The sequence below is a fragment of the Lycium ferocissimum genome, unplaced genomic scaffold (assembly GCF_029784015.1).
Source record: "Lycium ferocissimum isolate CSIRO_LF1 unplaced genomic scaffold, AGI_CSIRO_Lferr_CH_V1 ctg5848, whole genome shotgun sequence".
Lineage (NCBI taxonomy): Eukaryota > Viridiplantae > Streptophyta > Magnoliopsida > Solanales > Solanaceae > Lycium > Lycium ferocissimum.
This window is the reverse complement of record NW_026726136.1, coordinates 1-59,510: the sequence shown is the minus strand read 5'-3', so window position 1 is coordinate 59,510 and position 59,510 is coordinate 1. Positions and strand designations below refer to the sequence as shown.

At 34.4% G+C, this 59,510-nt stretch overlaps 6 protein-coding genes and 1 pseudogene across 6 annotated transcripts; 6 read left to right on the top strand and 1 right to left on the bottom strand.

Moving 5' to 3' along the window:
• Window positions 1-361: 361 nt before the first annotated feature.
• LOC132045024 (protein RKD3-like) lies at window positions 362-899 on the bottom strand (the record flags this gene model as incomplete). Its single annotated transcript, XM_059435551.1, has 2 exons — window positions 767-899; window positions 362-675 (listed from the first exon to the last, which is right to left on the bottom strand). Coding segments are annotated over exons 1-2 (447 nt in total), but the record flags the coding sequence as incomplete, so codon positions are not given.
• Window positions 900-20,513: 19,614 nt separating this feature from the next.
• LOC132045021 (triacylglycerol lipase OBL1) lies at window positions 20,514-24,431 on the top strand. The gene is made up of 5 exons (XM_059435548.1): window positions 20,514-21,071; window positions 22,282-22,526; window positions 22,651-22,684; window positions 22,989-23,773; window positions 24,026-24,431. Exons 1-5 carry the CDS (start codon window positions 20,687-20,689, stop codon window positions 24,281-24,283), a joined length of 1,707 nt encoding a protein of 568 aa, XP_059291531.1. The 5' UTR covers window positions 20,514-20,686; the 3' UTR covers window positions 24,284-24,431.
• Window positions 24,432-31,603: 7,172 nt separating this feature from the next.
• On the top strand, window positions 31,604-38,343 carry LOC132045018 (15-cis-phytoene desaturase, chloroplastic/chromoplastic). Its single transcript, XM_059435545.1, has 15 exons — window positions 31,604-31,792; window positions 32,137-32,382; window positions 32,471-32,603; window positions 33,357-33,445; window positions 34,108-34,165; window positions 34,342-34,497; window positions 34,758-34,906; window positions 35,053-35,172; window positions 35,697-35,910; window positions 36,002-36,104; window positions 36,462-36,509; window positions 36,657-36,702; window positions 36,933-37,120; window positions 37,309-37,471; window positions 37,916-38,343. The coding sequence occupies exons 2-15, from the start codon at window positions 32,161-32,163 to the stop codon at window positions 37,973-37,975; spliced, it is 1,749 nt and encodes a 582-aa protein (XP_059291528.1). The 5' UTR covers window positions 31,604-31,792; window positions 32,137-32,160; the 3' UTR covers window positions 37,976-38,343.
• Window positions 38,344-41,398: 3,055 nt separating this feature from the next.
• LOC132045020 (small polypeptide DEVIL 22-like) lies at window positions 41,399-42,368 on the top strand. The gene has a single exon (XM_059435546.1). It carries the CDS (start codon window positions 41,506-41,508, stop codon window positions 41,665-41,667), a length of 162 nt encoding a protein of 53 aa, XP_059291529.1. The 5' UTR covers window positions 41,399-41,505; the 3' UTR covers window positions 41,668-42,368.
• Window positions 42,369-43,040: 672 nt separating this feature from the next.
• Window positions 43,041-47,275, top strand: LOC132045019 (15-cis-phytoene desaturase, chloroplastic/chromoplastic-like; annotated as a pseudogene).
• Window positions 47,276-49,571: 2,296 nt separating this feature from the next.
• LOC132045023 (zinc finger CCCH domain-containing protein 56-like) lies at window positions 49,572-50,393 on the top strand. The gene has a single exon (XM_059435550.1). It carries the CDS (start codon window positions 49,572-49,574, stop codon window positions 50,391-50,393), a length of 822 nt encoding a protein of 273 aa, XP_059291533.1.
• A 7,548-nt stretch (window positions 50,394-57,941) lies between these two features.
• LOC132045022 (F-box/kelch-repeat protein At3g23880-like) lies at window positions 57,942-59,174 on the top strand. The gene has a single exon (XM_059435549.1). It carries the CDS (start codon window positions 57,942-57,944, stop codon window positions 59,172-59,174), a length of 1,233 nt encoding a protein of 410 aa, XP_059291532.1.
• Window positions 59,175-59,510: the final 336 nt, after the last annotated feature.

Below are 59,510 nucleotides of genomic sequence, written 5' to 3'. Positions count from 1 at the left end.
CCCATAAGCCTTCTCTTCTTGTGGTTAGCCTTGAAACAAGATTGCCTTAATCTCTTTGTTTTCTCCTCAAGTTCCATGTCTGGAATTTCTTCCATCCTTTTCTTCTCTTCCTCTAATGAATCTATCACATCCTTCCACTTTTGTTCCATACCATTTCCTTCCCCCCTTCAATTCCCCGTAAATATTCATAACCGAAACAAGGGTTACATGTTTATATAGAGAATAAATCTTAACGTTCTTTTTCTAAACGAAATATTAAGAAAATATAATATTATTACATAAACTAAAAGGTGAATTTTTTTTTTTTTTTTTTTTTTTTTGAAACAAGAGTGTACAGAAGATGTATATATAGAGAGTGAACCTTAACATTCTTGATTAGTGTTTGAAGACTCATTAACTTCCTATGTGGCCACCTTCGAATCCCCAAATCCCTACATCTTATCTTCAAAAATGTCACCCCAATATTGAGTTCCTTGGCTGCTTGAATTATTGGCATGTAAAAGTACTTTGAAATTGCTTCTCGAGACAACATTTTTTGCTTCCCTTTTTCCTCAACACGATCATTAGTCATTATCCTTTCTTGATTGTTGTCACATAACAACAATTCCTGGTTCTCAGTTCTCCCAAATAATTGGGTACTTAATCCAAATCCACCGCTCATTTCGCTCCACATCCCTGCACCCATAACATTATAATACATTAGCTAATTTATTTAGAACAATTACTATTAGTGTATACAAATAGATATTCAGAATATGACCATCACCTGGGGTAGGGTTATAAAAAGATGAATAAATTGGATCTTCAAGAGTACAATCCATCATCAAAGGATTGTTAGCAGCATCAAAAGCGAAATCATACTGATGATCGATAGCGTAGTGTCCTGAATTACCTTGCATTTTTTCTTGGATTGGATTCATAAGGAAGGATACCAGAGACGTATATGCAGCATTGGTTCTATATGCACGGATGTTTACAAGTGGACGGCTGATCTTGAAGATGCCGTCTGTTTGCTTTTGGAAAGTAGGCAGACTCCTTTCATAAAGTTGTCGGCCATCTAGGTTTCACTGAGGGGTAAAAGACTTTTTGAAAAGTGGAACGACAGTGCTTTTATTTTTATTTACACTAAATTGCCCTTTATAAAAATTTTATTTTAAAAAAAAAAAAAAATAAAATCTATATAGTGAAAAAGAGATTAGGTGGTTGTTTAGATAGGTAGTTTATTTTTAAAAAAGCTACGTAATTAAGAATAGACGTATATAACCGATAGAGAGAGAGATAAAGATAGTATACGTCAAAGCCATGATATACAAATCAAGAATCAATTAATTACGTTATATAAGTACGATAAGAATATCTATATTGACAAGAAATAATTTGTATTTTTTTTTTTTTTTTTTTACACATAGAGAAATATATAAAGACAATAATTATTTTTTCTTTTAGTAGGATAAATTATTTTTCAAAACTGAAATTTGATTATTATTATTATTATAGTTGCTTTTTAAATTATCCAAACCGATATTTGAACAGACTAATCATTTTAATTTAGGCTTGTCCGCCTTATCCCAGGACTTAGATCATTTTCATTTGGGCGTGAAATTGTGAAGGTATAATAAGACTTTGATAATTTATTTGGGTCATAGATTACCCAATACATATGTTGTTCGGTCATAGCCGATATTCCATAAAAAATTAAAATATGCCCGTATACCAACAACAACAACAACGTATTCGAACTCACAAGTTGGACATCGACAAAAATACGATGTAACAAACCTTACCTTTACCTTTTGTAGGGTATTGACCTATATACAGCTTACAAAAAAGGAAAATTGTGATCAAATTTAACTCATAATTTTCTTAAACAAGTCCTTATTCTCAAAATAAATAGATATTAAATAGAAAAATTATTTTGAAAGATTAGACAAGATCTAGTTCGAGACTTATGTTGTGGTTTCTATAGTTGTCATTTATTAAACAGCACTCGAGATTTCCTTTTAAGAAGTAACAAACACAAATGAGTATACAGTGGGCATCTTTAACTTTCCATTAATATTGAGTAACAGTGTACAACTAGTATGACTAGAAATATGGATTACAACTTATATACAAATACTTAAAAAAAAAGCATATATATCTTTCACGGCAATCCGTTATATACGGGTTTGTAATCTACATATATATTTCACAACACCTTATATACATATAATTACATTTCCTTATACATATACTTAAAATGAAATACTTTCTTTCAATTTTTCACTCTTTATTAAAACTTTTTAATTTCGAATTTCCGTTAACAGAAATTTAAAAAAATATCCAAACAAATGCAAGACGAATGGAGCTACCTTTAACAAACTTTGCTTAAAGGAGCTTTGCCGAGTCATGCCAAAACACGAATCAAAACTCGCTTTCCTTTGCTACAAAACTAAGAATTTTTTTTTTTTTTTTTTTAACCAGCCGGGGTTCGAACCTCAAAATCGCGAGATAGCCTATTAGGCGAAAGTCAATCAATAAAGACAATTTGGGGGCAAAAATTAAAGACCAATGCATTTGAAGGGCATTTCCAACTTTATCTCTACTTTTTGGATTATTTACCAAATCAAACTAATTGCATCGACTTTTTAAATTTATACAATAAATCAAACCAATAAAATTTTTTCCAATCTCCGTTACGATTTTCTCGATTTTTCCGAAGAAAAGCCTTCATACAAAACATATAACTTTTACTTCAAATATTTCTTTAGTCCTATCAAGATACAACTATATAATCAAGGTGTTTCTTAAGAAAATACAAAACGTGAGATGAGTGATAATAAAATCGATTAAAATAAATATTGCTAATTAATAAGCCATAAAGAAAATGATCATAATCTAAAAATCTCCGAAGACAACTCGGCATCATCGTAGGAGAACCTATGGTTTCCTACATGCCTAAGAGACCAAACGAGTTTTGGAGATCACTTCTTACTCTGTACAAATTACTTTATCATTTAATTTACCTACTTTAACCACTTTACCCCGAACTTTTCGGGGAAATCAACATCAAGTCTCCGAAGACAACATTGAGGGATCATCATTAAGTTTCCGCACAACCGGGCGATCGTCGACACGTCGACGGATCGTCGACATGCATCGAACCGCACCGCTGGAACTTTTTAGTATATAAATATATGATTCTACTTTATCTCATTTTTTTATTCCAAGTTTAACAACTTATATTTACTGAATTTCCTATCATAATAGTGGAACTATCAGATCAAGAACCCCGTAAATACGAGAGAAGTCATCCACTTTACAACTTTACCCCTTTACAGACTTTACGGAATCTTCATCAAGTCCCCGAAGACAACCGGAGACATCGCATGGCTACACCTTTCTTTCTTTGGCGTGATCTCATGATACGAGCCAACTAGCAAGTAACTTCCACACTTTTTCTTGTAGCTACACTCTCTACTTTACTACTTTACTTTACCATTCACTTTACCTACTTTAATTCAATTTTACTTTAAATTCACTGCGAGATATCATTTATCATCGAGTAAATATGCCCTATGAAAGCGTTATATACGCGTGTACCGTATTATCATTAAAGTCTTCAAATACAACCTCGAGATATCCACATCATAAACATCGTCGAGCCGTACGTTCATTCAAGTCTATGAAGACAACCGAGATAACATTTATGGATCGGTACGTTCATCCTCACTATCATGTCACACTCTTTATAATTATATATACTTTCATAATTTATTACTAATTTTGACATGAATTTCAAATTTTGACAAAGTACAATACAAATAGACACAAGTCAATGTGGAACTTTATCTTATTCATGATTCTTATATATAACATGCTTATGAAGAGGAATATCAAACTCATAAGCAAAGGTTCATGTCCGATCTAGACTCTCGGCTCTCAACTCCCGCCTACACTTGCTCCATTTGAAACACGTGCCACGTAGGTCAATTTTTTCTTTCATATTCCCTAGCTAATACTCGTCCTTTCAATCAACTCTTTTCACAATCTTACATTAGTCGGATGATGTAGTCCCCGGCATTCTTTTATGTACCATAACTCAACACCTTGGGGCATTTTTGGAGATATTATACATCGTGTCACCCTCATTTATGAGATGTGTTGCGTCACTTATGGGCCACATTTCAATAAAGTTAGAGGCTATAAACATGTTTGGTCCATTCTCGAACATTCTTGTCATCCGTCACAAAATAAGTATGGCCAATAAGTATTAATCCACAAAGAAAAAAATCAAGTTATGTATTTTCACTCTCACAATGATGCAAAACTAAATAATAGATACAACATTACCGAGATTCCTAGTGGTAAAATTGAATTTCTTTTGTTAGCATTAGTGTTGAGTTGGTATTTTCCCTTTATTCCTTAATAACATCTATAATATTTTCCATTCAAAATTCTCCTAAATATTACTTTGATAAAAAACAAAAAACATGAAAAAATTTTAAGAAACAAAATTACATTACAAATAAATTTTTTTATGTATAAAATATTTTTAAAATTGAATACATGTAATGTCGGGTTGGTTTTGTTGACACCCAATTTTGTCCCTGCTTTATTTAATTTACTCGGGTTTCTAAATTTACTGACGAGCTAAATACTTTATTTTCCACTATTTTATTACTACTACTATTAATATCGTTACTTTTATTTTCAACATTATGAGCATTACTTTACCGCAAATTTTAAACGGTTAGTCATCGTTTCATTTTCGGGTTCGGACTCGTCAAATTAATTACAAGACAACACTTTGCTAAATCCTTATTTTTTACATATTAATTGTCTTCACATATCATATATTATACTATTTATCAAATTAGAAGCCCAAGAATAATTAAACAGCGGAGGAAGGACCAATATTTTTCAGCCGAATAAATGGTCCAAATAATCAGCCCATACAATACTACTTCCCTATCCAAATAAACAACCCACGTTATATCAGCCCATTACCTATTTCCCACAAGACCAGCCCACTACCATTTAATTCAGTCTAGCCCAATTATATTTCCCGACCCGGCCCAACGAACTAATACATTTCCCTAAACCTAATCCCAATCTCTTTCTCCCTCTCTTTCTTTCCTCTTCAAACCAGCCGCCCACCCCACTCTCTTTCTCTTCCTTATCTCTCTCTACTCTTCTCTTCCTCTCTCTCCCACGCTCTCTCCACTACCTGCTGTCCCCCCACGCTTCTGCCTTCTCCACTCATCCCTGTCCCCCGCGCCTCTCTCTCATACGCTCCTCTTTCTCTTCTCTTAAACCCTAATCACAATCCTATAAATAATCCGAATTGAGAGGAGATCGAGGAGGAGTTTTTTCGGGTTTTGAGGAGAGAAGAACGACCTTCTACACTGGATTCTTACTTTTCCGGTGAACTCTAGCCGGAGATCATTCAAAGTTTGAAGGATCTGGAACCACGAAAACCCCCTACAAAACACAAGTTTTAATCACCAAAAACAGCGAACAATTACTCTATTTTCATTTCGTTTTCTATTTAAAACTTTAGTTTACTTTAATCGGGTTCGAACTTGTTTGAGTTCGAGCATAGATCCGAGACCTCGACATCCCATTTCACTGCACCCAACAAAGGTAACATTCGCCTCCCTTTTTATTTTCTATTCACTGTCATAGGCTTACGAGTTGTTCGTCAATCGCTTGGTCGTTGGCTGGTCTAGTTGGAAATAATTAATTAAATTTATGTGATTAGTTGGTTTGTCATCACTGGTTTGCTGCTATTATCAATTGGATTGTTACGGTCAATAATGTCTTTATTACATTATTAGCTTGTTAGTACTGATCAGTTTGAGATAGATTTTGACTCTTCGCTTAGCCTCGACAAATCTGTTATAGAGTAAGCTTTACTTGTATCACATCTTAAACCTCTTCCCTCACGTTTAGTCCTGTTTGTTGTTGTTAGATACCCACAGCTCCTGTTGTGTTGTGGGATTAAGCTCAAGATATGTATTTCTTAAAGGATTAATGTGTTTTAGCTATTGGTCGCTGCCTTATCGCGAGATCAATTTGTATTATGTTTGAATTTTAAGTTCGTGCTATGAGTTAATGAGGTACTGGATTTAAAGGCAAGTTTATATTAACGTAAATAACAAAACTAGCAATTCATGCTTGAACTTAGGAATCTTTTAATCTGTTTCTCTTTTAACATGTATGAGATTAGGATGTTTTCTTTAAAAACTCTGTTAAAACCAAAGTTTAGGTAATCTAAACTTACCATTAAATCATGTATCATATCCTTACAGTTTGAGTTTCAGTTGTTATCCTAGTCTTAAAGCATCAAATATGTTTTAGAAGTTGGTCTCCTTTACATGTCTAGTTGATCTGTTTTTTTAGTTTAAGTTAGTCTCCAGTAGATCCTTCAGTTACTGTGTTATGAACTAAATATATATTCTTGTTTATTATTTGCCAGAAAGTAGTGAGTTCTGCTCATTTAAGTTAAGTTAGGTGTTTAAGATTTTCACTTGAGATAACTAAGTCTAGTATAATTTGTTGATCCTGTTGGTTGTTGGATCCTGTAATTCCCCTTTCCCTTTTACTTCGCATTTTATGTGTTCAATTTATGGAAATTGGTTGTTTTTGTTGTTGTTTTGATTAGCTCATCGCGTTTAGGTTATGTTGGTTGGTTCCCTGTTTTGTTAAAATTTATTAGGCGCAATTTGTGGAGATTAGTCCCCTGTTTGTTCAGTCTTGTTTATGATAGTTACTTTCTTATTTTGGTTCAGTTAAATATGCTTTAGTTTGACTGCATCTTTTTGTTGTTCAGTAGATATAAGGCATTTAGTTTGTTTAGCATGACCGGTTGTTGGCCTGGTCTGTTTTAAGCATATCTTTGGGCATCATGTGAGTATTATTTGTCCAGTTTAAATGCGTGTCCTGTGTTAATATACTACCATGGTAACAGTAGTTAATTGATTATTACGTAGTAAGGTCTAGGCATGATTAGATTCAGTTTAGTTAGGCATGACAGTATAATCAGCCTGCTTTTATCTTGCTGCTTATTTGATTAAAATGGATTAAAAGACATGAGAAATAAACCTGTTTCAAACTTAGGCATGAATTTTGGTTAACCTGAGAGTTCGGAATATATGTATGAATTATAGAGTATGGTATAGTGAATTAGTCTTCTATATTTGAACCTGGCATCTCATCTTGTGTCTGTTAAATATGTCTATTTGCCAATATGAATATCCTTGTCGAATACCACTGCTGCGTGTGAATCTTGTTGAGATAAATGATCCAATCAAGCTTATCCTGCATTAATTCAGTTTGTTGACTTGAAACTACCTTGCATAAAGTTTGGACAGTTGAGTTGAAATAATGACATGGTCAAAATATTGCTTGCTGTTTTAAGCCCAGTTTCTCTGTTTCCTGTTTTCATCTGGACATGGCATTTAATTATCATATTAGATGTATTTCCTAGTTTGGTTTGAGCAGGACAGTGACTTTAATTGGTTTGAATGTGGTTAAAATCAATCATTGAAACCCTCTTTAACTCGAGTTGGAATTGGAAGACATAAACGATCACCCTATCCTTTGAAAGCAGCTGTCCCCTCTATATGATTCCCTACATGAGAGCATTCCTCTAAAAACATGATCAACTTTTTTTTAAATGGCATAATTTTAGTCGGATTTGTGGGATTAGATGCTGTCTAGGCTTCAATGTTTGCCGAATGTTCTTCGAGAACAACTGAGCCTAATATATGTGTTTAGATTGATTTGAGTTAAGTCTTGACTTATCTATTGTAGTAAAAGCCCACATGAAGTAAAGTCAACCTGGATTATTGGTCATGGTTCAGAACCTTCTTTTTAACTTGATTTTTTCCTGATCTGGTCATTTAATCCATTAGGAAATACAAAGCTCACTGTTTGGTACTCCCTAAGTTACTACGATGATCATTGTTGTTTCTATTTTAACAAGGAGCAAGTGCAACATCTTGAGGTTCATTTGCTTATTGATATCTCAGTAAAACTGCTGGGTGTTGGGATTTATATTGTTGCCAATGCTTTGATGAAACTTCTATTATTCCGCCGTATCGCTTTTATCGTGCCGATTGTTCGCTTGTAGTTGCGATATCTAGTTGGTTGTCACACTTTGGTTTTAAGGCTTCTACGTGGTCGTTACACTTTGGGTTTGTTAAACTAATTGTTGGCTTAAACCAATGGATTTTGCACTTGCTCACTGCTGCATTCTAAGAATTAAAGATGTCATGGGCTCATTATATGTTTAGTGATTTATTTGTCCAACTTGTGTGCTTTGTTCAGAGCAAATATAAATTGTGCATGCCTTAGTATAAATATTTAGACGCATACTAATCCTTTTCCTTTTCATTCTTTTTTTGCATGAACCTCGCATACGAGTCCGAGGGATTCGTCTTCCACATTCGATGTTGGGCTAAAAGCCCAACGAAACACTTCTTCTCGAGTCACCTGTCAAAAGACAAAAGAAAACAAAATCGGGCCAAAGTCCCAATAGGCAGAACAGCCCCGTAGCATCAACATATAAGGGAATTTATCGGGCCGAAGCCCAATAACGTGAACAAAGTCAGCAATTGGGCCTTAATAAATGGGCCAGATCCATTTAACCTTTTCCTCTCTTCCTTATTTTTATGGTTGTGTATTTTATTTGCCTTGTATGACTAACATTTTATTTTTTGCCTTACTAGATTAAATAAACCTTAGTGACATTAAGGGTTTTAGTTTAATAATGGGTAGTTAATTTCACAAATTACATTCACTTCTATTTTTAAAACTATTTATAGTATCTATAACATTTATTTGAGTAATGGATTTTCAAAATAGCATGACTACATCTTTTAGCTAAGAGAATCATAATTTATGTTTACTACCTTAGAAGTTTAAAACGTCACAAATCTTACACTAATGTTAGCTTATTCTAAGAAATAAAATCAGCATCTTTCAACGGATAACTTTTTCACTTTAATTCCTTTCCAACACTTGAAACACATATTTGTTTTAAAACAACTTTAGCACAATATATATATTAAACTACTAGTCTTTATATGAAACCTTTAAAATTTCTTTAACATTAATCTTACAATAACTCTTTTAATTTGTGAGTCATAACTCACTTTTCTCCAAATACATATAAACATCACATGTCCTATTTCTTTTAGTTTATTTTATAACTAAACTCTTTATGCAACTATTATTTTCTACAAGTTTTACTTTAAATAACTTTAAGAATACTTATAAGATATTTTCTTAAAAATACTCTATTCACACTTAGCCTAACTAATCATAAGTCCGGTCGGTTAACCATTGTTAATGGGTCTTAAAGGGTGCCTAATACCTTCCCTTTAGACTAATTGAACCCTTACCTAGAATCTTAAGTTTCGTAGACCTTAAACAGAGTTAACTTTAGATAATTACTTTAATAAACCTTAGGTGCCCTAATTCACCGTAAATAATTAGGTGGCGACTCCTTAACTTTAAATAACCCCGGAATTACCCGGATGTTGTAAACTATTTTGACCCTGGTTAAAATAGGGTATAACAGCTTGGCGACTCCGCTGGGGAGTACTTAGGTTCTAACCATAACGGACTTAGCTTTTTAGGCTATATGTGCTAACCTAGTCACTTTATTGGCTTAAATTGTTTTCATATGCTATAAACTGCTTATATGCTATTAATTGTTTGTTTGATATAAACTGTTTAAGTGTTACTGCTTTGATAAATTGTCATTCCGTTCATACTTCTTCCATTCCTGGAAAATTCACACAAATTCACACACTTAAAACGGCTTCGCGGTTCGCGCCCGTGCACTACTAAATTACCCCTTTAGTTGGATTGATCTAGTGGATTTAGTCGATCGGCGGTGCAGATGACGGCCACGGACTTTCCACTCCCAAGTTGTCCACTGGGGGAACCTTGTGTCATAGGAAGCCAACTCTTAGTCAGCCTAAGATAGAGCTAAACCAACACCGTTACTAGGGGCATACATTTCATGACCTAGGAGGTTTAATACCCTTGGTGTATTAAATCCATTAAATGACTTTACCCAAACGTCCAAGTGGGTCCACGACCCCAAGTGACACTAAATCATACTTTATGTGCATGTTTGAAGGGTAACTGTGCCTAAATATTGACTATTTGTTTTAATTAATCAAACTTTAGGAGGGAGGGAACAATTAACATTTCTATGACAGGTATGGATCCGCACGGAGTACAACAAATGCCGAAGACCAGTGACATGACGTAAATGGAGCTGTACATTTAGACGTAGAAATTGTATTAGGAAATACTTTATGTTGTATTCATTTAATATGTAATAAATATTACACTTTGTACTTTATTTTGGGGAAATAGAATTTGTTTAATTAATCAAAAGCAATGGAATGACGTATTATGACACACTTTACCCTTCAAACAAACGTTAGGCCTACCTCTGGCACAAAGAGGTCACATGCATATTAGGACGCGTTATTGGTTGATATATTCATGTACATTTGTTTGACAACTTGTTTGACTTTATTTGATGAATTATTTGCCACATGACCTACTTGACTTTACGTGACCATGACTGACATCACTTGCATTATTGTGTTCCTTTTTATTTTTATTATTCCCACAAAGGGTTGATTCGTGTTGACACTCGAGCTGGCCGACCATCCTTATCGTACAAGATCAAAAACGTCATCACTACCTCGACGTACCTGGGTTGTGCAAGGAAAAGAAATCGTCATGTCTGATCCAGTCGCACCTATTTCAAATGGTTTGGAAAACATTGTGGTCTCTAACGATTCTCCTGAGACTTCCGAACACAGAACTACTATCCAACATGATGAACACATCGCCCGCTTGACTCAAGAGATTGAGAATCTACGTGGAGAACTAAATCGGATTTTCAAGTTGCGGAAGTTGAAATATATAATGGTTGCAAGGCAGTGCAAAGATTGCGCGTCGAACGGGCATATTCTTGAAGGATATCGCATAGTATCAAGTCGAATTGCAAGATTCGATAAAGCAAAGGGCAAAGCCAATTTAATACCGATTAATTTTGAAAGGGTACCATTGTCCCAACTACTTTCTTCGAGTAGCTAATAGGAACACATAAAAAAAAAAAAAAAAAAAAAAACAACATAAAAGCAAAGTTCAATCATGCAAGGTTGGGCTACTGGAAGTGAAACAGTCAGCGAGAAATAACTTAATGACTTCATCTTCATCATCTTCCTCTCCATGGCCATAACCAATAGCAGCATCATTGTCTGCAACTGGACCACTATCGCAGTAAGTACCAAAAGAAGCCTCGCAATTCGCCATACCCATAAGCCTTCTCTTCTTGTGGTTAGCCCCGAAACAATATTGCCTTAATCTCTTTGTTTTCTCCTCAAGTTCCATGTCCGGAATTTCTTCCATCCTTTTCTTCTCTTCCTCTAATGAATCTATCACATCCTTCCACTTTTGTTCCATACCATTTCCTTCCCCCCCTTCAATTCCTCGTAAATATTCATAACCGAAACAAGGGTTACATGTTTATATAGAGAATAAATCTTAACGTTCTTTTTCTAAACGAAATATTAAGAAAATATAATATTATTACATAAACTAAAAGGTGAATTTTTTTTTTTTTTTTTTTTTTTTTTTTGAAGAGTGTACGGAAGATGTATATATAGAGAGTGAACCTTAACATTCTTGATTAGTGTTTGAAGACTCATTAACTTCCTATGTGGCCACCTTCGAATCCCCAAATCCCTACATCTTATCTTCAAAAATGTCACCCCAATATTGAGTTCCTTGGTCGCTTGAATTATTGGCATGTAAAAGTACTTTGAAATTGCTTCTCGAGACAACATTTTTTGCTTCCCTTTTTCCTCAACACGATCATTAGTCATTATCCTTTCTTGATTGTTGTCACATAACAACAATTCCTGGTTCTCGCTCTCCCAAATAATTGGGTACTTAATCCAAATCCACCGCTCATTTCGCTCCACATCCCCGCACCCATAACATTATAATACATTAGCTAATTTATTTAGAACAATTACTATTAGTGTATACAAATAGATATTCGAATATGACCATCACCCGGGTAGGGTTATAAAAAGATGAATAAATTGGATCTTCAAGAGTACAATCCATCATCAAAGGATTGTTAGCAAGATCAAAAGCGAAATCATACTGATGATCGATAGCGTAGTGTCCTGAATTACCTTGCATTTTTTCTTGGATTGGATTCATAAGGAAGGATACCAAGACGTATATGCGCAAAGATTGGTTCTATATGCACGGATGTTTACAAGTGGACGGTGATCTTGAAGATGCCGTCTCGCTTTTTGCTTTTGGAAAGTAGACACTCCTTTCATAAAGTTGTCGGCCATCGGGGTTTCACCGAGGGTAAAAGACTTTTGAAAAGTGGAACTACCGTTTTTATAAAGCATGTCGGCCACGAAAAATCAATTGAAAAAAAAAAATAAAAAATTCGGAATTGTGTACAGATACGTATTGTTTATTTTTAAAATACGTAATTAAGAATAGACGTATATAACCGATAACAAATCTGTAATACGTCAAAGCCATGATATACAAATCAAGAATCAATTAATTACGTTATATAAGTACGGTTAAGAAATCTATATTGACAAGAAATAATTTGTATTAGTACTTATACACATGAGAAATATATAAAGACAAGACTAGTACTTTAAAGTAAATTATCTACCCTAAGTCAACAATACAGTGGCTTATACCTTATATTTGACTAATCATTTTAATTTAGGCTTGTCCGCCTTACAATAGGACTTAATCATTTTCATTTGGGCTTTGTACGCCTTATAATAAGACTTTGATAATTTATTTGGTGGGATACGTAGGCAATCCATATCGGGTTCGGTCCCCTTATTAGAAAATTTCAGACCATTTACACGTGTCGTACGAACTACGTTCTGACCTGATTCCTTTGGCAGGATACGTAGGCAACCTATATAAGGTTCGGTCACACCACAACGTAAGTTTAATACATCCTTTTGAATCAAACTGGGGCATATTTTGAAAGATTAGACAAGAACAGAGTTAGACATCGACAAGACTAAGACTACCGCAAGAAAGAATAGTATAGACAAATGACTTTCCAATAGTGTCACAGTCTAAGGTCGGCAGAAATATTTACAACTTATATACAAATACTTACATATATATCTTTCCTTATATGTATGATAACTCAAATCTTATCAACGATTATAACATTAAAGCCGTAAAAAGTATTCTGGGGCTAAGTAAAATTATCGTGGTGATATTATCTGGTTTGAATTAATCTCCTATAGTTTTTGTCAAAAAGTTATATGTCACTAAAAGTATGAATTAATCTCCTACAGTTTTTGTCAAAAAGTTACATGGAACTAAAGTATTCATATATATTATATACGTAGCTTCTCAATATGTCTAAATTTTAATTATCAATATCGTACTTTGTTCACATATATATCCAGCAATCTGTCATTCTACTTTTCCAAGCTACATTTAGCATATTAAAGGTATAAGTAAGTAAATGGAGCCCCACTTTGTTCACGGATATTCTACTATTTTTATACTCATCTCGTCGAATCATTTGTCTGTTACGCTAAGTCAACCCAAGGTACTCTTAATATAGTAATATGTCTGCTTAGGGTCAAGTCAGTACGATTTTTTCCAATAGATTTCACATCATTAAGAATATTTGTACATATAAATCTTATATGATAGTAATGTCACTAAAAAAAATTTCACTGTAATAAGAAAATAACAAAAACTATTTCTTGTATCATTGAGAGAACTTAAATAAATTTAATATAAAAATAAAATAGTCAAGTTTTACCCGCTATAACGGCAAAACACACCCATCTGTGACTTTGCATATTGTACCTAAAATTAGTAAATCTTGAACTTATATGTAGTAGTTTTCTTAAAGTAGAAGAATTAATCTATTCGCTATCTTTGTCAAATGAAAGCATGCTAGGATTAGCTTTTTTCAAAGATATTTCATTTTCATAAAATTATGCGATATGCCTACTTTGTAGACGTCGCAGTAATCTTTCGGACTCAACTCCTTACGTATGCCCAAATAGTAATTGAATTATATATCTATCTAATAATCTAAAGATTTATAAAGATGAAAGCAGAATAAAAATAGTATAAAAAGTGAGTAGTATCTTTTCTATTAGGAGAAACCTTCTTTCCTATTTCGTTCACGAAACGCGTTCATTTGGATTAGTGATTCATTCAACGTTGAAAAACCACTCTAATTTGGTGAAATGTCAATTATATTGATTTATAAGTACTATATAGATAACAGCTGATGGATATGCTTGTTTTCCAGCAAACAAAATACTGTCAGCATTACCAATTTCCCAAGCACCAAAGTTTCCTTCACTATTTTATCCTGTTGAATTCGACATATATCAATATCTATATAGTCATTTTCTTTTTGGGAGGCCGTAGGCTAAATTGCAAGTTATTCTCAAGTAAGTTTCAAGTTTAGAGAACATGAGGTGGGGCTTTATTTGCTTCTTTTTTTTCAGACACCCATGAAAGATGGCCTCTTGGCAGTAAAAGGAATATATTTTCACATCAAAATTAGGTATAGGTGATTCTTTAAGAAATGGTCTCTTTCTTTGCAACCATAGCCTTGCCATTACTCATATATCCTACCAACCCCTCGCTTCCATTTTCTCTTTCAAGTTCAATGATCTAATCTCTGCCACACAAATTAATGTATACTCCTTTCTATCTCAAATATCAGTCGTCTCGATAAACTACTAAAGTACTTGACCTATTTTTTTTTAAAAAAACATGAATGTATTTATTTATTCAAATTTACTTTTACTGTTTTAATTACGTGAGACACTTGAAAGAGAAATTAAAGGGTATCTTACACAAATACTCTAGACCACCTATTCTTAGTAGAACATGCAAAAAAGAAAGGAAAAAACGGTGGGAGTAACAAGAAAAGTATTTGACTAATCTATCGCAACCCTAGTTAATGTATTAGTCATTGCCTATATACGTGCCTCTTAATTCTAGAACAATTAATGTTATTCTCTTGATTTACTAAAATGATAAGTATTTGAAATTAATTATTTTTAGTATACATGAGTCATGACCACTAAATGATAATGGAGGGAGTCTCTTGAAACAACTGATTTTAGCAAACATGACAAGTAAAATGGAACGAAGAGAGTATTAAATAAATTTCTTAAATGATGTGCAAAACTTAAACAAAAACAAACCGAAGGGACAAAAATCATAATTAAAACTTTGAAGAATAGCATGCCGACGTGATAAATGTTCTAATCTCTGAGCAACTTTGAGGAACGAAGCTAGATAATCTAGAAGTCAAGTACTTAAATGAGTGATTATGAAGAGTAAAAGGGTTTAAATATAAAATACCTACGCCACACGGTGGCCTCTTGTTGGAAGTTTTAACATGAACTTTTAGAATTAACAATTTCAGCCCTACCATTAGCTTAAAACCACGTTTCCACAATCATTTGTTGTGTGATATTGATCCTTCCTCTGCCATCAGTTAACTAACAAGGGACCGTTTAGCTATCTTACTATAAGCACATCAATTGATAAGTTCCATTTGTCTTCACTTAATCATAGGACCAATCAAATCAAATTTCGTAAGATTTGAGATCGTGAGAAAACAGTGTTTCTTTATCTTATTTTACGTTGTCGTTATTTGATTGAAGCACAAGTCAATATTCTTAATTTGGTGTTTAAACTAATATTGTCATAAAACAAATTTTTAAAAGTGTTGTGAAAATTACCAATTAGTTGTGTTTTAAGTTTATTCATGTCAGTATGTTTACTTAGGCTCACTCTTTGCTAGGAGCCTCTTAGCTTTGTCAAAGATTTACCTAATAAAAATTATAGCAAAGTTTTACTAATTAAAGAATTTTTCTTTTCCCGTATCAAATTTTCTTTCATATACTATGGAGTACGATAAGTATAAATTAAATAATATAAGTAATGATTTGTATAGCCGAGAAAAATGTTAAATCATAAGATACTGACAATATGGTCAATTGCGTTAATTTGGACAAATATGGTCCCATGGAACAAGCATCACTGAAACGCGCATTGACAAATACAGCAGCATAGGAGCTGGTGCCATGTATTCAAACAAATCCAAATACTACTCCATTATTTTATGCTCTAAAATCAAAGGTTGGTGGATGATTTATATGTGCCAGTATATATAACATAGTAGACTGGACAAAAAAAAATTAAAAAAAAGGAGAGAAAGCAAGACAGACGACGGGCAATGCATGTACTTAATGGAAGGCCATAAAGAAGATGACTTTGACCATCGAAAAAAAAAAAAAAAAAAGAAACCATCTACCATAGACACACGCCCTAATTTGCAGTAACAATCCTCAGACGAGGATAAAAGAAAAGCAGTTTTGTCACTGTTACAAGCACATGCTACTCTTTGTGAGACTATTTCTTTTTACACGATTTGTAACTATTTATTTGAAAATAATTTAATTTAAAATTTCTATTTATCTGTTGTAACATACTTTATACTTACAAAAATGTAATTATCATGTTTAAGATTACAACCTCCAAAAATCTTCCTTATTTCTTTATTAAACCTCGTGTTTGGACAAACATCGCCACATAACATGAAATCGGAGAGTATTAGGTACTAGACCGCCACATAATCCATTGTTAAGTGTTTTCCTTGATCTAGCTAGTCCGTAATAAATGTTGGAGCCACAATTCTCATCAAGGAATTCAAGATATAAAGAAGTACATATAAAAAAATTAATCCAACATTATTATATTATACATAACAAATAATTCTAAGCGTACATACAATTTAACTTTTGACGAAGATTTGGATGATCCTTTGTGCCCCTAGCAGCTCTAACCATTACCCAATGTGCGTAACCATTTACCGCAACAAAAAATCACGTGGAGCGTTGAAGCATGGACTGATGAGTTTTCTTATGGAAATAATAACTATGCATACTAAAGTTAGTGCACTAGCCGTAGTAGTGCGGGCGGCAGGTGATTGAGGAGGACCAATTGGTTTGATTGTCGGTGGAGATTGTCCTTTCCATTGACTCAGCAATTTTATGCTGCCCACGTATTTCTCTCCAAGTTCTTTTTTGAAGTCTTTAAAGTCTAATATAGATCATCCATTTCATATAGCAGTGCCCACCTGAGCAATGCAATAGGCCTCTTAATCTATTTCTTCCGTCTCAAGCGATCGACACTCACCTTCATTAATTTTGTACATGTCGATATGTTAGGATCTCGCATCGCATTTTATCTCGTATTTATGACAGATCAAGAACAGATGGCATCTATAATAAATTATCTCCATGGATATTAGAAATATTATAAGATACGGTCAAACCTCTATATAACAACATCGTTGGGTTCGAAATTTTTTGGCTGTAATAGAGAATTGTTGTTATACATCTATAATAACATTGATATTTAAATAATATTTCGCTGATATAGGCAAAAATGATGCATAAATTTTATTTTTTTTAATTGTCAAATTCTAAGCTTAATCACATTTGTATAATGAAGGAAATCTTTTAATGATGAAAATATATATATTCATATGATATTTTTTGTCATAGATAGTGTATTAAAGAATCAAATGTTGGTCAAAATCTCCACACTTATTATTGGTAATTATAGATATTTTATTTTTATAAAGACTGTTAATTATTATATTATCAAAAAAATAAGTTAGTTGTTATATCGGGGATAATTTTACACAGAGTGTATTGTTATAAAGTTGGTTGTTCTTGTTATAGGTGAAATGCTGTTATAGAGAAGTAAAATATAACATAAAAAAATCGGTTTTGAAAAAACTTGGCTGTTATAGAGAGGTGCTGTTATATGCGGATGCTGTTATAGAGAGGTCTGACTGTACTCCCTCCGTTCACTTTTACTTGTTCACTTTTGACTTTTGAGACGCTCTTAAGAATTAATAAATGAAGTATTTATTTTATTATAATGCCCATATTAATTGGTATATTGTCTCATTGAACTTGAAGAATTATTTGATAATGAGTAATTAATGTTAAGGGTAAAACAAGAAAAAAGAGTTTGTCTGTTCTTGATATGCTAAAGTGGATAAGTAAAAATGAAAATTTATATTTAATATAGTGGACAAGTAAAAGTGAATGGAGGGAGCAAGTTCTATGATCATTTACCTACGTCTTAGGGTTGGTCACTTGTCCCAATCTGGTAGTGGAATAACCAAATAGAATTGCAATATGGACAACCTATCACGTCTACTAGTTTTTTTTTTTCCTTTTCTCCCCTTCTTTTTTTAGTGTTTTTGTTTTCACATTCTTTTTTGACTGTCTTACATAATCCGTTTTCTCCATTGCATGGAGGGTAATGTATTTTAATGAAACATATCACTATTTAATACCATTTGTTAGGAATAACCACAGAATTATAATTATTCTATTCTTCTTACAAACTTACAATCATGTGCAGTGCACAGACGTGCAAACTCGAAAAGAAGACATTATTAAAGACAGCCCAGAACTCTCAAGTCCAAATATAGAGCTCGTTTTTGGGCAATTTGCAGGATTGGCCTTCGCTGGGGTGGTCTTTAATTTTTACCCCCTCAAAATGGTTATCTTTAAATTTTGCCCTTCAGGCAGATTTGCATGATGAGGCAGAATTTCGGCCCATACAAGGCAGAACTTGCATGGACAGATTTGACAGAATTTGCATTGACAGATTTACAAAATTCTACCTTATGATTTTTTTTTTGAGCTGGGGTTTGAACCCATAATATCGGGGTATTAGGCGAAGGGCAAAACTTAAAGTTCACCAATTTGAAGGACAAAAATTAAATACCACCCCAAATGAAGGACAATCCGCGCAAAACAAAGCTCGTTTTTGCCCCAACTGAATATGGGCTGGGCCTAATCTCCAGGTGATTGGAACTCCTATATAATATGTGGCCCATCTAGCATCTTTTAATATTTTGAAACAATTAAGTATTTGTGAATGGATTAATGGAATCTTTATGAAAAGGAAAAAGTGCTTAGCCTTTGGGAACTCGCAATCATGAAGCAGCAACAAACTTTGCGGCTCTGTTTTATGCTTGACATCTTTTTTCAGTTTTCATAGCCTTAATCCTTGCCATGCCAGCTGATGGTCATGAAACCACTAAAACCCAGACGCTTCCTTGTATTCCTGGTGAACATAATTATCATCATTGCATGATAATTTACTTAAAAAGGTTGTGTATGTGATGATCCTCCAAACTTTTGTTTTACAAGATTCGTTTAGTGAATGTAAAAAGGAAGAAAAGTTCGTTCAACCATAAAGTTGTTAATTCTAGAATTTAGAACGGGACATGGCGTCACAATGCCCCGTAGTGGTTCAATACTGACTATTTGCACTGTATTTCAATATTTAAACTTGTTTTTGTCTATTTGGATCTTCACTGTATTTTGATCCGTTAGATTACATTATTTTGACACATTTTGACTCAATAGTTTCATAGATCATTTCAAATCCAATTCTTGAGCCAAGTCAACAAACGAATCATAATTAACATATTATGTTAGAAGTCCCACAATCGCTCTCTAGGAAACGAATGAGGTCTCTTTATATGGTCTTGGATAATTTTCACCTTTTGAACTTGCTCTTGAGATTGAATTAGGCCCAAGGTCCCTTTTTTTAGACAAGATTTTACAAAATTCTTTTTATTTTTATTTTTATTGGAGAGGATAAGTCTTTTCAACGGGAACCTTAATCTAGACACAATAGGATCAATTGAGTTAGCAAATGTTAATAAAAAAAAAAATAAAAAAAAAAGAAGTTAGCAAATGTAATGTGCGTAAACACATATATTTTCTTTTATTTTTAAATTTGACTTTTTTATTTTAATAAAGGATAACCTACAATAAAGATTTCTCCTTAGACACTAACCCGGCCAAGACTCACCGATAAGGAAACTTAGGTGCCGTTTGGCCATAAAAATTATTCACTTTTTTTCGGAAATTTTTTTCACTTTTTTTCAGAATTAGCGTTTGGCCATGATAATTCTGAATACAACTTGAAGTTGTATTCCGGAATACCAAAAACTCAAAAAACTTATTTTTCAAAAAATTTCACTTTTTTACAATCGCATTTCACCAAAAACTATAATTTCAAAAACTATAGCCAAACACAAGTCCAACTCCAAAATTTCAAAAAAAAGTGAAATATTTTTTTGTATTTATAGCCAAACGGCACCTTAGAATTTGCTACTTCTAATCCAAGTTTGCTATAAATTGCGTCACGAAATGTTAGCCCAAAAAGTTAAAGCCCATCTGAGAGATTCTATTTGGATAAAGTGATGGCCCACAGCAGGCCGGGCTGGTGCACAATTTTGGACGGACAAACACGCTAGCCAGGAGTTTTAACAAGTACGTGTGACGGTTGACGATGACGCAAGACAGAAATCTGGTACTCCATCCTGGACATTTCCATGCGTTGGTGCACGTGACACCCTGACTTTTCCTCCTCAGAATTATTCTCATAAATAAATTCACACTTATCCTAAGCACACATAGCATTAGTTGAAATACTGGCTCTACAAATCTCCATAGCCATTCATTAATCTTATAAGTTGCTTTAAAACAGTAAACGGGAGGTGAGTGGAATGGCCGGTACTAAAATTGATAACAAAGTCAACAGTTCTGGTCCTGTGACTGTGACTGGGAATTCTCGATTCTTGATTGTGAATCACGAAAATGGAGGAATTTTGGACCTCGTACGCTTTGGCATATGGGGTAACCAAGAAAGCGGTGACAAATTTCTCGAATATTCGGCTGGCGGTGTGGTGGAACAGTCACTACGTGCCGATGATCATAGCGGTGGTGAGGTGCCTGATCATAGATGGGTGATATTTGTGTCCATTCTAGTGAGGAAATTAATCTCCATTTTCGGTAAACCCATGGAATGGATTGGGTATCTCATCGAATTCATCCTCAATCTCTTCTCCCTCAATGGCAATTTTTTTGGACTTTTCTACAATCTCTTGCATGGTAATACTAATAGTTTCTTTCCTTCCTCTTTTTTTAAAAGCGTACTAGTATAAACTCACGCGATGCATAGTCAGTTCAGGATAAACGTAATCTTGAAGATATAGGTTTAATAAAGAATTTCAAGATTCAGCTTCTTGTAAAATGTTATTGTAAAACTTACATGAGAGATTGTTAGCAAATTTAATTAGCACCTCGACAGGTTATAAAAACAAACCAATAGTATAATCTTAGTTCATTGTCTAAGAATTATTGAATTAGTTACTTTATTTATTTTACAAATTAATCAAAATCATAAATATCCTCACACAATCCCTATCAGCCTCAATCTCTTCTCTCTCAATGAATTCTTTTGGCCTTTTCTACAATATCTTGCATGGTAATACTAACAGTTTCTTTCCTTCCTCCTTTTTAAAGTGTATAATGTACACATTCATGTACGCATGTATATATAATGTTACTATCTTAAACTCATACTATTACGTGTTCTAATTGAAATTGTTTTGCTTGTATGATTTATTTAGGAATTAAGGATGTTGATTCATGAGTTTATATGAGTCACGTGTTCCAAAGGGTGTTGATTTTGCCTGGTGATTTGAAAAAGTAGCTTTTTTGTTCGGCAGTCTTTGGAATTGCGTTCTTATTCAGTGTGTTATTCTTGCCATTTGGAAGAAGCTTTATGTTGACTTGAATGTCACTTTCGAAATTGAGGAACAAAAGTATATTTCCCATAATGCTTCCATTTCCCTTGCTACGCACACTTCCTTGACACTTCGGCTACCAAATATCATGATTGAAAGTCTGGTGAAACTGAGGGACAAACTTATCTTTTACTAGTAGTATATTTTTGTCAATGGAATACATGAAAACAGTTCGGGAAAGTGACGTGGATAACCTGACTTTTCTGAGTTTGTTAATCTCAATCAGAGTTTTCCTTTCAAGAAAGTGAACATCTTTTTAAACTAACATAAATTATGAATTAATTGGCAACAATTCTGACATCTGCATGGAAAACGATGTTAAACTTTGTCTCTGTATCAGCATGGTGATTACCATAGAATTATTATATTTTACATCAAATATGTAGATGTTGCTTCGTTTTGCCGTTTTGCATTATATGCCGAGTGCTGGCTCAAAATATTGTGTGGTGCTTCCACTATCAAGCTTTGTCTCTGTATTATTTATTCATGAACAAAATGTTTCGTGAAAACAGGAAAGGTGGTGATGCCAAAGAGAGGGTCTGAAACGTTTATAAGTGCTATTGGGCATTTAGATGGGCGTATAAACTTATACAAGAGTGAGAAGTTAACCAAGGAAATTGGAGAACCTGATTTCTGGCAGAAAAATATTCAACTTGGAATAGGACACAGGGCCCTAATGGACCTCTGTATGATGGCCTCAAAGTTGGCTTACGAGAATGCAAAGGTTGTTCAGAATGTCGTAAATCTTCACTGGAAGGTTATGCTATGATTCTCTTTTTTCCCCTTTTCGTTTTGATTGTTCTTTTACTCTAACTAATGGAAGATAATAAGCTCCCCATCTTGTTTACTAAAAAATATACTTTCACTGTTTTCCATAACAGATGCATTTTGTGGATTTCTTCAATTGCTGGAATGGTGAGAATTCAGCCTTTACCTTGCATTTGAGTCATATATAATTACCATTTATGCACACCCTCTTTCGGGGGAGTAATCTATTTTGACTTGCAAGTTGCCACTTCCTAGGCTTCAAGGGGAAAATAAAATTGCATTGCGAGCTCAACTTCCATCCTTTGTATTTGCTTATCACTGTTATTGGTTTATTTTCTATATTGAAGCAAACTTTGACTCATTTACTTCACTTTCTTTGTCATCAATTGTTATGAAATTTTCTGAATGTATGGGCTATTTGCTTTTTCTTCCTCTGCATTTAATGAAACAGATTTCGAGAAAGAGATGTCCACCCAGGTTTTTATATTGTGCGATAAGCCGAATGATGCAAACTTGATAGTCATCAGCTTCAGGGGCACAGAGCCATTTGATGCTGATGACTGGATCACTGATTTTGACTACTCTTGGTATGAGATTCCAAAACTTGGGAAAGTACACATGGGATTCTTGGAAGCCTTAGGTTTAGGGAGCAGAGCAAAGGCCTCCACATTTCACGAACAACTGTTCGTGAATAATCTGAAGTTCACCAATTTAGGAAATGTTGATGCAACTATTGCCCCTTCGGAAAGTTCTGGATCTTCTACCTCATTCAGTGACACTGATGCATGCAGTGGGTCAGACCAGTCCTCTGACTCAGAACGGCCTACTGATACCGGCGCAAAGAAGTTCAGACTAGATATGCCAGAGAGGACTGCATACTACGTTGTTAGAAGTAAACTCAAAAGGTTACTCAATGAGCACAAGAATGCAAAGTTTGTGGTTACAGGCCATAGCTTGGGCGGGGCGCTAGCTGTATTATTCCCAACCATCTTAGTGCTGCACGAGGAGATGAATGTCATGGACCAATTATTGGGAATATATACATATGGGCAGCCAAGGGTTGGGAATAGGCAGTTAGGGAAGTTCATGGAAGAACATTTGGAACATCCAGTCCCGAAGTACTTCAGGGTTGTTTATTGCAATGATCTTGTTCCGAGATTACCTTATGATAATAGAACATTCCTGTTTAAGCACTTTGGGATTTGCCGGTACAACAATAGCTTATACGTTGAGCAGGTAAAGCTTTGGTGCCCTATTCTTCCTACGTTTATCTTTTCTGTTCTTAGATGATACAACAAACATTTTGCAACTTCACTAATACTATAATAGCGTTCATTGTGAATTCCTTTGCTGTAGCAGAATTGTCCTTGTTCCACAACTTTCTTGTCTTTCTTTATTGCTTATCCATTTCAATTAGCTTGACTTTTACTTGCTAATGTGAACACATGTATATGTGCTGTGAGTAATTTCTTTGCTCGTATTCCATAGAATGTCGATGAAGAACCAAACAGAAACTTTTTTGGGCTGCGATTTCTGATACCGCTGTATCTGAACGCTTGCTGGGAGCTAATCAGAAGCTTTGCAATGGGTTACATGTATGGACCCGAGTATGAAGAATGTTGGGAATCAGTCATGCTTCGCGCGCTAGGACTTTTTCTTCCTGGTATTTCTGCCCACAGCCCAGTTGATTATGTGAACTCCGTCAGACTTGGAAGGGAGAGAAGTACCCAAATGTCATCCTTTTAGAAATGTTTGTCACAAAGTAGTGGTTTTACAGCTACATCAGAACAAGATGATTCGTTTCCTGTGAGGCTTATGCAATATGTGCCCTGTTTAGTTTTTGAAGTTTGGTATTGACGTTTAATTATGGAAAATAAAACTTATTTCAGTTTTTTACGAGTTCTGTGAACTTTTATGTTCAATTAGGACTTTCCTTTGTAGAATATGTGTTGTTGAATGCATTAAAGGATGTATTTGAATAAGATATTAGATACTGGGTTCCTCTTGTTATTGGACATAAACAGGTTTTTTGTTGAAGTTAGATTGTACGTAAAATAACCGGACACTTATGGAATGAGTCTTTTGGTGCATTGGTTATTCAAGCCTCCTCTTACATGTACATATTTAAATGGCTAAACGATAAATCTTTATAGGAAAGGGTTAAGCACGTAATTTGGTGGCATTGCATACTTTAAAAGAATTTTTGCTATACCGTTTTGACTATGTTGACTATGGATTCACCATATTCCTTGAACTATGAAACAAGCAACATTTTACACTCAAGTCAAGCATTCGAAGGTTGTCCAATTTGACTAACGTAGACATTTTTGTTGTTTCCTTTCTAAAACAATCATGTACCTTTTTCTTTTTCACCTTTGCTTTTGGTACCAAACTTATTTCATATTAAACAAAGTGGACAACTCTATAAATTAGGAGGAAATAAGATCTTTTGGCCTCTTACAATTTGAATAGAAAAAAATAACTTTTTCAGATTTCTTATGTATTTTTTTTCAGATCTCTTATGTGTAAAAAAATGTGTAAAAAATGAAGATCTCTCGTAAAAGGATCATTATACTAAAAAAAAAGGTTTGTAAATGACCAAATAAGCATTTCTACACATGAAAGTAAAGTTAGGACAAAGACTTATAATCCTTGATACTAGTAGCTATTTATATCAAAATTTGATTTACCCTTAAAAAGAATATTAATTAGAAAAAATGCGTCAAATGGAGCCTTTGAGACCCACAAACCAGGAGGAAATGCTCTCGATTACAGTTACAAATAGGAAAAAAAATTGATCATTTCATATCCCTCATGTATAAAATGAAAATCTCTTCTAAATAAAAAGAACATAAAATTAAAAATAAATTTGTAGAGGACTACAAAATCAATTGACCTAGGTGTGAGCAAAATAACCAAAATATAAAAGGAATGAGCAAAGCAAGAAAATGAGAAATGAGAAATTATTAAAAAGGAAGCAGAGGTGTTTTATCTCCCTAGTGTGGCTATGGCTACAGCCAATAGTGGGGACGTGTCCAATTTTGGAGTCATATAGCCGCTCCAGTGCGTGAAAGTTACAGCAGATTGAGTTAAGAAAACATATTCCAGCTAATACCAAACAAAATTATAGTATGAGCTTGTTTGGATCAGGGGCGGATCCACCCTTTCGGGTGGGGTGGTGCCACCCCCTCGATTAATAAATTTTTTATATACTTATGTTGCAATTTGCTTAAATTAGGTTAAATATTTGATCCTGCCACCCCAGTCGTAAATTAGACAAAGGTCTTAACTTACGGTAGACACAAGTTTGAATCTATCTTGAACATTTTCCGACTCCCTTCTTCTTTGCGCTTTTTACTTACTTTGTACCAGTAATTCCCTTTTCGGCCCTCTCAATTTTCTATTTATCTTTTTATTATTTATATTTTCTTTCCTCTTTTCTATTATTTTATCTGTGATTTCTGGCGAGAACACAAAAATAGAAACTTCAAAATCCCTTAAATTAAGCATTTCTCTGAATCTCAAATTTGTGAGTATTTAAATCGAAAAACTTGGGTCTCAATGGAATTTTGGAATGAGATCAAAATTTCATTTTTTTTAATTTTTTTTTTATAATTTCTTTTGTTTATTACTCCCTCTGTCCATGTTTAATTGTCTATATTTGACTTGGGACACTCTTAATAAGTAATAAATAAAATGAGAAATGAATTGGAGTACTTAATAATAAGGGTAAAATAGGTATAAAGTGGTAAATTATGTCTTGGTTTTTCAAACTATATAACTTACAAGTAAAAGTGGACATATATTTTTAGTATAATGGACAAATAAAAATGGACGGAAGGAGTGTATTATAAAAATTTATGCTATTCTATAATTGTTAAATTCAATTTAAATCACTTTACAACTTAAATTGTGATGGAAATTTCGTAAGCACTGCTTAGAAAAAACATGAAATTTATGATTTATTATTGAGAACTTGTAGTTTATCTAATTCTACATTTACTTATGGGGTGTATTTACCTATTAAAGAGTTTTTCTATTGTTTTTTTTATTTATTTTGATTGGTGCAATTCCCTTATTGAATTTGTTATTTTACTTGTGCAAATTCATTTTTTAATATACATAAGAGATGCAAGTCCCTTGGTGAAAATGTTGATTTTACTGCTGTTGTTAATGAGTGTTGATGAGTGCTATTCCTTGTTTAAGATGCAAATTATGTTCGTTTCTTGATTTTTGAGATGTAATTTTCATATTTGCAAATAACTTTGACATATATATACATCTTAAGGAGAAATATTTACGAAACGTGACGATAGTTTTATATTTACAAAACATAACATTACAAATCCTATACAAAACATGCTTTATATTTAAAAAAAATAAATTAAATTAAATTATTTTTTATTTTTTAAAAATCATTTTTTTAAAAAATATTTTTTTATTTTTTTAAAAAAAATATTTTTTTTAATTTTTTTTAATTTTTTTTTTAATTTTTTTTTTTTTTTTTTTTGCTCAAAAACTTATGTATGAAAGTTGTATGAAATGTGTATATCTCGCTCAAGACTTAAAAAGTTTGCTCAAAATTTAGTGTATGAAAAATGTATGAAATGTGTATATCTCGTTCAAGGCTTAAAAATCCGCTCAAAATTGTGTGTATGAAAACAATATGAAATTTGTATCTTGCTCATGTCTTAAAATTTCGCTCACATTTTCATGTATAAAGTTCATGTTAGATTTCGTAAAATTAATACAACTACAACAACATTGTATATAACTTTGATACAACATTCAAGACTTAAAATAATCGCTCAAATTTTTGTGTATGAAATGTGTATATCTTGCTCAAGGCTTAAAAAGTTCGCTCAAATTTTATGTATGAAGAACGTATGAAATGTGTATATCTTGATCAAGGCTTAAACATTATGCTTAAAATTTTATGCATGAGAATGGTATGAAATGTGTATATCTTCCTCAAGACTTAGAATTTCATTCACATTGTTTGTATATAAATTTCATATTAGGTTTCGGAAAATTAATACAACTACAACAACATTGTAACAATTTTCATACAATATTCAAGGCTTAAAGTTTTCGCTCAAAATTTTGTATATGAAAATTATATTAAAATTTTTGCTCACACATACACATTTCATACAACTTTCATACATAGAAATATGAGGTAATTTTTTAAGCCATTGAGCAAAAAAAAATAATAATAATATTTAAAAAATATATATAAAAATTATTTTTTTAAAAAAAATATATTTTTTATAAAAAATATATATATTTTCTGGAAAAAAAATAAAAAAACGAAAAATATATGAAAATCCGTCATGTTTTGTAATATATCGTTATGTTTTGTAAATAAGGAAAACTATCGTTACGTTTCGTAAATATTTCTCCTTAACATGTATATATACGTAGTTTTCCCAAAAAAAAACCCTATCAAGTTTACCCGAATAAATTAAAAAGAGATGGACCCGACCCAAACACACGTTCCTAACAAGATGTACATTGAAGAATCATGGCACCCGCCAGCTTCAAATCCTAGATCCGCCTCTGGTTTGGATGGGCTTGTTGCTTAAAATAAGCTAAATCAAATGGGTTCAATTATATTTTTGGATTTATGTTAAACACAAAATAACTTTTAGCTGGCCAGTCAAACACTCAAAAAAAGCTGAAAACAGCCCATGCAAACGGGCTCTATTAACTATTAACGGAAGGAATCCGGAACCAAAATGCCCCAAAAAAAATTATTTTGAACCAAAATACCCCAACAAAAAAAATGTTACAAAAGTACCTTTAGCGCAGTAAAATACTGCGCTAAAGCACTTAACTGTAACGGCTCCGTTAAGTGCTTTAGCGCATTATTTTACTGCGCTATAGCAGTTAACTGGAAGGACCTTTAGCGCAGTAAAATAATGCGCTATAGATAGTTGGCTTTTATCTATAGCGCATTATTTTACTGCGCTATAGTAGTCCACCATTTTCCTAACTCTTATTCCATTTTCACTCCTTTTTACGTAATTTAGCCGTATATTAATCATGCTTTGAGACTCCGGAACTTCAATATTTTATATAGAACCCTACTTATATTTGTACAATTAATAAGATAGGCTCAATACATAAAGAATACGCAATACTTTGGATTGTCGTTTTAGTGGTTGAAAAGTGCTCAAAGTCCTTTTTTGTTTGAAGACTTGTAGTCATTAGCTTTACGTTATTTATCTTTTAGGGTTTCATCTTATTTTTAAATTAATGCTTAACTTTATTTCGAACGTGTCACTTTTTTTTTTTAATCAATTTAGGATGTGAAACTATAAACAATAATAAAAACTAAGATAATATGTATAAATATGCAAAAAATATATAATATTTACGATAAATTGTATAACACTAATGTATATACACTATCGAGGATGGGTCCCACATGTAGTATGCCGGAGACTATCCCTAGGCCTAAGGCTCATGCCATCCCCACCGCCCTCGCCATCGTCCTTCTTCCTCTTAATAACCGGGCGCTCCAAGTCATGATCATCTCCTCTTCCCCCGCCCGTGCGCCCCGACTAGAACGTGCTTCTTCTTGGGATCTGTTCCGCCGGCATGCTCGAACCTCGGCCGAGCTAGGTGCCGGAAACTCGACCTCTTCCTCGTTGGGAGTCGCCACCTCAGGCGCCGAAGGATGAACCTGAAAAGTATATAATAATTAGTACCATTTCTAAGCTTAATCACATTTGTATAACGAAGGAAAATCTTTTAATGATGAAAATATATATATTCATATGATATTTTTTGTCATAGATAGTGTATTAAAGAATCAAATATTGGTCAAAATCTCTACACTTATTATTGGTAATTATAGATATTTTATTTTTATAAAGACTGTTAATTATTATATTATCAAAAAAATAAGATAGCTGCTATATCGGGGGTAATTTTACAAAGAGCGTATTGTTATAAAGTTGGTTGTTCCTGTTATAGGTGAAATGCTATTATAAAAAAGTAAAATATAACATAAAAAATCGGATTTGAAAAAACTTGACTGTCATAGAGATTATATTTGCCTTTTTTTTCCCTTCCATTTATTTCTTTTCTTTCTTTAGTGCAATCTATTTTTTCAACTTAACTTAAGAAATTATCTCATTTGTAAAGCATTTAAACAATAAAATAAAAAATTAATACTACAAAATAGATTTTTATGTTTCATGAATATAATACTAATTACTTAGTAATTAACATAAAAATATATTCTGTCTTTTAAACAAAGAAAAATAAATTAGCTTAGAAATATTATATGGCAAGAGAATGGTAAGTTATTTAAGATTTTGTTGTCATATTTTTTCCATATACATACGTTATTATTGAAAGAAAAGAAAAGGAAACCAAAATTAAAGGGAAGAAAATTTTGACTTCTAGATAGCAGAACCCGTCAATGACGAAATTAATTTTGTATCTTCTGTTACTCCTATTTCGTATACTTTCTTTGGTCTTCTTCTTTCTCTCTTTTTTTTAAATTTCCGTAAATTAGTGCTCCCATCTATATTCTTTTTCCTTTTCCGTTTGCTCCTTTCCTTATTGCCTCCCATCAATTCTATTTTAGTTACCCAGCCAAATCCTTTTATTTGTCATCCTAATTTTCTGTAAAATTCCATAAATACTTTTTGTACCATTTTAGACACATTATACATTTTCTGTATAAAAGAGGAGAATGAAAAGAACACAATTTGCAAGGAAACGTATAGAGTTTGTATTGTTCATCTTTCGTTGTTGGTAACTTGGTGCAAACTCCTTGCTTATTAGCCACTTTGATGCCGTGATAATGTTCCTTTCTACTCCACCCAACCTACAAGAATGAGCACATGAAAATTAGGTTGTGAATAACTTTTAGCTACCATACTTTTTTGGAAATGTTTTGTGATTCTCTTTCACTTTAAATATTTTTGCCTTTCAGATTGATCTTTTATGTAGAAGACATAACGGTTGCCCTCTTCACGTTATGAAGCAACTGTTTATTTCTCTTTTAATTCTGTGTCATTTTAATGTTGTAACTGTAGCTACTAAAAATGTTATAACTATAGCTAAAATAAAGATTTCTTTTCTTCCTTTTATTTCTATGTAGAAAAAATTCAAAAAAGGAGAAAAAAGATAAATATGAATGCTGGCCATAGAGAGGTGCCACATCACCTTATCTATGCCTAGCTTTATATTATATATAGATTAAACAAAGTGGACAGCTCTATAAATTAGGCACAAACTTACACATGAAAGAAAAGTTAGGACAAACACATAACAATCCTTGATACTAGTAGGTGTTTATATCAAAATTTGATTTACCCTTAAAAAGAATATTAATTAGAAAAATGGGTCAAATGGAGCCTTTGAGACCCACAAACCCGGAGGAAATGCTTTCGACCACTTACAAGTTACACTTACAAATAGGAAAAAATGATCTTTTCATATCTCTCACCTATAAAATGAAAATCTCTTCTAAAAAGAACATAAAATTAAAAATAAATTTATAAAGGACTACAAAATTAATTGATCTAGGTGTGAGCAAAATAACCAAAATATAAAAGGGATGAGCAAAGCAAGAAAATGAGAAATTATTAAAAAGGAAGCAGAGGTGTTTTATCTCCCAAGTGTGGCTATGGCTACAGCCAATAGTGGAGACGTGTCCAGTTTTGGAGTCATATAGCCGCTCCAGTGTGTGAGAGTTACATCAGATTGAGTTAAGAAGATAACATATTCCAGCTAATACCAAACAAAATCATAGTATGAGCCTATTTGAATGGGCTTAAAAAGAACAGCAGCTTATAAGCTGTTTTAAATAAGATAAGCTAAACAGACTTAATTATATTTTTACATTTATTTTAAATATAAAATAATTTTAAACTGACCAGCTAAACAGTAAAAAAATAATAATTGAAAACTACTTATAAGCTAATTCAAACGGGCTCTATATTAACTATTAACGGAAGTGGCCAAACCACCAAAACCAGGCACCTCCACCAAAAATTAGTTTTTAATATACAAAATGATTCAACATAACACTTCCTTAAGCTTCCTGAGTATCTTTTTGTAGGTAACTGCCAAACCACCGCAAATTTCCAGTTCCCACTTTTAACTCTTCTTTCAACTTCAACCCCACCCAAATTTTGTTTGTATATTTATCTTGTACATAACGAATTCCTATAACTTCAAACATAATCTTGGTTTCAGAACCCACAACGTGAAATACGGCTGTTTCATTCAGAGGTAAGAAAAGATTTTGGTTTCTTTGATTACATCAACTGAATGCTTTACATGAGAAACGCTTATCTCTTTTTCACTTTCTTTAACGTGTACCACCCGTTTGAATTCTTCTTTACGCCCTTTTGAGGCCTTGGATCTTGTTATTTTCTGTGATGGGTGCTTTCTTTTTACTTGATTTTGTGCATATGTAAGAACCAGTCTCATATGGACTGTAAAGCTAGAATCTTTTTTTACTTTTGTATATATTTTTGTCTGATAAATGGTTCTGAACTAGAAAGGGATTTTACTTAGTACTATTTAGGTTCACCAATAGACGATCTTCTTACACTGAAATATCGTCATGGCAGGTTTTACTGCTATTGTTCAGTAAAATGCCCCAAATTGGACTTGTTTCTGCTGTTAACTTGAGAGTCCAAGGAAATTCAGCTTTTCTATGGAGCTCAAGGTCTTCTTTGGGAACTGAAAATCAAGATGGCTGCTTGCAAAGGAATTCATTATGTTTTGGTGGTAGCGAATCCATGGGCTACAAGTTAAAGATTCGTAGTCCCCATGCCACGAGCAGAAGGCTGGCAAAGGACTTTAATCCTTTAAAGGTTTGGTTTGAATAAAATAGACTGATGACTCGAATTATGATCACAAGGCGTATGTTCTCTAAAATAAAGGAAGTATCTTGTCATTCAGGTAGTTTGCGTTGATTATCCAAGACCAGAGCTAGACAATACAGTTAATTATTTGGAGGCTGCATTCTTATCATCATCATTCCGTACTTCTCCACGCCCAACTAAACCGTTGGAGATTGTTATTGCTGGTGCAGGTAATATTCCAATCATCTATCTTTGTAGTCTTCATTTTGCTTTATTTGGAAGGAAGCATAATATTGTTGTATTATCACTAGAACATTTATCTGTACATGCCTTTTCTGATTAACCGTTTTGGACTGCAAAATTTGAGGTTATTAAGCTCTTGTCATTTTGAAAGTCCCTGCTGATTGGATTAGGAGCAGTTACATAAGTGTTGATTTTGACTATTCAGCCATGTATAAGTCGGTGAACATGCTGTCGATTGAGTGGCATGTCTAAATGATGACTCTGAAAGTATCGGAGGCATATGAACTAATTTCCAGTGCAAGGTTGATCCCACTATACCTATTATCGCAGTATTTGGGTTCCAAATTTTCAATACCAATTCAAAGGTCAAATTACAAATTAAGTTACACATACGGGGTTGCTCTTTTCTAATACATGCAATATGTGAGAAAGGGAAGGAGATATCGTCTAGATCTTCATATTTCATCTTTACTACGTTGGGACAAGTGACCTGTCAGCAGCCTTGAGCTTGTTCATTGACTTGGCTTGCAAACTACCGTACCAAATCATATTCAACTTGTACTATAATCAACTAGTTGAGAATTATCTGACTACCTAAAGAAGAAGTGTTGTTTGCATGATTCGTTCTATTGTACTAGAGAGGAGTATAATAAATAATGCTGGGCTAGGTACTAGATAGCTTTTCAGATAAATGGTGTTGTAACTTGATTTTATTATAATTCAACTTTTTCGCAAATCAGGTTTGGGTGGTCTGTCTACAGCAAAATATTTGGCAGATGCTGGTCACAAACCGATACTGCTGGAGGCAAGGGATGTTCTAGGTGGAAAGGTTGAGAAGATTAAAATCCCCTTATTTTGTGTCTTTCCCTATTACTAGTCCTTCCGCGAGAGGGGGGGGGGGTTACTGTTTCTGTTTGTTTCACAGAAAACAATTTTCACACTCTGTCAACTTTCAGTTAAGCAATTGCTGGTTGTTCACTATTCCTATTTGTAACTGTCTATTTTTCTTTTTCAGCTAATCTTTGAAGGTCAAGCATCCAACTTTTCGTGCATTTAGTTTTTAGTTCCTCCCCCCCCTCTTTCCTCTCTTTCTCTCGGTTTTGGGAGGAAATTGACCTGTCCTAAAATTTTCCAGTTTTACAGTTTTAACTCTCTTTTCTTTGCCTACTTGTTTAGTTACATGTGTATTTAGGTGCAAGTTGGTATTTGGCATACTTACTATTTGTTCTCCTGCTACTAGATAGTTCATGCATTCTGGCAGGACACATTTTAATCTCTACCTTTTTTGCCCTTTCAATATTCTTTAATCAAGAATCGATTTGCATACTACTTCTTCCTCGTATTTTATGCATCTATGTGCTTTCATTTGAAAATGGCTGGAATGGATTGTCCTACTGAATCGGTTACCAAGAATCTAGTTGTATAGGCAAAAGATTGATTCAGCATTAGTCTTTATGTGTTCTGCTGTTGATACTTTATATCTGCCTTTAGGTAGCTGCATGGAAAGATGACGATGGAGATTGGTACGAGACTGGTTTGCACATATTCTGTAAGTTTAACTCCGCATACTGTTTACCATATGTTTACATTAATCTTCTAATACTGTCATTGCAATTTCTTTTGAGATTTTTTTGTCCATTAAACTGATAACTATCCTTGCTTCTCCTTTCTCATCTTGTTATTCACATAGTGACTCATACAAGTTGGTACTTGATCTCTTTTAAGTTGGGGCTTACCCAAATATGCAGAACCTGTTTGGAGAATTAGGGATTAACGATCGATTGCAGTGGAAGGAACATTCGATGATATTTGCAATGCCAAACAAACCAGGAGAATTCAGCCGCTTTGATTTCCCCGAAGCTTTACCTGCTCCTTTAAATGGTGAGCTAAATCGCTAATCATGAGTAAATTTCTCCCTTCTATATTCCCTAATAAGTAATGAAAGTGATTACTCCATTAACACCTCTGGCACTTCGCTAACCTTAAAAGAGCATAAAGGTTCGTTATTTCTTCAACGGTCCATCTCTGTGCAGCTAATGTTTGACACTGGGTATATGTTCTAAGTAATGCAAGCATAAGCCAGTTTTACTTATACCTTCATTTCTCTATCCATGCCTAAATTAATTTAATGTGATTTGCAGGAATTTTGGCTATCCTAAAGAACAATGAAATGCTTACATGGCCAGAGAAAGTCAAATTTGCGATTGGACTCTTACCAGCAATGCTTGGTGGGCAATCTTATGTTGAAGCTCAAGATGGGATAAGTGTTAAGGACTGGATGAGGAAACAAGTGCGTAATCATTTTATCTTACTTTTTAAGTACATGACCCTGACTATGTAGTTCACACACAAATTGTTAATTAGAATATCCACCTGTCTTTCTCATGCTAACAACAGAGATCGAGCAAATATCAGCAGCAGTAATTTTCTTTGCAGGGTGTGCCGGATAGGGTGACGGATGAGGTGTTCATCGCCATGTCAAAGGCACTTAACTTCATAAACCCTGATGAGCTTTCAATGCAGTGCATCTTGATCGCGTTGAACAGATTTCTTCAGGTTAGCATCCTGATCCCAGGTTAAAAACAAAAAAGAGAGCGAAATAATTTATTCCTACGAGGTCTCTCATATGGCATGAATTTGTAGGGAGAGGTTTTTCTGGGTTGAGGACATTGTTTTTGACTGATATAGAAGTTTGTAATTGATTGACCTACTCTTAGGAGCTTCTACTAGAAGGAGCTGAACTGATTAATGGCAAGTTGGACACTTATATTAACCGTCCTCCTCCTTTTTTCTTTTCCAATACTTTCTGGAGTATCTTCTGGAACGACCATTTTCCTTTACGATGTTATGAAATGGGGCCTACTGTTATTGATACCCTAAATCTCGTGGATGAAGGACTACTTTACTGATTCACTTTCAAACAGCTCAGTTTTCATCTAGTATGCATTTTTTATGTCTTAAAGAAATGAAGGTAAACTACTTATCACCCCGAAGTAAGAAAAAACAGAAAGAAGAAGAAATGATGGTGAACAAGCACTGAGTTTATCTTTCCTAATATTTTTTGAATTATTAATGAACAGGAGAAACATGGTTCAAAAATGGCCTTTTTAGATGGTAGTCCTCCTGAGAGACTTTGCATGCCGATTGTTGAACATATTGAGTCAAAAGGTGGCCAAGTCAGACTGAACTCACGAATAAAAAAGATTGAGCTGAATGAGGATGGAAGTGTCAAGTGTTTTATACTGAATGATGGTAGTACAATTGTGGGAGATGCTTTCGTGTTTGCCACTCCAGGTATAATATCCATTATATAGGTGTGTCTTCCAGTTTTCGCGTTCTTAATATGAATTTAGAATTTTTTGCTGACTTTGGATGATCCAACCAGTGGATATTTTCAAGCTTCTTTTGCCTGAAGACTGGAAAGAGATTCCATATTTCAAGAAGTTGGAGAAGTTAGTCGGAGTACCTGTGATAAATGTCCATATATGGTTGGTGAAAAATTTACTTGTTAGTGTTTTTTCTTCATCTAGCATATCTATGCATGTGCATGTAAATGTCTATACATACTTGTTCAGTTGTGTTGTAAATGTTGACATGCATATTCCTCGGTTTTGTGTTAATTTCCGTTTAATGAGGAACTTACGGATGTTGGCTTTTCCAAAACTTTGATAGGAAAAAGTGCAAATTTCTGTGCTACCTTTGTATATTAGCTATTAGTGGCTGAATTTTCCGCTGAAAAGACAATCAATTTAATTTAATTGTGGATACATATGTATCCTTAAGATACTGAAACGACTATCATTATTGATATCAAACCAATAACAATTGTATAATTTAAACTGCAGGTTTGACAGAAAACTGAAGAACACAGAAGATAATCTGCTCTTCAGCAGGTTAATTTCGTTTAATTTTATTCTTCCCTTCCCCCCTCCCAGTCTTGGTGAGACAAGATGATAGAGGTCCTTTTCCAATTCTTAGGACATTATGTTGTTGCTGATACTTCTATTGGTTCCCTTAATATCTCTTTCGTGTTCATGCAGAAGCCCACTGCTCAGTGTGTATGCTGACATGTCCGTCACATGTAAGGTAAATTGCATAGTGCTTGTTGTGTAAGTGTATGAGTTGCTGCCAGATTTTTATTGGTCAATGTTGTACAAAATATAAAGCGGTGGTTACCAATAAGTTGGATAAGTTAACTAGGTTCATTATAGAACATTCAATTAACTGTCTATCATGAAGTTATTTCCTTTGCTGGGTATAGTCAAGTCCTTTCATGTGTGGTTTAGGGCCCTCTGACATAAGTGGCCTCGCTGCAGGAATATTACAACCCGAATCAGTCTATGTTGGAATTGGTTTTTGCACCAGCAGAAGAGTGGATATCCCGTAGTGACTCAGAAATTATTGATGCTACAATGAAGGAACTAGCAAAGCTTTTCCCTGATGAAATTTCGGCAGATCAGAGTAAAGCAAAAATATTGAAGTATCATGTTGTAAAAACTCCAAGGTCAGATATCTTTTTGCTTTCGTCATTGCTCATCATGATATGATTTCTCGCTCTTCATACGAGTATATTTAGACAATATTTGGGAGTCCTTCATTTGCTAACAGTTGTGTAATTTGCTAGAATCACAGTCCAAAATGGAATCTATATACTAACCCTGATTGATCTGTTTTTTTCTTTTTCTATCTCAGGTCTGTTTATAAAACTGTGCCAGGTTGTGAACCCTGTCGGCCGTTGCAAAGATCCCCAATAGAGGGGTTTTATTTAGCTGGTGACTACACGAAACAGAAATACTTGGCTTCAATGGAAGGCGCTGTCTTATCAGGAAAACTCTGTGCGCAAGCTATTTTACAGGTTAGTTCTTACTGGTTGTCAGCAGTTGTTTCTTTCTATCAACTTATACCTGCGACAGAAATGGACGTTAAAGCACGCTCTTTCACCTATAATTTTTAATTATGCATCAAGTTATATTCTCCAACCGATGTAATATTTTGTGCACACACCACTAAAGTCCAAGGAATGTGGTCGGATGGATAGGATTCTTCCATCCTTAACCATGGTCTAAGGTTTGAGCTTTGGAAACAGACAACTCTTGGAGCCCGGGAGCGCTTTTCGCTTTTCCCTTTAAATGGGCCCTCTGAGGTGCTAAACTGGAATTGTCGGGCCAGTGAGTTTCAAATACCGATTGCAGTGTCACTTGGGAACTCTGCGCCTTTAGAGCCTCAGTAGTAGTTTGATATATGCAGAGGGGTTGTCTTTTATCATCCTTTATTACACATTTATCTTTATATTTTGCAGGATTATGAGTTACTTGTTGGCCGGAGCCAGAGAAAGTTGGCAGAAGCAAGCGTAGTTTAGCCTAGTGGAGCTAGTATGTTGCTTCTATACACTAGATTTAAGATGGAGGCCATTCTGAATTAGCGTTGTACACAGTATACAAGAACAGTACAGAGTGAACCAAGTAGGAGAAATGTTACCTAATTCAAGGGGCAAGCTCCTATACAAACATCAAAAAATGATGACGACTTGAAGATTAGCATTCTTTAATCAGAAGTTAAAATATAAGCATATAGCTGTGTATCACTTCCTTCCCTTTTCTTCTTTTTTCTGGTGTTTGTAAGCCCTCTATTTCTTTAAGAGTACTCACAACTATGTATTTCATCCCGATTTAGTTGCCATGTTATTAATTTTGAGATAAATAGTATGCGATCCCAAGAAATGCACATGCATTAGTTGAAATTTCTCGATATTCAACTTTCTTGAAACTAAACGTCCCTACTGAACCAAGATAACAAAATTTTACTACAACGTCTGCATTCAGCGGTGCAATTAGAAATTCTATCAAAAAAGCTACACAATAAATTTTCTACATGTGTAGAAGGGATTCAACAAGTTATACGTATACATAATTTTCTTTTACCTATATGTGCAGTGCAATTTTATAGTGAAAAGGAATTAATTGAACTCCTTCACCATACATGGCTGCGCTATCTGTATCCAAAGTGAGATCGAACGCACGATAAGTGAATTGAGATTGAATATATGAATATATTCTGACATACAAGACATTTCATTTAAGCTTAGTTTAGGTCAAATCTTATAACAATAAACAACAACATAACCAGTGAAATCTCACAACGTAGGGTCTAGGTAGGGTAGAGTGTACGCAGACCTTCCCTCTACCTTGTGAGGCAGAGAGCCTATTTCCGGTAGACCCGTGGCTTAAGGACAAATAGTACAAAGCAGTATGGTCAAGAAATAACGGGCGCGAATAAGCTATGGCAGTATACTATAAAAACATGATAAAGCCGTCTGCAAAAATATTCGGTCAAATATCATCATATAAAATAAAAATATAAAAGTAGTAGATTCTCCCTATTCAACTTAATATCTAATCAAACTTTGATTATATATTATGATTTGCGTCGTTAGTCAACTAGCTGTTCACTTACAACAATGGGGGATCAGGGTAGCTTTTGCTACACTCTCGGACATACACTGTATTCAGATAAGAAATGCAAAAAGATGTACGAAACAACCTACAAAAAAGGAATGTTCTTAGAAAAAGCCTCTCACCCCCATATCTATCGTATCTTCACTCTTTTGGTTCACTGAATGGGTACTGTGTTCTACTACACTCCTCTTTTTCCTAATTGCAGCATCACTTTTGTTCTTAGAAAATCCCTCCTACTTCTTGGGAATACAATTGTGATTAAAGAGAGGGATTTTCATTCTCTTATTAAGGTTTATAACTCAGAGATTATTGGACCGACCTATTTTGTCAAATGTGTTGAGGGTTTCCCAGAAATGTATAAGCTCCAAAATCAAAGTGAAGGCACATGCCTTTTGATTGATGAAACTTGTGTATCGTCCTTTAAAATTATAATCTCCTAGTGTAAAAAATTGAATACGATGGTGTATAAATCTCATTTTTTTGTTTGGTTTACAGATATTTACATAAAAGTCTCGTTAAAATATGAGATTTGAAATCTTGAAAATTAGAAATTTTACCTGCTACATGATGACACGATGATATAAATATTATTCATGGCGACAATATATACTACTTAAAACTCAGTAAGATTTACTCAATTGTAAAGATGGTATCTTTAGCAGGGAAGATAAAGATATGATGTATAAGTTAGGCTACTAATGGTCGGGTTTGAATGCAGCAGTCAGTTGGCACTCCACATTAAGCTAATCTTATAAATAACTAGATAAAAATCTCATGTTGCTGATGATTGAACAGGTGTATCGTATTTACTTCTTATTTAGAACACTGATAAGCTTCGAGCTAATGATTTCTGACAGTATAAACAAGTAGATCTATGGAGATTTTTGGTTGTCCCAAAACGTGAAAAATTGGGATCCTATAAACTGTATTTGCATTATACATAGTGGTTTGCAAAATTAGATTATAAATATCCAAGCTTGGTTACGTTAAATATTAAATGAAGGTGGCACTTCAATTTCATGAAGTACATAAAGCCAGTCAGCTATAATCTTGGGATTTAATATAAAAACAATAATAGAAGCCAGCTAAGAGCAAAGTGAGTACTGAACGTTACCTCCAATTGGCGTGGTAAGATAATTGAGATTCCTTTTTCGAGTTTCAGTTCTAGGAATGAAAAATCTCTTGGTAGCAATTGCATCTTATTTTACACAAGTGAATGTCGATCTATTATCATAATTTAGCTTGTACATGAGTTTAAGCATGAAGACTCGAAGATTTTATTTTCTGTTCAGATTATAAACATGAATATGTCGAAAAAAACCACTTAGTTGAAAGAGTTTTTACCGTCGTTTGATAGGAAGCACCTTATTTTCTTAACGAGTCTACTCAATGCCAACTCAAATTAATCAGGAGAGTAAGTTTTGAATGTGAAATACCTAAAGGAAAATAAATTATTGGCCGTTTGATCCACGCTGGAACCAGAACAAGAAAATCTGGACCCAAATTTCAAAAGCTACAGTGAAGTAGCCGACATCGTGTTCCCAAATCCCATAGGGATGCCTTGTCCAGATTAAGCCACTTTCCTTTTCTCACGCTCACTTTACCACTTTTCTAATCAAAACACACGCACCAAAACACACATAACTACAACAAATTTAACAATCATCCCTTATATTCCAATTTACTATGCCTCAGAAGAATACATACCCCCACGTTCACTCCTCTCTTTTCGCAGCCAAATTACGAGAAAAGATAAAAATGGTCCCTTATTTTTTTTATAGCAGGTTTAAAATAGTCAATTGAAAAGTTTTGATCTTTTTACGTTTTTTTTTCTCCATCAATATTTAGATTTAATCGCAACTATGAAAAACACAAATATGAACAAAAAATAACAGAAATTACACCAGATTCTTGAAATAGAACAAAAATAATATAAACTACAAAATTTGTATTTCAAATGTGAATTACCGTTAAATATTTTCTATTTTCACAGATTCAATTAAATTTAATAATGTGATTTGGTAAACGACGGAGATCAAAAGTGCTTACTTTTAACAAACTTAAAGGACCAAAACTGCTCAGTTGATACTAAAATACTATTTTAAACTTACTACGTATCAAAGATAATGGACCATATTTGTTATTTTCTCACCAAATAGCTCTCTAAGATTCAAAACTGCTGTTTCTTTCCATGCAAATCCCCCATTTTTCGAAGTGACCATGTTCATTGTTTAACCACACACCCCCCCCCCCAACCCCCCGGTCCCCTTGCATTTCTTGGCATAAATACCTGTTTCCTTCACCATTTTTTTCCAATCAGGGTCCAGCTCTCAAGTTGAGCTTTTTTCCCCTTTACTCTTTTCTCAATCTTTTTCTTTCTTCTCCACCACCAAAACTAAAGTTATCATCTTTAACTAGTAATCAAGAACTAATCATGGCTGATCAACAAGTAAAGCAAGTGTCATACTCATCAAAAAAGAAGAACAACATTTCAAGAAAGTGTGCTTCCTTGATTAAAGAACAACGAGCCCGGATTTACATTCTCCGTCGATGTGCCACTATGCTTTGCTGTTGGTATATTCAAGGGGATGATTAAATTCATATATAGTTACAATCCAAAATCAACTCCACAACAACTACTACTACTACTCCACTCCTACTTAAATTAAACATACAACCAAAATAATTGTACTCTACTACGTCCTTGTTTCTACTTACATACATATGTCTCGCCGTGTGCTTTCCCCTTTTTGGCTCCATCCATCATTTTCACGTGCTTGGCAAAAATCTGCAGACCCGCACGTGAGGGTCGTGTTGAAGATATAATTAAGTAAATAAAAAAGTGTATCCTCTCTAATAGCTTAAGCTTTTTGAGATGGTCACACGTTTCAAAACATACACATGTTATGGCTACTCGGCCAAGCTAACTGGTCTTGCTGGTCCTGTTCGTCTTCCGTAGTTTCTTAGCGGTCTGCTCAGTTATTCTGTCTTTTTGATCCTGTGCCACTTTTCACTTTTTTATCCAATGGATTCAAAAGTCCATTGGGTTTTTTTTTTTGGGACAAGAATAAATTACAGGAGAAACTTGTCGATGGCCTCTCTGAAACAAAGGTTTTTGGACAAACAGGGTTATGGATGGATGGGGAAGCGGACACAGTGGGAACTTCCAAGCATATGGTGGACACAAAGTTTAGCGACACTGAATTATAGCAAGAACTCGTTCTATATGAAAGGCTCTTTTTATGTTACAATGTAACAAGTGTATATGTAATTGTAATGCATTTTACAATGTTTTAACCTGTCTTTCGTGGTCTGAAGCAAATATAGAAGCACAATAAAGATCGACGTGATTCAGTCCACAATCGAAGGGTAGTATATATGTTTACTGGTAATTAATTCAATAAGCGTAATACATCCATGGTGCTGTAGTAGTAGCATCTTTACTACTATGATTGTATGAATAAGGAGGGCCGTGGTAGCTACCTTTAATGGAATGAAATTAAAGAACGAACTTTATGTTTAATCGCCTTTTCTCTAATGGATTAGTTTGTGATTTTATAAGTGATAACAAAGTATTTCCTTTTTGTGTGTAGTATTTTGGATTTTTAAGTAAACTTTCCTTAAAACTTTGCTTTAGGGACTTTCTTTGACATATGCACACCAAATGAAATGACAATTTTATTTTGAGTTGTCATTGGAAGATCGATTGAACATAAAAAAAGGAGACATATATTGGAAGAGTAAATATTTGAAGGGATGATAAGGCAGGCTTTGGGAGTGAAATTATTAGATATGGATACCAGCTTCGTCATCAATGTGGAAGTTTGCTGCTGCTATTGCTGTCTTATTGCACAAATGACAGTTGAGACGCTAGCTTGAGCCAACCTGGTTAATATAGTAATCATACTTGTTATCTCTATTAAATCAAAGTTATGTAAGTGAAGTCAAAGGACAAGAATCTACAGGAGCATTATTTCCCTTTCTCATGGTGGATAATTAGATATCCACCTTTCTCATGCTAACAACATAGATCGAGCAAATATCAGCAGCAGTAATTTTCTTTGCAGGGTGTGCCGGATAGGGTGACGGATGAGGTGTTCATCGCCATGTCAAAGGCACTTAACTTCATAAACCCTGATGAGCTTTCAATGCAGTGCATCTTGATCGCGTTGAACAGATTTCTTCAGGTTAGCATCCTGGCCCCACGTTAAAAACAAAAGAGCGAAATAATTTATTCCTACGAGGTCTCTCATATGGCATGAATTTGTAGGGAGAGGTTTCTCTGGGTTGAGGACATTGTTTTTGACTGATATAGAAGTTTGTAATTGATCGACCTATTCTTAGGAGCTTCTACTAGAAGGAGCTGAACTGATTAATGGCAAGTTGGACACTTATATTGACCGTCCTTCTTCTTTTTTATTTCGGAAAAGGCTCAAATATGCCATCCAACTATCAGAAATGGCTGATTTATGTAACTCGTCAATAGTTTGGCTCATTTATGCCATCGAACTATAGGAAATGGCTCATTTATGTCATTGAACTATAGAAAATGGCTCATTTATGCTACTCATCAATAGTTTGACTCATTTATGCCATCGCCTGTTATCAAAATGACTCATCCATGTCATATTTCATTAAAACTGAATTTGCAATACCATATATGACACGTGGCCTCCAACTAGATTATGGTTGTGGGTGGATAAGGTGTATGGGTCCCATTTTTTATTAATTTGGTATTTAAAATTTAGCTGGTTTAATTAAACAACGTAGACCTCTAATTGGAGGCCACATGTCATATCTGTATTATAAAACCGGCGTTAATGAAAAATGACATGGATGAGTCATTTTGGTAATGAGTGATGGCATAAATGAGTCAAACTATTAATGAGTGGCATAAATGAGCCATTTTCTATAGTTCGATGGCATAAATGAGCCATTTCCTATAGTTCGATGGCATAAATGAGCCATTTTCTATAGTTCAATGGCATGAATGAGCCAAACTATTGACGAGTGGCATAAATGAGCCATTTCCGATAGTTTGATGGCATATTTGAGTCTTTTCCGTTTTTCTTTTTTTAATACTTTTTCTGGAGCGTCTTAAATCTCATGGATGAAGGACTACTTTACTGATTCACTTTCAAACAGCTCAGTTGTCACCTAGTATGCATTTTTTATGTCTTAAAGAAATGAAGGTGAACTATTTATCACACCGAAGTAAGAAAAACACAGAAAGAAGAAGAAACGATGGTGAACAAGCACTCAGTTTATCTTTCCTGATATCTTTTGAATTATTAATGAACAGGAGAAACATGGTTCAAAAATGGCCTTTTTAGATGGTAGTCCTCCTGAGAGACTTTGCACGCCGATTGTTGAACATATTGAGTCAAAAGGTGTACAAGTCAGACTGAACTCACGAATAAAAAAGATTGAGCTGAAAGAGGATGGAAGTGTCAAGTGTTTTATACTGAATGATGGCAGTACAATTGTGGGAGATGCTTTCGTGTTTGCCACTCCAGGTATAATATCCGTTATACTAGTCGTTTCTTCCAGTTTTCTCATTTTTAATATGAGTTTAGAATTTTCGCTGACTTTGGATGATCCAACCAGTGGATATTTTCAAGCTTCTTTTGCCTGAAGACTGGAAAGAGATTCCATATTTCAAGAAGTTGGGGAAGTTAGTCGGAGTACCTGTGATAAATGTCCATATATGGTTAGCGGTGAAATGTTTACTTGTTAGTGTTTTTTTCATCTAGCATATCTATGCATATGCATGTAAATGTCTATACATACGTGTTCAGTTTGTGTTATAAATGTTGACATGCATATTCCTCACTTTTTGTGTTAATTTCCCTTAAAATGAAGAACTTATGGATGGCTTTTCCAAAACTTTGATAGGAAAAAGTGCAAATTCTGTGCTACCTGTGTATATTAGCTATATTAGTGGCTGAATATTCCGCTGAAAAGACAATCAATTAAATTTAATTGTGGATACATATGTATCCTTAAGATACTGAAACGACTATCATTATTGATATCAAACCAGTAACAATTGTATGAACTGCAGGTTTGACAGAAAATTGAAGAACCCAGAAGATAATCTGCTCTTCAGCAGGTTAATTTCGTTTAATTTTGTTCTTCCAAAGCAGCTTCTGTGTGTTGATGTCTCTATTTTCATATTAGTTTTATTCCCCCCCACCCCCCAAAAGCCAACCAATCTCTAAGCATTAGCTGGCTAGATTCAGTCAAGAATAGACATGGTAACCACTTCCCATGGCATGAAAAATGATCTGGAGGATTATGCTATCCAGGTTCTGTCAGTTATATGTTGATTTAAATGCACCTCTGTTGATGCCTTGGTGGAGACAAGGTGATAGAGGTCCTTTTTCAATTCTTAGGATATTATGTTGTTGCTGATACTTCTATTGGTTCCCTTTCTTAATATCTCTTTCATATTCATGCAGAAGCCCAGTGCTCAGTGTGTATGCTGACATGTCCGTCACATGTAAGTTATTAACTCGTCTGTATCCATTCATATTGTTCTCAAATTATAATCTGAAGAGTTGCTGGTAAATTGCATAGTGCTTGTTGTGTAAGTGTATGAGTTGTTGCCATAGTTTTATTGGTAAATGTTGTACAAAATATAAAGCACTGGTTACTAGTAAGTTGGATAAGTTCACTAGGTTCATTATAGAACATTCAATTAACTGTCTATCATGAAGTTATTTCCTTTGCTGGGTATGGTCAAGAGTGCATTACAACTTAGCCCACTATCCTTTCATGTGTGGTTTAGGGCCCTCTGACACAAGTGGCTTCTCTGCAGGAATATTACAACCCCAATCAGTCTATGTTGGAATTGGTTTTTGCACCTGCAGAAGAGTGGATATCTCGTAGTGACTCGGAAATTATTGATGCTACAATGAAGGAACTAGCAAAGCTATTCCCTGATGAAATTTCGGCAGATCAGAGTAAAGCAAAAATATTAAGTATCATGTTGTCAAAACTCCAAGGTAAGCTAGCATTTTGCTTTCCTAGTTGCTCATGATTATATGGTTTCTTGCTCTTCGTACGAGTATATTTTGACAATATTTAGAAGCCCTGCATTTTGCTAACAGTTGTGTAATTTGCTAAAATTGCAGTCCAAACGGAATCTACATACAGAATCCTGATTGATCTGTTTTTTCCCCTCAGGTCTGTTTATAAAACTGTGCCAGGTTGTGAACCCTGTCGGCCCTTGCAAAGACCCCCTATAGAGGGGTTCTATTTAGCTGGTGACTACACGAAACAGAAATACTTGGCGTCAATGGAAGGTGCTGTCTTATCAGGAAAGCTTTGTGTGCAAGCTATTGTACAGGTTAGTTCTCACTGGTAGTCAACAGTTGTTTTCTTCCATTCATGGCGTGTTTGATTATATTCTGTCGTCTTTGTTGCGGTAGAGAATTGTGGAACCATTTCTTAGGCATTAGTTAGCAGTTTGCTTCTGCAAATCCTGTTTCGCATGAATTTGGTGGGAGGAGAAATGGACGTTAAGCATCCATTTTACTTGTAATTGCTAATTCTGCATCTGAGTTATAGTCCTCCCACCAGTAAAGCGTAGTGTGGTGGGATGTATATGATCCCGCCATGACTCCATCCTTAATCATTGTCTTGATTTCGAGCCTTGGAAACGAAGAAACTCTTGGGAGGGATCGCTTTTTCCTTGAATGGGCCCTATCGCAGAAGCGGAGTTACGATTTGAATTTATGAGTTCTTGAAACTGCAACTCACTGGGTTCGTAATAAATTATTTATTCATATTGAGTGAATTTTTAAACACAAATATCGGGTTTGATCCAAAGCTACTGTAAGCGAAGCTCTAGCTTCACCCCAGACCCTCGCGCGAACCGGGCTAGTCGGACCAGTGAGTTTCAAGTACTGGCTGGTTAAAACAAAAAAACTTGTGCACACAAATTTCACCGTTACTCGGGAATTTGCCCTTTTAGAGCCTCACCTTAGAGCTTGATATGCCCAGAGGGTTGTGTTTTATCGTCCTTTATCACATGTATATCTTTATATTTTGCAGGATTACGAGTTACTTGTTGGGCGGAGCCAGAAGGAGTTGGCGGAAGTAAGCATAATTTAGGGTGGTGGTGTTTTTATTTTGCTTCTGTACACTAAATTTATGGAGGAGGAAGCGTTGTACACAGCATATACAAGAACGGTACAAGAGTGAACCAAGTAGGAGAAATGTTACCTAATTCAAGGGGCAAATTAAGCTCCTATACAAACATCAAAAAACGATTTATGCCTTGAAGATTAGCATTCTTTAATAGAAATTAAAATGTGAGCGTATAGCTATTTAGCACTTTCTTTTTCTGTGGTTTGTAACCGCTCTATTTTTTTAAGCGTCATCACAAATATGTACTCCTTCATTCCGATTTAATTGCCATGTTATTAATTTTAAGACAAAAATATTATGCAATCCCAAGAAATTCACATACATGAGTTGACATTCATCGATAACAAAATTTTGCTACAACAACAACGTCTGCATTCAGTGGCGCAATTAAAAATTCTAATAAAGAAGTTCAAGAGGTGCTAGACGTCTGTAAAATTTAGGCATGGATCCACAATATTCGCCTTTGTGGAATCAAGCAAATATTGTAACCAACAGTTCTCATATTGCTTAATATATAGAGTTAATGGTCAAAAATTTAAATGAACTATCACCTTTTTTTTTTTTTCGAGTTTCGCACATTGTTCGCTTTTTCTACCTAAATTATTATTATCTATGGATTAAAACATGTCTCGAGCCAACTATCACTTCTTCCCTTTTCTTATCTGAATTATCACCATCCAGTTGTTTTAATATTATATATAGATGGTGACGATCAAGTAGGAAAAAGTAACGACTAATAGTTGAGGGGTGAAAGCTCGTGAAAAAGTGATAGTTTAGGTGTGTTTTTGACCAACAACAACAACATACCCAGTGAAATCCCATAAAGTGGGTTCTTGGATGGGAGACAGTATGCAGACCTTACCCTTAAGTGGGGGAGGTAGAGAGACTGTATCCGGTAGACTCTCGACATAAGGACAAGCAAATCAAAGCACTATGAAAAAAGAAATAACGGAAGCGGATAAGTCATGGCAAAATGCGATACAGAGTATGATAAAATGTCTAAAAAAGGAGCAGTAACTATCACAAATTAATACGATAATCGAAGAACCAACATATTAGCAAAAATTGAAGAGAAAGAAACTACAACAGCATTATTTCTATTGTTGTTTACTAATTAAATCTTCTCAAGTGTTTAAGGAGATTTCATTATGTAGAAATAGACGCACATGAAACCTATTAAATCAAAGTTACGTAAGTACATTTATCTCTTGAATGTGGGCGTACAGAGAAATAATTTTGTAGTGAATATGGAATAGGAATCAGATACAACATATTGGGTTTTAATTATTTATATAGAGAGAGAGACTATAATTTTTTTATAATTAATTATCTTAGCAAAAATAATATAACATAGAAAAAGACTTTTAAGTAAGAAGTTATAACCAACGGTCGGCACTCTTTTAATTTTCCTTATTCTTAATTATAGATTTTTAATCAAATCATTTATAAATAGTTCACTTCCCGCTTTCTTTTCTTCTCTTCTTCTTCTTTTTCTTCTGGTTAACGTAGTTAAGTCTTGAGTCTTCAAGATCCCCCATACTCATCATAATCGCCATCCCAAAGGTCTACATTCTGGTATTCAAGATTACACACATTCATCAATCATCATCATCACCCATATTCTTATACAGTATATAGTTCACTTCCTGCTTCCTCTTCTTCTTTTTCTTCTGGTTAAGTCTTGAGTCTTCAAGATCCCCCATACTCATCATAATAGCCATCCCAAAGGTCTAAATTCAGGTATTCAAGATTATACACATTCATCAATCATCATCATCACCCATATTCTTATATATAGTTCACTTCCCGCTTCCTCTTCTTCTTTTTCTTCTGGTTAAGTCTTGAGTCTTCAAGATCACCCATATTCATCATCATCGCCATCCCAAAGGTCTACATTCGGGTATTCAAGAGCACCCACATTCATCATAATCGCCATCCCAACATTCTGGTATTCAAGATCACCCACATTCATCAATCATCATCATCACCATCCCGAGGGTCTACATTCTAGGTATGAAAATGATGTCTTTCTTCAAGTTAATGCGACTTTTATAGAAATTAATATTGTCTTGATTGTTATTTGTTACTAGTAATTTTGATTTTAAACTGAATGTCTCAGTCTTTTCTACTTTCTGTAGAATATTCTAGTTTCTATTTGGTTGTGAAATCTTCTATTCAGTGCAAAATTGCCTTTTTTTAAGGGGGTCCCTCTAATCTACGTTCTTGGTGTGAAAATTGGGGTCTTTAGAGAATGTGTATACGTTTAATTAGTTTCTTACTAGTATTTTTTATTTTAAATTGAAAGTTTCAGTCTTCATTGAAGCCTTTGCTTGTCGGCTATTGCAGATGTCTAACGATAAGCACATTCTGCTGCGAGCAGCGGAGAATGATGATCTGGAGTTTTTTGAGAAAGTGTTGAGTTTGGAGATGGACTTGAGTTTAGGAATGGACGTCGATGCCGTGCATGACCATGAAGGCGTGTCTAGGACACCTTTCATGGTGGCCTGCATGCACGGCAGTATAGGTGTAATCAGGTTGCTACTGTCTAGGAAGAAGGTATTCGTCGAATACAAGAGCAGTGACGGGAAAACTGCGATCGATTGGGCTAGGGAAAGGAGTTTGCCTCAGGATGTGATCCACGATATAATATTAGCTGCGAGGGATTGGTTGATAAACAACTACAAAATTACCCCCTGTCCCACTACATGCGGACGCTCAACATGTCCATTCTTGCACACCGGGGAGTTGAAAAGAAGAGATCCGAATAGATATGGTTATTCGGCAGCATTGTGCAACTACTTTACCGAAAAACGTTGCAGAGATGGGGCGATGTGCCAAAATGCGCATGGGAAGATTGAGAAGGATTACCACCCCGACTTGTTTAGGACTCGGAGGTGCTACTGGGGAGAACAATGTTCCAGGAAGGGCATATTGACTTGTAGTTTCGCACACTATGGGGAAGAAGGCATCTTGAGAAACCGAGCTCCTAGACAACCTAACCCTGTTCCTGACCGAGCTCCAGGAAGACGAGCTCCTGGAAGAGTACCTCTGCCCGAGAATGATTTTGTTTCTATCCCGTCACTGAATCCCAGCTATTTCTCAACAGTAGCAGGGCACTGGGAGATCATCCATGAGCCACTGTATGAGCAACCATGGCATTTTCTTTGACTAGTAAAGGTAAAAGCAATCGTGAGCAGGTTGTTGAAGATAATGAACTTGAGATATTGTACATAAATGTTGAGAATGGCATAGTACCTCGTTACTTGAGTCTGTTGAACTCGAAGTAGAACTTATTACTGTAAACAATGTCTGCACCAGAGATTCGTTGAGTTTGTATCCTAGACATAAATGTTGAGAATGGCATAGTACCTCGTTACTTGAGTCTGTTGAACTCGAAGTAGAACATATTACTGTAAACAATGTCAGCATCAGAGATCATTGAGTTAGTCTACTAGAAATATATCAATCAATCACTCAACTGTGTCTCATATCAAAGTAGTTGGGTCATTCCCAAATATGAATTCTCTGTTTCTATCATGTTCTATCCAAGTTAATATCATTCAATTCTTACTAAATATACACACAATGGCATACTTGTTCCAAACTAGTTAATATCACTTGTATGGATTTTTTGCTCTCATTGCTAAGTTTGTATTTGCTGTATGCTAGAAATAAAGAAATAGGAATTACTTTTGGTGTTGGCCTGAGGACCAAGACGGGCATTTTATGGTAGATGATACTGAAGAGTGTTGTCAAGTCATTGAGTAGAAGCAGCTGATATATTAGTTTCTTGCAGTTATTAACGCAAATACGCACTTCCATTGTTGCCTCTTGGACACATTTGCTACCGAATTTAATGGCAACCTTTTCAAGGTTTGCTTAAGTTTTTCTTTTAAAAGAAAATTTTCATTTTCAGGGAGAATCAGAGAAGGGGGAGGGAATGGAGACAGCGAGAATTGAACTCACTTATTATGTGTGAGATTCAATTGACACTGTTAGATTATAAACCATGATCGTCAATGTTTGCTCAGTTTTATTTTCTTTTTGCGACAAAAGTATAGGAAAGGAGATGCTGATACTTGGTCTTCTGTTTGAAAAAATAATACGAAATACAATAATTTAACTTAATTGAACTACTAACTTCATGACTAGGGATTCCCTTTTCCTTTTAACGTTCACTTGCTCTACCTTTTCTTTTTGAACAACAAAGAAAATACATGCACAGGGAGGGAGATATGGATACTGGCCATCGGCAAGTCATTTACTGTCTTTTATTAAACTTAAATTTCTCTTTTCTTAAAATTAAATTGTCATGTCATTAAATCTCACCAAAAAATAAAAAATTAGTGAAGATGACCATTGAAAATAACTACGTAAAGTAAAGTAAATTTTGGAAGACAAAGAAAAGATAAATGACTTTGACGACCAATTAACCAAAGTTGAGTAATCGTTTGAGCAATCAATTCAGCAATTGGACTTGCTTGAACTTCTCACTTCATAACTTATGGTTTTCCTTGTATTCTTTAGACTAAATTAATCATTTGAGTTTTCGATAATCAAAATTTTCTGCAATCTAGAAAGCACTTCACCAAAAAGTAATGAACAAACATCACTTTTAAAAAAGGTATTATTCAATGTGCTTCAAACTTAAATCTTTTTTATTCCTGATTCATGTGTTCTAAGTTCTAACAGATATTCCTTTTAAATTTCGTCACAACCTACATAATTCATCTTTAGACATTTCATGGGTGCCTTCGGGGCTTGGTTGTCACCGTATCTAATTAGAGTTTAAATTCCAGCAGTTTATTTAATTTATCAACTCAAATACTTTCGGCAAAAAGGAAAAAAATCCCGAATCACATTTGTAAAGATAAAATTCCATATGCTCCATTGCACAATGAAACTTATTTGCAATATTCATGATATATGTTAGAAAATTACCAATGACTGAAAAAATATGAGTAACCACCATGTCAATGACAATACATTAATTTCGACATAGTTCAAGCCAAAAAAGTTAAAGAGTGGAGAATCGTACTGCTTATAGCTATAGGTGTAGCACAGATTGGTTTCTTGTTTTGGCTTTAGGGTGTGTTCGGTACGGAGGAGAATGTGTTTTTGGAAAATAAGTGAATTTCTTACTTATTTTCTCATGTTCGTTTGATTGGTAGAAAACATTTTCCGGAAAATATCCACCCAGGCCCCATCAACTCCAACCCAACCCCACCACCCCATACCACCCCAACCCCCACACCCATCCCCCACCCTTCACCACCCCCCAATATATATATATATGTATATATATATATTTTTTTTTTTTTGAAGTTTTGAATTTTTTCTAGATTTTCTACACCACCACATCCGCCCCCCACCCTTAGCGTGGACCCATACCACGCCAACCTCCACACCCACCCATCCCCCACCCCCCAAAAAAAAAAAAAAAAATTTAAAATAAGTTTTAGAAGTTACTTTTTTGGATTTTTACACCCCCCCCCCCCCCCAATCCCCTCCAAAAATTTTAAATTTTTAACCGCGCAAACTTTCAATTTTATAATTTTTTTATAAAGGTAAATATGAAGTAGAAAATTCGGGAGGGGGTAGGGGGTGCGTGCGTGGGGTGGGTGTAGATAATCGAAACAGAAAACTTTTCAAAACTTAAAAAAAAATGGAGGGGATGGTGGGGTGAAAAAAATAAAAAAAGTAACTTTTACAACTTTTTTTAAGAAAAAGTAAAAAAAAAAAAAAATAGTGGGGAGGGGTGTGGTGGTGTAGAAACCCAGAAGATTTTTTTTTTTTTTTAAAGGTGGGGGAAGGGGATGGGGCGGTGGGGTACGGGGAGCGGTAGGTGTAGGGTGGGGGCAGTAGGGGTGGGGTGCAGGGTGGGCGTGGCGTGAGGTGCGAGGTGGGTGTTGCATGGGTTGCGGGAGTGGTTAGAGTTTGGTGGTTGCGGGGTGGGTGGTGCATGCGTTGCAGGAGTGGTTGGGGTTTGTTAGTTGGGGGGTTGGTGAAATGCTACTTGTGGACTTGTTTTTCCTACTTTGATTAGAGAAGTCATTTTCCCCATTTTTAAGGAAAATGTTTTCCAAATTTTTTGACCAAACGAACATGAGAAAATTGGAAAATATTTTTCGGAAAATCTTTTCCTCATACCAAACACACCCTTAAACTAAGCTTACTTTTGGCCATAGATTTTGAAGCTGAAATTTGAAACTTGAAATTTTGTTGGAATAATTTTAGGAGCGATTCAAAATTTAAGAGCACCATTTGGCAAGACACAATTTATTATGAAAAGGTGTTACCTATTCTTTAAAGGATACACTTATTCATTATGAAAAAGTGTCATCCAATCTTAGGGGGTACGTCGATTCATGAAAAGTTATGTTTCACTTTCTATAAATATCTATTCCTCTGCAGAAAATTAGAAACAACAGATTTAGATCTTAAGACTCTTTATTATTTCATCTTCTTCAAGAGTATATTTTTTTTTTATTCTGAATTCCTACAAAAGCAATTAAGAGATTAAGAGGGTTCTTCAGAACTTCTATTTGAGTACACATTAGAAGGTTCCTGAGTGATTCATTGTATCTTGAGAGTAGAACGTCACTTTGCTATTTGCACCCGGATAGCGACGGAAATCATGAAAACAGCGCCATCCATAGCGTGCCTTGAACCAGGTTACCCAATCTCTGTCTTATCTTAATGTTGTTACTACATTTTATTTATCTCTTATTTGTTCTTCTTAATGTGATTATGTCTCATATTTTTCCAACAAATCTGAGGTTTTGAAGTTGTAATTTTTGGAACTTGAAGTTGTATTTGGACATGCATTTACTTGGAAAAAGTTTGAAGTTTTGTGAGTGAAAGTCCCAAAAAATCAAAAACTGGTCAATTGAAAATTTTCCAAAGATAGATTTTCAAAACTATGGCCAAACAAAAATTTGAAGATAAATTTTTAAAACGGAAAAGGGCCAAAATTACCCCTGAACTTTGAAAAATAGTTCATCCATACCCTTCGTTATACTTTAGGGCCAATTATACCCTTACAGTTATACTATGGGGTCAATTATACCCTTTCTAGCTCTGTTGCCACGTGGCATCATCCTAGCCCTTCAAAATTATTTTACCCTCAAATAATTTTTTACTCACTAAAATAACTCAATCCGACCCGAATTTTTTTTTTCAACAAAAATAATACGGATAATTTTTCCAAAAAAAATATAAAAATAATTCCGTATTATTTTTGCTGAAAAAAAAAATCGGGTCGGATTGAGTTATTTTAGTGAGTAAAAAATTATTTGAGGGTAAAATAATTTTGAAGGGCTAGGATGATGCCACGTGGCAACGAGATTAGACAACGATAATAATTGACCCCATAGTATAACCTGTATGATAATTGGCCAAAGATAACGAAAATTATGAATGAATTATTTTTCAAAGTTCAAAGGTAATTTTGGCCCTTTTCCGTTTTTAAAATCTACTCCAAAAGTTATGGCCAAACGCTAGCTAAAGAATAGCTGAGTATGGTGGCCCAAAGAATGTCTAGTTCCCATACAAAGCAGTAACAGGAAGTACATATCTACATGCAGTGTTATTTCAAATCACATCAATTTATTATAGTTAAATAATAGTAACAGTTCATCTGAATTCTTGGTCATGAAACAATAGGACCTAGTTATATTTACACAGAGACCTTATTTTCACCCGACCGATATCTCACCCCAACCGCTTTGAGAATCGTGAAAAACTCAGTAGGGTCTCAAGGGATAGGCTTATTCAGTATGTTTAGATCTATGTATTTCATTGTTGAATAGGGTTATGTTGATTTTCTCTCCACTGTATTAATCTATGTGTATCATAGTAAAATGATCATAACATTTATTACAGAGATCCGTTTGACCTGATCATTATATGGATGGAAATGTCTTTCAAAGGACTATAACTTACATCAGGGAAGTTTTCCCAGATTTCCAAAGAATAACCAAAACTGTTTATAGGTTTGTATTTGATATTTCCTCAAGAATCATTTAAAGTAAGATCCATTTGTATTTCCTTTCACCCGGTTAATTACTACTCTTAGTTGTTTTGGATTTTTTTTTATGTAAAATATTCGTAAACTAGTACTATACTTGTTTGCGAACCAGTTGTCATTCTATGGATACATGAAGAGATTCCAAATAATGACATCTGGTCTTGAACTTTAGGCCCGCTTAACAAAAATTTTAGAAATGACAACATAGTCTATCAGACATAAGTTTTAGTTTTAATGTCTCTTAAGTTAGCTTTACCTATGTGGTAGGAGTTCAAGAAACTTCAATAGGTTTACGCACAGGGATTCAATTGTATTGACTTGTCAATAATTAAAAAGTACCAATAGCTTTTGCCTATGAGTTAAACAAAATTTGTGGCCATTGAGCATGTTCACTGTCTCCGGACTCCTGTCTCATAGCAAAACTAATTTATGCCCTCAGCTTATGTTCAATGGGCAACAAATGTTAATTTATAAAGATTTTGGTAAGCGGGATCAAAAGTTCAAAGTCATTCCTTGACAAGGTCATTCTTGAAAATCACTACACTACTTATAAGAATAGGACATTTCAGTGTTACTCTCCCACTTCTGGCCCCTTAAGAAATTGTTTTAACTTTTAGCCTAACTGCCAGAAGCCGCCAAACACGTGACTCAGTTCAACAGTTTCTTGCTAATCACCGGGACTCGGTGCCAAAGTCTCTAGCGATTTCCAGAATTTGTTGAACTGATGTCTCGCTAGTCTGGCGACTTCTCGCGAAAGGGCTAAAAGTTAAATAGTAAAAGAAAATCCTCCGAGAAATGAGTGAGTGGCACGCGGGAGCATCCAACGCAAAACATGCTACCTATAAGCCTAATTTTTTTTCTTCAATTAGTAGTCGAATCAAATTTGGGAACATTATAGTGTAAGAAATCAAAACTGCGAATGTAAGTATGAAACTTAAAAATTTCACCAGATAATGGGTGCTATTTAAGTTTTGTCCCAGTTTAAGAAATTTATGCATAAACAACCCTAATTCAGGTTTTGTTTTGGACGCGTCAACTTTATGAACAATCTTATCACGTGTTTCATCCGTTCAAAGTTCAATTATTTGCAAGTTTTGTCAAATTAGCAATAATTGGGAAAATCAAGGTTTGAAGCTTACAAGCAAGTGCTGTCGATTCGGCAAAATTTGTCAAACAACAATTACAAGTATTCCGATTTATTCAATACAGAACAATTTTCTTATAAAAATAATATAGTTTTGAAGTGCATAAAAATCGATTAGTATTATTGAATCAACATTAAAAATACTTATGTTTTCCCTTAAAATTTGGCCAAATGCCTCAACTCACCGAAATAAGCATTAAAAAAAAATACTTTTATGCTTCTTAAAATCCTGGCCAACAGATTATTATAGTTAGTTTTAGACATCATGTGAACTTTGTTAACCACCCATACCCTTAACCTACAATCAACCGACAACTTTTTATACTTCAAGTTGATTCTTGAATTTTATACATTATTATTTGATTAATGATCTGCTAATATAAATTTTATTTTTATTCAAATACTATAGTCTTGAGAAAAAAGAAATCCGGTAATTCTTCCCTTACATGTAGAGGTGGGCATTGGTGGCTTGGTGCGGTATGGTATGATATTTGAAATTTTGGTACGATAATTTCGGTTTTCGATTTCTAAAAATACTATATCATTACCGTACCAAATTAATTCGGTATGGTTCGGTATTTTAAAATTCAGTTTTGGTATTTTACGGTACGGTAAATCGGTACCATAGTTTGTTCGACTTCGACTTACACATATACTCATATCGTGGAGAATTATGACTTCCGCTACTTAATAAGCATCTCAATTATTATGTACTAAATACCTTACACATGTAAAAATATTCAAAAGAAAGTACAAGCAATCCCCTTCGTAAATCAATTACAAAACAAATTCATTTAAATCAAGACAACGTAGTCAAAGTTCCAACATTTAAACAATTAGTTTTCTAATAGTACTATTTTATATATTTGTTAGTATTATAATACTAAGATATATGAATTGTATGTGTAATTATATATTTCGGTATGGTATTCGGTATTTCGGTATTTTCTTTATGAATACCGAATACCATACCGAATACCAAACTTTTTAAAAATGCATATTAAACACTGTACCAAATATCATAATACCGAAACTACGATATAAATTTTTTTATTTTCGATATGATAATCGATATCTATCATACCATGCCCACCCCTACTTACATGTACCCAAAATTCATAAAGTTCCCTTATCCTTATACAACTTTTAAACGGCCAACCCTTGCTTCTTCTTCTTTTTTATTTTTTTTTATTTTAGTTTTCAATAAGAAGTCCATTTCATCCAAAAGTAGTATTTTCTTTAAGCTTCTCCCTAAATAATTAAAGTTTTGTTTCCCTATTAACTTTGGTTTTCAATAGGGCTAGACTTCAATTATAAATACAAGTCTTTTTCTTTTCATTGGACACGCTTCAGCAGAGCAACACGCTTGAATGCACTCACGAGCCCACAACATTAAACTGGGTTGATTGCTTTCTAGTTGTTTGAGGAAGTATCCGAATTCCGAGACTGCTCCATTGGTATTTGCTTACACAAAAGGTGGTTGCTTTTCCTTGCATTCCCATACGCAGGATATCTTTCACCTAATTAAATATTTCAGTCAACGATGAATCTTCCTGTTGATATCTTAGTGGAAATTCTCTCAAGGGTTCCTGCTAAGTCTCTCCATCGTTTCAGGTGCGTTTCCAAGTGGTTTAACTGTTTAATATGTGATCACCAATTCCAGAACAAACACCTCGGACATGCCAAAAGTTGTACTAGGGATTTGGAGTCCAAAAGACTGATTACTCGTGTTGATGGTCTCGCGCTATCTTTCTCGTTATCTTCTACTTATAACAACGCATTCACCTGGAGGCCTAACTATGTTAGCGATAACAAAAGGAAAAGTTCCACATTCATGCTTGTTAATTGCCCGTCTGTCAATGGTTTGTTATGCGTGAAGTTAGGTACTTTTGATAAGTTAGCTGTACATCTTTGGAACCCTACTACCAATGAGTTAAGACGACTGCCAAATTCTTCACTTTTTTTAGGTGAGGAAACATATGATCCATGTGATGAACCCATTTACGGATTAGGTCATGACTCAGCCAATGATGATTATGTAGTTGTAAGAATGATCATGAGGTCACCAAATTCCATGGTTATCAAATTTGAAGTGTACTCTTTGAAAAATGACTCTTGGAGGCTTATTCAATTACAACCATTCTCTTACGCTAGTTTTCGTCAAGATGAGTATTTTAACTGCCAGTCTTTGAATAGTAGATTCCATTGGATGGTCTTAGATGACAACAGAGATGATATCTCATACGTGATTGTGTCCCTAAATTTATCAAACGACGAATACAAAGAAATTCCACAACCTAATTATCAAAAGTTTTCAATTGTTGATGTGGATTACACTGATGTTGTTGTTCTAGATGGCCAACTCTGTGTCTACATCCATTACTTTGGACGTTCTTTTGATTTGTGGACAATGAAAGATTATGGGGTTCAACAATCTTGGATGATGATGCTATCTATCCCTCAACATGATATTTTGGCATCTCTTAATTTGGATACGAGCTGGCTAGGTCATGTGCAGTTCCTTCCGTTCTACTTGTTCGAAAATGGTGATTTTTTGCTCAAGGTACACACAGGAGAGAGAAAAGACATTATGGTCTACAAGAAAGACAAGAAAGTATTAGAGGCTAGTATTCTTGGTCATGAAACAATAGGACGTAGTTATGTTTACACAGAGACCTTAATTTCACCCAACCAATATCTCACCCCAGCCCCTCTGAGAATCGTGAAAAATCTCAATCGAGTCTCAAGGGATAGGCTTATTCAGTATGTTTCTTAGATCCATGCATTTCATCCTTGGATAGGCTTATGCTGATCTTCTCTCTATTGTACTAATTTTATGTTTATCACCAAAAGCACAAGGGAGGTTTATAGGTTTGTATTTTATATTTCCTCAAGAATCCTCAAAGTAAGATATAGATTTGTATTTTATATTTCGTCAAGAATCCTTAAAGTAAGATCCATTTGTATTCCCTTTCACTCGGTTAATTACCACTCTTAGTTTTCAGATTCTCTTTTTTTATTTATTTTATGTAAAATATTGTTATGGAATCAAAAAGGCGAAAGAGAAAATCGAAGAGAGAAAGAATGAAAACTTTTGTATAGATTTGCATTG

Excerpts from the sequence above, each read along its gene's own strand:
- LOC132045021 (XM_059435548.1), top strand. The coding sequence starts at position 20,687 with ATGGCCGGTACTAAAATTGATAACAAAGTCAACAGTTCTGGTCCTGTG. Across the intron at positions 21,072-22,281 it reads TTTCTACAATCTCTTGCATG|GAAAGGTGGTGATGCCAAAG; the intron begins GTAATACTAATA and ends TCGTGAAAACAG. Across the intron at positions 22,685-22,988 it reads TTTCTTCAATTGCTGGAATG|ATTTCGAGAAAGAGATGTCC; the intron begins GTGAGAATTCAG and ends TTAATGAAACAG.
- LOC132045018 (XM_059435545.1), top strand. The coding sequence starts at position 32,161 with ATGCCCCAAATTGGACTTGTTTCTGCTGTTAACTTGAGAGTCCAAGGA. Across the intron at positions 32,604-33,356 it reads GATTGTTATTGCTGGTGCAG|GTTTGGGTGGTCTGTCTACA; the intron begins GTAATATTCCAA and ends TTCGCAAATCAG. Across the intron at positions 33,446-34,107 it reads GGGATGTTCTAGGTGGAAAG|GTAGCTGCATGGAAAGATGA; the intron begins GTTGAGAAGATT and ends ATCTGCCTTTAG.
- LOC132045020 (XM_059435546.1), top strand. The coding sequence starts at position 41,506 with ATGGCTGATCAACAAGTAAAGCAAGTGTCATACTCATCAAAAAAGAAG.
- LOC132045023 (XM_059435550.1), top strand. The coding sequence starts at position 49,572 with ATGTCTAACGATAAGCACATTCTGCTGCGAGCAGCGGAGAATGATGAT.
- LOC132045022 (XM_059435549.1), top strand. The coding sequence starts at position 57,942 with ATGAATCTTCCTGTTGATATCTTAGTGGAAATTCTCTCAAGGGTTCCT.